A 65,364-nucleotide genomic window follows, 5' to 3' on the forward strand; every position below is an offset into this window, starting at 1 on the left:
CTCTCACTCTATACATATCTATCCCGACTATAACTTAAGCAGGCTTCCAACAGGCCCTTAATTACGTACACTGTATACAATCTCACCTTTGGTTGCTGTTTCCTCGTGAAAAGAATAAGAATTGGTTCACCAAGGGTGTACTCTTTTAAGAAAAAATTGTGGAAGGAGAAGAGATGTAGAGCCCTTCACTCACAAAAGGAGATAGAAAGTTTATATCAAATAATATGCAATGTTAACGTCCTTTAGGGGTACAAGTAAAATTGGTTGTTTAAATAATATCTACAAGACATCAAGTGTTCTCGGCAAGTCCATCGAATGCTTTCGCGTCAGGTGCAACACATGGGGGATGCTAGTGTGATTAAAGACGTATCATATTACATACATACATACATACATATACACACACATATATATACATACATATGTGTGTATTAATTATAAAGAGGTTCATAGAAAATTAAAAAAATAATCAAAAATTCTAAAAAAAATATACATAAAACAGTACCATGCTTTACTACCATGCAAAAATAGCTCTCCCCTTGGTAACTCTAAAGAACTCTCTCTGAATAGCATATATTATAGAGAGGTCGATAGAAAAATAGAAAACTCACCGAAAATCCTTAAAAATTAGAATTGGAGCTATGCCGAGATTACTCTCTCCATATATATATATATATATATATAAAATATATGTGTGTATTAATTATAAAGAGGTTCATAGAAAATTAAAAAAAATCAAAAATTCTAAAAAAATATACATAAAACAGTATCATGCTTTTACTACCATGCAAAAATACCTCTCCCCTTGGTAACTCTACAGAACTCTCTCTGAATGGCATATATTATAAAGAGGTTGATAGAGAAATAAAAAACTCACCAAAAATCCTTAAAAATTAGAATTGGAGCTATGCCAGGATTACTCTCTCTCCACACACACGCGCGAGTATATATATAATGCGTGTGTATTAATTATAAAGAGGTTCATAGAAAATTAAACAATTTATCAAAAATTCTAAAAAAATATACATAAAATAGTATCATGCTTTTACTACCATGCAAACATAGCTCTTCCCATGGTAACTCTAGAGAACTCTCCCTGAATAACATATATTATAGAAAACTTATCAAAAATTCTTAAAAATCAGAATTGGAGCAATGCAGAGATTACTCTCTCCACATGCCTCTCCTAATCACGCAGGTTACTAGAAAATACGGTAAGTTTTGAAACAACCCTAAAAAAAAAAGTCACTTCATTTAATGCTGAACTCTAATCACATGCATGATAGAGAAACTTCCCATGCATTTAAAAACCCAAATCAAATAAATGAGTATCTCCCATCTCTACCGCCTTTTTCTTATCTAGACCTCATTGTTGAAATCTATAAATTTTATAAATTTATTTGGCTAAATCATGTGATAAAAATTAGAATGATGTTTTATAATTTAAAGGCTCATTAGTATAACATGTCTTTTTAATTAATACCAAATTCATAACTTTAAAGGCTCATTATTATTTTCTTATTATACATTGATTATAATTTTATTTTTTTTATTTTTCAGTTATATTATTATTTTATTTTAATTACAATTATACTGTGCGTTGCACACTTGCACGGACCTTTGGTTGGTTTGAACGAGAAGCTGAGAGACAAGCGCAAGGTTTTCATATGCGTGTGAAGTGAAGGTGCCTCGTTCGCGTCACTCCGGTTTCGCGTGCGTTCTTCGTCCTCGAAGCCGAAGGAAACCCCGAACCGGAGGACGAGAAGACGGCGAAAGCGAACCAGAGACGAGAAGAAGCGGACGAACCTGCTCCCTTTCTCCTCCGAATCGCGATCGTGTGAAAACCCTAAATCTGATCTTGTCTTGCCCTCCGATCCATGCTCGATCTTCCCCGGCGAAGAGGAACAAGAAGAAGAAAGCCGCGCGGAGTAGGAGGAGAGACAGGAGATGGGGAACAAGATCGCACGAACGACCCAGGTGTCGGCATCGGAGTACTACCTCCACGACCTGCCCTCCTCCTACAACCTGGTTCTCATCGAGGTACTCGGCCGCGGCCGCTTCTTTAAATCCATCCTCTGCAAGCACGACGAGGGCCTCGTCCTCGTCAAGGTCTACTTCAAGCGTGGCGACCCTTTCGACCTCAAGGTATAGATTTCTTTTTCTCGATTCTCTCCATCAAGAACCCCAATCTTTACCCTTTCCCATCTTTTTGATCCTAAATTCTATCTCGTCTTCTTGATGCCACCTTGATAGGACTATGAGAAGAGGATGGCGCAGATCAGGGATATCTTTCAAACCGTTCAAAACCCCCATGTCTGGCCCTTCCAGGTGACTTCCTGTTGCCCTCTTTCCTGTTCCATGTTATTAGGTCCTTAAAGCTCGGTTCTTGATATTTTTCTTCAGGAATGTGAGTATGAGATTTTGTAATTATATGTTTAAATTCTTAAAGATTCGAGCGGTGATATTTTCTTGGTTGGTATGCATATAATTGATTATAATTTATCGAGAAGAACAGTGCGCTGTAATCAGAGTGAATGCGGTGGAATGGAGTTATAGACTTTCCTTTTGTGCTTTTTCTGCAATTTTATTCTAAAATACTTTGGGCCGATATTTAGTTTTGGCTAGAGACGGATAAGGCGGCGTACCTCTTGAGGCAGTATTTCTTCAGCAATCTTCATGACCGGCTGAGCACAAGGCCCTTCCTCAGTCTCATCGAGAAGAAATGGCTTGCTTTTCAGGTACTAATTCCTGCACTGTTGCAGAAAAGGAAAAGACGTTTAGAATTTACTGATTGATGGAATTCTTTGATTTAATTAAAAACAAACCTGGTGGTTACTGTCAACTGGAAATCAAACCATACGTTTTGATCTGGGTTTTGAAATACAACTTACCTCGAGCGTCCCTACCAATCTATCTACCATTTCTTTCTGTTCATTGTTCATGTGAATTCTTTTCTTTATGTTGACTAGATATGGTTGTGGACTTAGCTCATTTGGATGTGCAGTTACTCTGTGCGGTGGAGCAGAGCCACAGTAAGGGTGTTTGCCATGGTGAGAGGGCATCATTTGGAGACAAATAAATGGCAAACTTTCTAGTTTAGAGGTGTTTATTAAAACAATGTGGGTTTTTTTCCTTTAATTGTAGGTGATATCAAGTGTGAGAATGTTCTCGTCACCTCTTGGAATTGGCTGTACCTTGCGGACTTTGCATCTTTCAAGCCAACTTACATACCAGATGACGATCCTTCAGATTTCTCATTTTTTTTTGATACTGGAGGGAGGAGGCGTTGTTATCTTGCACCCGAAGTTGGTTCTTTTCTTCTAGCCAATCTAAATGCCTTTGTTTATCTTGTTTCAAGCTGCAAAAATTTATTATTTTCAAATTGCTTGCAGATTATTGATGTCATAGATTAATCGCTTTAATTGGTTTATGCAGCAATCCTTGTTTCTCTCTCACCTTAGCCAATTTCTTTGTGAAGATATCTGAAATGGCAGTTGCTTCTTTTAGTCAGTGATTGTTATTGGCAATTCGATTGACATATATGACATCTTTAGACTTCTAGAAGTTAGTAAGCAGGAGAAATGCTTGCAAGATAAAATGATTAACTGGAGGAATCGAGACGTTGGCCCTTAGAAATTACTATTTATATAATAAAAATATTGAGGAGGTATAGGAGGACACTTATTGCTCCAAAGCACCTGGCCATGCTAGGAACCATTGCCAAAGTAGGACCTAGAAAAAGGCCCCAAATAGATAGGTTAATGCTTGTATTTACAACCATAGAGGACAATAAACATCCTAGCAACCATCCTAGCAACACATTAGATGTAATTTGGTCCTATAGTTCCAAGTTGAGCTCATATTCTAGCCGACATCTACATAATTCAAACAAGACAACCTTGATTTTCTCATATAAATGTTGGTGATATCCAACAAATTGATCCCTGGAAGGATGAATTATTGTCGTGACTGTCCATGCTTGCTCTTTCTTTACTCTTCTTTTCCCTTTAACTGCAAGCTTCTTAGTTCTTGGTTCTCTTAACAAAATTGGAACCTTTTGCTGTAGAATTACAGTTTTGTAAGAATTTTGCTCCCAAATGAAAAGACAGTAAACCTAGGCAAGTTCCCGCCGAAGCACCAAGTTCTTATTTGTCAAATTTAAGATGATCATTTTTGTTTCTGAATCAAAATGGACTTGTGCTGGTTGAGAAAATGGATAACTTATACTTGTTTGAAAAATATAATCATTTTGAGACTTGTGTTATGCCCAAATATTTGCTCTTGTTGTTTCATGCTTTAGTTGTGCACGACAGAGATGGAAGTTCCGTATGGTTTCTTCTTTGCTGTTGGTTCCTTGACTGGTATGTCTCTATCAGAAAATATCTTCTTATCCTTCTTACTATCAAATATTCCTTATTCGTAACTTTTCAACCTTTATTTCCGATCCTTGTCCTTATGAAGGTCTATTTGGTCTAAATTGTGCATATATACACCATTTGATATGGGTTGATTTTCAAGTCCAGATCATTCGGTATGAAAAATGATTAGTTTAGATGAATTATGTCAAGATTGGATTACATACAAATACTTCAATATCCTTGAAAATCGAACCTAGCGCAGTATATTATGGATAACAAATATTCATAATGTGTCAATACAATATCTAGTTCTAGCATGTAGGTATCGAGTGCCAAGCAAGAGCACACCAGGACTGTAGAAGTATTTGTAGTAATATCTGGACTATATGGTCTTTAAGTGTCTCAAAAATTATAAATGTTTATTTTGCAGTGCAGTAGAAGAAGATGATTTGTTGGCTGTGTTACATATTTTCTTAAGGTGCTGTATATTCTCCTTCTATTGTCCATTGACTGGGATTGCAGGTTCAAATAGCAGCCCTTCAATAAAACCTGAGTTTTGCTTTAGGCTGCTGGTACTGAAAATGAAGTTGCACCACAAGCATTTGAGAGATAAGCTGATACTATATAGAGTGGGACAATGGGTAGACTGTTGATGTTGCATAAATTTGAATGTTATGCAGAATAAAAGTTTGAGCAATAATATGGAAGTTAAGCAAAACGAAAGTTACAGTAGACAAAACTAGCTCAGGCATCTGAACTTACACAACAGTCGGTACATTCTTAGAGAATCGTCTAGGTTGGATTGGTTATATGAAGGCCAAAGATGGCCATAAAGGCAGATGATGAAAGAAATTCCTTGATCAAAGTTTTGAGGAAGGATTTGCAGAGGCTTAACTTGGGAAATGTACTGTCTTTGATGTACCTGCATGTAAAAAAAAAAATCGTAAAGCTGACTCTCAGTAAGTGGGGAAGAAATTTTATGATGTGAAGTGAATGATTGGTTTTATTTCTCAAACACAATTTGCCATCTTTAACTTTGATTGAGCGTACATTTGCATCAGAATGCTTCATTTTTTTTTCTCTCTAATACTTGAGCTTGATTTATCCTATGTGAATAGGTATGACTTTGCCAATTAATGCAATTTTCGAAACTCACAGCCTGAAATATTCCTAAACCCATTTCCTCTACTAAGCTTATTTGGTGAAGCTACTCTCTCTACTCTTGCAATTGACATGGTTTATAATCTTGAATAATTTTTTTTTGATTATCCATTTTATATTTTTCCTTTCATCTTCTGCTAAGGTCCGTTTAAAGAAATAAATCAAATTAAATTTTCTTTTTTAAATATCTTCCAGAGGTTTTATGAGCATGGAGGTGAGGCACAAGTTACACCAGATGCACCTTTAAAGCCATCAATGGATATCTTCTCTCTGGGGTATGCATTATCTCTTTATTAGAAGCCTTCCTTTGGATGTTGACTGAGTGTGTAATAATCTGGCAGTATTTATGCTATGGTGTCCTTTTTGTACTCTGGGTGCTCGTGACCCAAAAATGTCTTATTTAATATACTTTATGCCATTTTAAGTTGATAAAATAATAAAACAACTTTTTAGTAAATTTCGAGGCAGCACTTAGTTCAGAAATAAAGCAGCCCAAGCCCTATTCCTGCCTAAGATCCTTTAGAAAACAGGCATAATCAGTTATTCTAATCAAACTTGCTCATGTTAGGCACAACTTTCCAAGGGAAAGCTTTCATAAGCTATTCCTATCATAAAGTGCTTATTTGTGCTTGCCTCCTTTGTTTTTTCATTGGAGAAAGCGCCATCAGCCTAGAGTTTTTCTCCAACTTGTATCAAATAAAAACAGGAATAACTTGTGGTTAACTACTCTAATAGGCATACCTATTCCCTAATCTGCTGTTTCCTATTCCTGAACCGAATATTGCTGAAGTTGGTCCTACTTGGTTACTTACAGTCTGATCCACTTCTGAGTATGCCATGATGTAAAAACTAATGAGGCCATTCCGTTTGGATGATGATGATTCTCCTAAAATGTAATAGCAGAGTAAGAATTGCTGCTAAACCTTTTTTTTTTTCAAGTTTTACACTACATAAGCATGTAATATCGGCTAGATTTAATCATCATATCTCAGCATTGAACATCAGTTTCTAAGCCAGTTGTATTATTGTATCTAGTATCTGCATGCTTACACATGAATAGAGAAAAATGCATTTGAAGGATAATGTTATCTGGTTGGTTCCTTCAGCTTTTGCTGGAATTTGCATGGGGAAAATATGCGTTGTTATGGGACTATTAGTTGTGGTTTTTGTGGCAATACAGTAATGAGTATATATATATCAGCATGGTGATGCTAGTCAACAAGCGGGAGCAGCATTAACCTTGTCTTTTGTGTGTTGGAAGTTGGGCCATAGGGGGACCAACTGATACACTATATCTTCATTACCCGGATAGTATCAAGTCAGGGAGTTCATCTCACTAACATCTTCTTGCATTAATGATGCAACAACTGCTGTTATAGCAAATATATCAGATTACCCAGATAGAATCAAGTCAAGGAGTTCATCTCATTAAGATCTTCTTGCATTAATGATGCAACAAGTGCTGTTATATCAAATTATACAAGATAAGGTTCTGGTTTTGAGAGTAAAAATTAAGCAGGTTTTTAGGCTTTAGAAATATGGAAGGAAACAAGGGAGAAACTAAATAGAAAGAAGGGAAATGAGAAAAATAAGAAACTGGGAAGGTAAACAACGCTAGAATCACACCTTGGGCTTGACCTAGTAAAGAAGTAATCACTCCTTCAAATATAGGAACTAGAAACTTTATTCTAGAACACAACACAACATGCCTTTACAAAAGACATCTAACCTCCTTTTGTAGAGGAGGTTTGCAATTAACACATTACAAAAACATCTAAGTAATGGTTGTCCATATTGTTGGCATTGAGTTGTCACACAAAGGTGCTATTTAGCACTTAGCTGGTTATTAGCTAAGTAATGGTTGTCAATGGGTTGGCATTGAGTTGTCAAGTAGTTGGTAGAATCTTCTAAGTAATGTGATTGGGCCTTGTCCAGGCCCGAGGGACTTGGGCTAGTACCGATGTACTTCGGTCTCGAAGTCTTGGGCTAATAAAGCTCCCAAATTGGGGCTGCTTCAATTTTGTGCCATTTAAGTGCAGATTTTTCTCCTTCAAAATTTCATATGCCATGAAGCATCTCTTTTAATTAGTGTTTAAATACCCAGAAGAAGATAAGTCTGCTAATTTTTTTTGGAAAGCTCTAAAATTACATATGAATACTTAGTGCAGGCTCAATTCAATGCATGGATACTTTGATGTATAATAAAATTAGAAAAATAGATGTACATAGAAAAGTTATTATTAAATGCACATCTAGGTAATGATTGTGAAAATGTCTATTGTGAATAGGTCTGAGTGAAAAAATATTTAATATTCTAGAAAATTTTATCTTGAACCATTTTAAATTTTGTTGAAGACAGAGCTTGGCAAAAAATATAACTTTAAGCACAAAGAGGAAAAAATGATGAAATATAAGTGGTGCTTTCTAAAGGACTGCAAGCATAACATGTACAATGTGATCTATTTTTCTGACGCGATGCTAAGACAGAAAGAATTGGTTTCTGAAAAAGGACATTTGCAGTCCATTGGTTTAAAGACATATGTTATGAAGTAACTGAATTTTTCAAAAGACAAGCATTGAGATTAGATCTTATACTTAATATTATGTTTTATCCTAATGGATCGGATGTAAATTTCTTTTAAAGTTGGTTGGCATAAGATCAAGGTGGTGCTGAACCTGCACGAGCGTGCAGGTAAACACTGCCTACATGCAATGCGAAGCACTGAAGCCACCCCTGTCCCTTTGAATCACACAGACCTCATGTAAATCGGGTGTGGCCAGCATCAGGATCCAGCCTTTTGTATTTCATGCTAAGTGTAGGCGGCTTTTGCCTACACACGCATTTCCATCTAGAGAAGAAGCATCTTTTTCCTTAGGTATTTATGCATATATTTGCAGGACGTACTTTCTTTATGATTAGTTGGGTTGACGTGTCTAAATTTGAAATTGTTATTGATGGTGCATTTTGATTTTTTAAATGTATTATTTCTGGCAACTTGTATAAATAAGTATACTCTGACGTTTATATTTTTTTTTTTTGCTGTCCTTTAAATGATTTATAGAATGTCTCATCATCATTTTCCTTTCAGTTGTGTTATTGCTGAGCTCTTCCTCGAGGGGCAACCACTGTTTGAGTTATCCCAGCTGCTTTCTTATCGCCGGGGGCAGTATGATCCTGGCCAAAACCTTGAAAAGGTGGTTCCTAATTGTTTGGATACTCCTGCTTAACATATCTTCTGGTAGTGTTTGCTTTCTTTGTCTTTTTAGCTTGAATAAGATTCTCTTGCTTAATAATTAATGGAGGTTCAATTTGAAAGTCGGACATCCATATTATTGGGATATGAAATATTAAAATTTTAGAGATGAAAATTTCTACACCCCCCAAAGAAAAAGGAAATTGCAGCAGTTTATTTTGTAGATCAAATTCTTTACCCAGATGGTGGTTCCTTAATCGGAATAATGAAACCATAAATAAGAAGATGAACTAAAAACTATATTTGCATTTAGCCCTTCTTATTATGGAGAGCCATTAAGTTTATATCTTCTTTCCTAGTAGGTATAAGATTCTAAAAGCTGATAAAGAAAAGGGTAAGAAAATAACATTTAGATATACCTCATAGTAAAAGAGAAAAAAAGTTGCGCACGGGAGATAATTAATTTAGTCAGCTCAGTGATTCCCACATGGCCATGCCCTAACAATCATAATCAAGGTTCGTTGTTTCAGTATCGGATTCCGTACCAGTACCATTCTACTATAGTGTCGGTACACGGTACGGTATGAGACAGCGAGGTGTACTGAGTGTCGATACGATGCCACCGAGCGGTATGATACGATACGTCTGATACGGTATTGTACCAATCAGTATAGCAAACCTTGGTCCTAATATTCTTCACTGATGCCTCTTTTTTGCCTTAATTTTTTCTCCCTTGATTTTCACATGCAATAGGATCATGAATATTCCATTTAGTAATGTATGAAAGATGAGGCAGTACTTTTTTATTAGTTACATATGCAATGGGATCATATATATGTATATATATTATATGTACTTATGTACTTATGGATATGTATATGCAAGGTCCGCCGTACCCGCCGGTATTGGTATCGTACCGGCCCGGTACGGCGAGCCGGATTTTGGGTTCCATTTTTTTTAAAAATGTTGTCTCTATTGGATCTTAAATTAAATAAACTTTGATTTTTTTTATTTCTTTTTTTATGATTTTTGATGTTTCTATGTTTAAATTTAGGGTTTAAATTTGAAACATAGATGATGCATGTTATTACTTCCTTCCGTTCCAAATGATAAAATAATACACATAAAATATCTTCAAATTAAGATACAATTATTTACATACATTTAAAGCACTCTCGGATATCTAAAATCGGGGCGAGTGCCGATGGCTCTCGTAGATATCCAGATCATAAGTATAGTCAGGAGGAGGCAGATCAACCCAATCAGAAGGAACACGCGCCAGGTTATAAGAACTGTCGGATCTCTTGCTCACGCTCTAGCTCTTAGAGGTGTCCTCTGATTGTGTAGGGGCCCATCCGAGTATGGCGGAAGCAAAATCTGATACACCATATCCATATTCGTCAGGCTGAGGCTGTGGATAATAAAATCCGTATCCGTATGCGAGCTCATCTACAGCTATATCCTGTCTTCCTAAACGACCTCGAGGAGCCCGTCTTCTATATCCAATGATATCCTCACGGAATCTATCAGGTGGTTGACCGTGGTCCGTATCCTGTGTAGCACCCGTAAATTGGGACTCACCGGTGAAATATAGACCATCCTTCGGTTGTGTCTCATAAGTATCATACTATCCTCCGCTCCCTCCATGGCTAGAAGATCCATCACCACCAAAACCTTCATCGCTGCTGATCCAAGTCTCCTCTTTGACACTCTTCATTGGGACCCTTTGTTTTTCCTTCTTGGCCCTCTCTGTTTGGCTGTCGCCCTTCTCTGTTGAGCATTTCTCGATCAGCTCTCTCGGAAGGTGTCTCGTACCAATTATGTGGTGACTGGCTCCTTTGTGCCTGCGACTGATCAGCTCTGGGAGTGCGTGGAATATTGCGCTCAGCCCATTGCTTTGGATCAACCCTAGCCTCCGTGGCTATGAAGCTAGCTGGTCGTAGAGGCGATCCTGGCTCATCAAGCTCGGGCTCCTGCTGCTGGCCTACAAGCCAGTCGAGTAGTGGATCATCGTCATCATCAGTGAAGGTCCCGTAAATCGGATCTGATACTTGAGCTCCGGTTCCTCCTGAATGCACTTTAGCCTCAACCGCAGATTGTAGTGCACATAAACAAGGTCGTTGAGGCGTTTTTGTATCAAATGGTTTCTTTGTTTGCTGTGGATGAGGGCGAAGGTGGACCAATTGTGCTCACAGCTACTAGAGGAGACTGTTTGGAAGAAAATTCGGATAGCTATCGGCTTTAGATTTCTCGCGGATCCGCCAAAATGCACCCACCATTCAGCTGCAAAAATATTTATGAAAATTACATATATGATAGTTCCATATTAGTAACCAAGTAACACCAGGTGAATGTCTTCCTGATGTGTGACGCATCTGGATTCATATTGTGTTTGCTGACGACAGCCGCTCGGTGGCCAAAACTGTAGCTGCCCTCTAAATAATTTGCTCTGTAAAAAAGAAGCATGTTCTACCATGTTAATAATTAAAGATGCCGGTATACTTACACATGCTGGTAATTACTAAATCATAGTTACCTCTTCAAGACATAGGGTCGCTTTTTCTGGATCATGCTCCATCTTGTAAATCACATTACGCAAAGCATCCAGAAGTGTTTCATCCATACCATTTCCATCAATGCTGTACTGAAACCGGAAGTTTAGGTAGTATGTTGCACATATACGAGACTATCTTAGCATAATTATAAAAGTACATCCATCACTATAATTGTCAATATTCTTTCTTACCTGCTAGATGCAATTTCCTATCCATTTGCGCTCTCCACCGTCGCTCAATGATGTTAATGTACGACTGGTCATGCGCTGGATCTGCCTCCATAATCTGATCCTTTGCCTTGACCATCATGTGATACAAAAATCCCATCTGGGGATAGATCTCGCTATCTACGGCCCACAGCACTTTATATAATAGTTTGATAGCCTTGACTATTGTAGTAGCCTGCTGCCATCACACATGATGGTTAGTCCATATATGGGCTACTTGCTCTTGTAGGAGTCAATTCAATTCTCCAGCTCCTTATTGTTGTCAAGAAGCTCACCATAGATGTCCTCGGGCCTGGAGGAACTACATCGGGATCGGCAGCTTGTATGGCGACAATGGCAGATCTGTAGTACGTATTGTCTGCCACATTCGCTGGAATGTGGCTGAAGTGAAACCAGGATCCAACAGCTCGCCACATAGTTTTCTTCTTATCCTTCATCCACATTGTGTCCATCCTCTGCTGTCTTGAATCTCTGCTGGGGAGAGCATGCAGATCTACATCATGAATTGTCGCTCCTTGTGGAATTCCTCTAGATGACTTCTTTCGGCTACCAAAACTACCCAACATAGATGCAATCCGGCCATATTCTTTGTCGACGCCTTCCATGATTGAAGTTGTCCTCAAAAACTCTGGATCTTGTCTACTACAATAGTCAAGGCTATTAAACTATTATATGAAGTGTTGCGGGCCATAGATAGCGAGATCTATCCCCAAATGGGATTTTTGTATCACATGATGGTCAAGGCAAAGGATCAGATTATGGAGGCAGATCCAGCGCATGACCAGTCGTACATCAACATCATTGAGCGACGATGCGGAGCACAAATGGGTAGAGAATTGCATCTATCAGGTAAGCAAGAATATTGACAATTATAATGATGGATGTACTTATATAATTATGCTAAGATAGTCTCGTATATGTGCAGCATACTACCTGGAATTAGTATGAATGAAACACTTATGATGCTTTGCGTAATGTGATTTACCAGATGGAGCATGATCCAGAAAAAGCGACCTTATGTCTTGAAGAGGTAACTATGATTTAGTAATTACCAGCATATGTAAGTATACCGACATCTTCAATTTTTAACATGGTAGAAAATGCTTCTTTTTCACAGAGCAAATTATTTAGAGAGGGCATCTACAGTTTTGGTCAACGAGCGGTTGTCGTCAGCAAACACAAAATGAATCTAGGTACGTCACACATCAGAAAGACATTCACCTGGTGTTACTAGGTTACTAATATGGAACTATCATATATGTAATTTTTATAAATATTTTTGCAGCTGAATGGTGGGTGCATTTTGGCGGGTCCGCGAGAAATCTAAAGCGGATAGCTATCCGAATTTTCTTCCAAACAGTCTCCTCTAGTATCTGTGAGCACAATTGGTCCACCTTCGCCCTCATCCACAGCAAACAAAGAAACCATTTGATACAAAAGCGCCTCAACGATCTTATTTATGTGCACTACAATCTGCGGTTGAGGCTAAAGTGCATTCAGGAGGAATCGGAGCTCAAGTATGCAGATCTAATTTACGGGACCTTCACTGATGATGACGATGATCCACTACTCGGCTGGCTTGTAGGCCAGCAGCAGGAAGTCGAGCTTGACGAGCCAGGACCGCCTCCACGACCAGCTAGCTTTATAGCCACCGAGGCTAGGGTCGATTCAGAGTAATGGGCTGAGCGCAATATTCCACACACTCCTAGAGCTGATCAGCCGCAGGCACAGAGGAGCCAATCACCACATGATTGGTACGAGACCCTCCGAGAGCTGATCGAGAGATGCTCAGCAGAGAAGAGTGATATAGCCAGACAGAGAGGGCCAGGAAAGGAAAACAAAGGGTCCTAATGGAGAGTGTCGAGGAGACTTAGACCAGCATCGATGAAGGTTCTGATGGTGATGGATCTTCTAGCCATGGAGGGAGCGGACGATAGTATGGTACTTATGAGATACAGCCGAAGGGTGGTCTTCATTTCACCGGTGAGTCTTAATTTACGGGTGCTACACAGGATACGGACTACGGTCGACCACCTGATAGATTCCGTGAGGATATCATTTGATATATAAGACGGGCTCCTCGAGGTCGTTTAGGAAGACAGGATATAGCTGCAGATGAGCTCGCATACGGATATGGATTCTATTATCCACAGCCTCAGCCTGACGAATATGGATATGGTTTTGCTTCCGCCATATTCGGATGGGCCCCTACGCAATTAGAGGACACCTCTCAAAGCCAGAGCATGAGCGAGAGATCCGGCAGTTCTTATAACCTGGCGCGCGTTCCTTCTGATTGGGTTGATCTGCCTCCTCCTGACTATACTTATAATCCGGATATCTACGAGAGCCATCGGCACTTGTCCCGATTTTAGATATCTGAGAGTGCTTTAAATGTATGTAAATGATTGCATCTTAGTTTGAAGATATTTTATGTGTATCATTTTATCATTTGGAACGGAAGGAAGTAATAACTTGCATCATCTATGTTTCAAATTTCAACCCTAAATTTAAACATTGAAACATCAAAAATCATGAAAAAAGCAATAAAAAAACATCAAAGTTTACTTAATTTAAGATCCAACAGAGACAACATCTAAAAAAAAAAAGGGAACCCAAAACCCGGCTTGCTGTACCGGGCCGGTATGGACCGGACCAGACCGGTATCGTACCTGTCCGGCCGGCCTCCGGTATGCCGACCGGTACCGGTACGGCGGAGCTTGATCTATAGTTTAGAAGCATATGAATCAGTCAAAAAATTTGATTTGTTATATATTTTAAAATATTTATATGAAGATCAATGGTTTGAATTTGAAAATTAAATAGTGTATTATATACTTTAGCTTACTAGCTGCATTGCTACAATTCATTTTTTGTTCACTTAATGCATAGGCAAGTGGTTGTCAAAAATAGATTTTTAGCCTCTAGACATCTTATACACTTATAGATAATGATCAATAGTGTTGTTTTTTAATTTTAAGAGGTCCATCATTGTTTTCCACAAGGAAACATTTGGGGAAGAATGCACTCAAGTGCATTTTAGCCTGCTCTCTCTCTCTCTATATTTTTATATATTTGAGAAGGTAATAGGATGAAATACATATGATGACTGTTACATTTTAGTGGTTATCTTTTCTTAATTTATAACCCTCATAAGTGGATTCTTTGGATTATTATTATTTTGTAACTGTTGTTCGGTTGTTGCTCAATTTAAAGATCGACCTAATACATTCCATTAGATTTTACAGAAACTAATAAACTTTCGTTGTGGTCGTTCTCAAGATGTACTCAATGAGCAAAGATTTCTCCATTCTAGAGAAACCCTTCAATGTAATAAAAACATGATAGATTTACTTAATGTAAATCCATGTGGTGCGGACACTACTACCGGACCGCCTGTTATGCAGGGCTACGATCGTCACAGGAGGATGGTCTAGCCAGTTTCTTTATGGCTAGATTGATTTGATGTTATTTTATTTCATTTTTATGGGGCTTATTTGCATATTGTCAGTTTAGGGCCTTTTTGGGATTCTTTTTTTGTAGGGTTTTTTTTTTGTAATATTATATATATGGGTTCATGCACTTGTTTAAGGTTAATGATTGATTGAATGAAATTGCCTCCTTCCTTTAAAACCCTGGTGTGAAGCAACGGTCAGAGCCAGATGAGAAGCCTGGTTTTTTCCTCTCCTCTCCTCTTCTCCTCTTCTTCTTCCTTCTTCCTCTATTTTCAGCATTGTCCTGCATCAACTTTGGTATCAAAGTCCGTGCTTTGCCTTCGTGCCAAAGCAGCAGGCCCTGGTGTAGGGCAGAGCAAGCCTCCATTTCTACGTTCCTGGCTGCTGCACGAGGTCTTTGTGTACCTATCGCGCCGCGAACGCCGGAGTATGTTGAAGGGCCGCGTGCTAATCGCTTTGCCAATAAGAGAGGGAGCCTCACCTCTCTTCTCTCGTCTCTGTCCCTCAGTCCCATCGAAAGTAGGAAGAGGAACCTGCGGCCTCAGATCCGCTGTAGCAGCCGCAGGGAAGTGAAGTCCCCACCACTGGCCGGAGTCGGCGACCGCCACCACAGACCGTGGAGATCCGCCCGCAACCGCCGGCGTGAATCTCGGCGCGGCCTCCCGAAACCGTCGGATGGTTCAAAGTCAGCTAACGGGTAAGGTCCAGACCCGTTAACCTTTTTTCTTGGGTAACTCGGATCCATTTTGGAGAAAAAAAAAGAGGCACGTGACCTGTACGTGCTGCCCAAAAAAAGATTTGCTTACCTCCTTTCCGACGAAGAGGAAATCCTAGAGCTATGGTTTCCGCCGCTGCTGCTACCGTCGCTGTGCCACTGCCCACGCACGCCGCTCCGCTTGAAGCTCCATCACCCATCGTCGAACTCCGCCATCGATCATCCCGCCCGAGCCGCTGCTGCCGAGCGCCTGTTTCGCCTTGTCTCTCCATCCCAAATCCTCAACGCCGCTTCGTTTCCCTGCAACCGCCTACGCCGCCGAGCACCCCACCCGATGCCGAGCCCCGCCATTCCTCGCCGCCCTTCTTCTCCGAGCTGCCGTTGCGGCCCCTCTCCTTCATCTTCTCCGCCTTCCCCAACGCCGCACCCTGCCCATCCTCCACCTGCCGCCTCCTCCGTCGCACCTCGCCTTGTCCGCCACGCCCCGCCTCCGCCTCATCGGCTTCATCCGCATTTCTCCCGGGCAGGGTGCCGTTGCGGCCCCTCTCCTTCATCTTCTCCCCCTCCCACGTTCGCCACATTTTTTTCCCCTTCCGCCATCCATCTCCTCCCTCTCTTCATCTCTGCAAGGGTGCCGAAACCCTTGCCATCGGGTTTCCGCCGCCCCCCCCCCCCCCCCCCCCCCCCCCCCCCCCCCCCCCCAGCAGCCCATTCCGCCTAGCCCACCTTCAGGCCCAACAAGGCATGGGCCATCCAGCCGCGCCCTGTTCATCACATCTCGGGCTCCTTCTCACGGGCCCAAGTACAAGGCCCACCTCGAGTGCCTCCTTCACGGGCCCAAGTCACCGGGCCCTGCCACCATACACCACACTCCCTGTATTCAGATCGATCACCGTCGCCAGGCCCACCAAATTATTTTGATCAGGCCCATATGTTGCTGACATCAGGCTCTATTGGCGCCAATTGACGAGCTCGTTGCTGCACTTTGTTCGTCGCTCTCCACCGGATCAGGTTTGTTCTATCTTGGATATTTGGTTTGCTTGTTTACATTTAGCATTCGAAAGTTATTTTTGTGTTTGGTGGTATACCCGAAATCCAAAACACAAGCTTCACGCACATCCACAAAACACACCGCAACCCTATTAGTAGCCTTCTTTATTATTAATTGTATAGCTAAACCCTAATTGGAAGACCTATGAGACCCCATGTCACCCAACTCCTAGTGGACATCTGTACTACTTGACTGCAGCTTCTTATTGGCTAGCGTCACCTACTGATTCCCAGTTTGCCATATTTTACTGTTAGAGATTAGTTTGGGGTTTATATTAAGCATACATATTGACAATTAAGATTCATTGCATGCATTAAGTTTGCATTAGAGTTAATATTGTCCTCATTTGCTAGAATAGTACATAATTGAGTTCATTTATCTTATGTACCTTCGTAGTGGTCGTATCATCCTGCATTCCAAATCCCAATCTACTATGGATGCCCGCATCGAAGCCCTAATGAAGGCAGTTGAAGACTTGACCACTATGTCTGCCCAGACCAATGCCCGACTCGATTCAGTTGAAACCTCCTTATAACGGATCATTGGATCCAAAGACGATAGCGTTGCCCATTACCCCGGCCGAGACCTAGAGGATGAAGTCCTAGACCCACAAATCTCTATTCGGCAGGATAATTTTGACAATATACCTTTTCCAAGTCGCCCCCATGCCAACCCTGACCCCAGAAGACTGGGTCTCTTCCATGATGCTGATTGAGGTCCCCGTCATAATGTCGAACCCAGAGAGTCTCAAGACCACGACGAAGATGTCATGAGGGGTATTAAGGTTGAAGCCCCTACCTTTGACGGACGCCTTGACCCAAAAGCCTTCTCGGACTGGATGCACGAGATGGACCACTTCTTTGAGTGGTATAATTTGTCTGAGGAGAAGAGGGTTCGGTTCGCCAGAATGAAGCTCATCGGTCGAGCTAAACTTTTCTGGTAAAGCACCGAACAACTGCTAGCTAGGAGACATCAACCTGCAATAACCGACTGGGTAGAAATGAAAGAAAAACTTAAAAAAAAAACCTACCCCTAAGCTACCAAGATGACCTCCTAGACCGATGAAATAACTTGCGACAAGGTAATCGGCCTGCTACTGATTACATCGTCCAGTTTGATGAATTTATGATGCGATGTAACATGGAAGAAAATGAACGGATGATCCTGAGCCGGTTTCGACGAGGTCTTAATGATGAGCTCAGAAAGGAACTTGTCCTTCGTGAAATATCCACCCTCGATCAAGCTTACACATTTGTACACAACTATGAACAGGTATCTAGGCCAACATTTGTTAGATACTCTGACATTAAAGGGACTCCCGCCGGTGCTCAACCTTCCGGATCCCGTCCTTCAATTGGGTCCGCGCCTCCAAGACCTTTTTCTTCCACCCCTACCCCAAGTAAGGACACTAAGGGCAAGGGAGTTCTTGGTGAACCTCCCAAACCATCTTCTCGAATCCAATGCTTTAAGTGCCAGGGTTTTAGACATGTCGCCTCACAATGCGCAAATAAATCTCTTGTTATTGAGGCGCAAGAACAAGAGGGTGCTACTGCCGACTTGGAGGAACAAGTATATGAGCCAAATCTAGACAACATCCAAGACGTCGATGACGAATATGAGGAAATTCAGACACTTTAGGCTGTATCCGGACCACGCCTCCAACAGTTATCACCGAACCTGTTCAGTCCACCATGAATGTAGTCAGGTGTGCTCTTGCCCAACCTGCCAAGCATGATGACTGGAAAAGAACTTCGATCTTCCATACTTATATCGAGTGCGGAGATAAGGACTGCAAGGTTATTATTGATAGCGGGAGTTGCGTTAATGCAATACCTTGAAACATTATCTTCCATTTGGGATTAACTCCCGTCCCTCAGATCCAACTTTACAAAGTCTCCTGGATTGATATGTCTTCGATCCATATCAAAGAAAGGTGTCTCATACCAATTCAAATTCTCTCTTATAAAGACACCATCTGGTGTGATGTGATCCCGATGGATGTGGGTCACCTCATATTGGGGAGGCCTTGGTTGTTCGACCTTGATGTCACCTTCTATGGTCAATCTAATTCTTGCTCGTTTACATTTAAGGGCAAGAGGATTACACTTAACCCCTTGAAGCCCAAGGTGCTTGACAAGGGTAAGAAGAAAAATGAGCCAACGCGCAAAGAATTTCATATCCTGAGCCCCTCCGAATTTGAAAGAGAAGTTATCCGTGATTCTATGGTGTTTGCCTTGTCCTAGAGAACCACCTAAATACGCAAAGCGAGATACTCTCTGAAGGCTTTTCTATCCTTAAGGAATTTTTGGAAGTTTTCCCTGAGGACCTCCTGAATCATTTGCCACCCTTGCGTGACATACAACATGCCATTGATTTGGTTCCTGGAGCTACTTTACCCAATCTATCTCACTATCAAATGAATCCTTCTGAGCATGCTGAGCTGCAGAGGCAAGTTAACGAGCTCATACAAAAAAAGTTCATTTGGAAGAGCTTGAGTCCTTGTGCCGTGCCCGCACTCCTCACTCCAAAGAAAGATGGCACGTGGCGAATGTGTGTTGACAGTCGGGCAATCAACAGGATCACGGTTAAATACCGTTTTTCCATTCCTCGGCTCGATGATTTGTTGGATATGATGGCAGGTGCCACGATCTTCTCCAAGATTGATTTAAAAAGTGGCTACCATCAAATCCGAATCTGCCTAGGTGATGAGTGGAAGATGGCTTTTAAAACAAATGATGGCCTATACGAATGGCTGGTGATGCCATTTGGTCTCTCAAATGCTCCTAGTACTTTTATGCGAGTAATGACCTAAGTTCTGCGACCATTCATGGGCAAGTTTTTAGTCGTGTACTTCGATGATATCCTCATTTACAGCCACTCGAAAGAGCAACATTTGGATCATTTAAGACAGGTTTGCACAACGTTACGTAATGTGAGGCTATATGCTAACCTTAAGAAGTCTCTTTCTTCACTTCTCATATTAACTTCTTAGGTTACATAGTCTCTTCCGAGGACTTATTTGCTGACCCTGAGAAAATTACTGCAATAGTAGAATGGCCCGAGCCCAAGAATATTAGTGATGTCTGTAGCTTTCACAGGCTTGCCACATTTTACTGTCGCTTTATTAGGGGGTTTAGTACACTTATGGCACCCATCACGGATTGCCTTAAGAAAGGTGACTTTCGGTGGACGGGCAATGCCACCAAAGCATTTGGCGACATTAAGAAAAGGATGACACAGTCACCAGTTATGCGGTTACCTGATTTTAGCAAGGTTTTTGAAGTGGAGTGTGATGCCTCTGGCTTAGTGATTAGTGGAGTGCTCAGTCAAGAACATCACCCTATGGCCTATTTTAGTGAAAAGCTCAATGAGGCTAAACAAAAGTATTCCACCTATGATAAAGAATTTTATGCTATTGTCCAAGCCCTGCGGTATTGGCGTCACTATCTACTCCCTAACGAATTCGTCCTTCACTCCGACCATGAGGCCCTTCGATTCCTTCATTTCCAGAAAAAGCTGAATCATTGCCATGCTAAGTGGGTTGAATTTTTCCAGGAGTACACTTTTGTCTTGAAGCATACATCGGGTGCTGCTAACAAAGCTGCGGATGCGCTGAGTCGGCGAGTAGCCGTGCTCTCGGCCATGTCTATCACTATCACGGGCTTTGACAAACTTAAGGAAGACTGTGTCTTGTCCCGATTTTGGTAAAATTTATGCTGCCCTCGCCAAAGGACAAGGACCCATAATAGATGATTTTTATTTACAGGACGGGTACCTGTTTAAAGCCTCTAAGCTCTGTATCCCGCACATGTCGGCAAGGGACTTTTTAGTTTGGGAAGTCCATGCTGGGGGTCTCTCGGGGCATTTTGGGCGCGATAAAGTCTATTGCTAAAATCGAACATCAATTCTTTTGGACAAGTCTGAAACGTGACGTTGCTAAAATTGTAGGTCAGTGTCAAACTTGTCAACTAGCCAAACATAGAAAACAAAATACTGGCCTGTATACCCCGTTGTCTGCTCTCGATCGTCCTTGGCTTGACCTCAGCTTGGACTTCGTACTAGGTCTTCCTTGCACTTTTCGGAAACATAATTCAATTTTGGTGGTTGTTGATCGTTTTTCCAAAATGGTCCACTTCCTCCCCTGTTCCAAATCGTCCGATGCTTCTAGGGTGGCCAATATTTTCTTCGACGAAATTGTTAAGTTATATGGATTACCGAAAACGATCGTGTCCGATAGGGATGTTCACTTCATGAGTTACTTTTGGAAAACTGTGGCACATGGTTGGTACCAAGCTGAAATTTTCCACTGCTTACCACCCCCAAACAGATGGCCAAACAGAAGTGGTCAACCGAAGTTTAGGTAACCTGTTGCGGTGTCTTGTGAGTGCAAATAACCGTAATTGGGATTCCATCCTTCCTGTCGCTCAATTTGCATACAACACTTTGATCAATAGGTCCATAGGGATGAGTCCATTTGAGGTGGTACATGGTTTCAAGCTAGAAAGCCTGTCGACCTTCTACCCATATCACCGCATATTCGCATTTCAGAGTCTGCACATGCATTTGCACAACACATGCATAAGCTGCATCAGGATATTTGTAAGCACATTCATGCGAGTAATGCTCGATATAAACTACAAGCTGTTTTCCATAGGTGGGATATTCCAACATGGGCATTATGTTATGGTGCGTATTCGGCCTGAGCGGTTTCTGCAGGGATCCGTTAAGAAACTGCAGGCTCGTAGTGTTGAGCCCTTTCGGGTTTTGCATCAGATTGGCATGAACGCCTATGTTATTGATCTTCCATCTGATTTTGGTATCAGCTCTACTTTTAATATTGAAGATTTGGTTGCTTTCAAGGGTCCACCATTCATCCTTGCTGACCCTTTCGCTAAGCCTTCTCTTGAGCCTGATGATTCTTCTATTCCTGATCCCATCCCATTCACACTTCCTTTGCCTCTTCCACCAGCACAAAAAGAACTCATTAACCCTATTTTAGACGGGCAAACCATTTTATCCAGTGATGGAAGTATTTAGCGCCTTTTGGTTCGTTGGAGAGGACGACCGGAGTTCGATTCGACTTGGATGACTTAGGACGAGCTTCAGCGGATTGATCTGGACCTCTTAGAGTACTACCAGAGTTGTACCGAGCCGCATTCATCGAGGTCGACTTCTTCTCACCTGAGGGGAGTTGGTGCGGACACCAGTACCGGACCGCCTGTTATGCGGGGCCATGGTCGTTGCAGGAGGATGGTCCAGTCAGTTTCTTTATGGCTAGATTGATTTGATGTATTTTATTTCATTTTTATGGGGCTTATTTGCATATTGTCAATTTAGGACCTTTTTGTGATTATTTTCTTTGTAGGGGTCTTTTCGTTATTTTGTAATCCTATATATATGGGTTCATGCACTTGTTTAGGGTTAATGATTGATTGAATGAAATTGCCTCCTTTCTTTGAAACCCTGGTACGAAGCCACGGTCAGAGCCAGGTGAGAAGCCCGGTTCTTTTCCCTCCTCTCCTCCTCTCCTTTTCTTCTTCCTTCCTCTCTTTTCAGCATTGTCCTGCATCACCATGTTTGTAGAATCATATAGTTTGTTGAATAACATATGATTTTCGAGAATATGAAGTTTATTTTGTATTTTTAGGAATATAAATTTATGATATTATATCAATAATGTGTTTGAGGGTAAGCTTTGGTGCAACGGTAAGGTTGCTCCATTATAACCTGGAGGTCATGGATTTGAAACATAGAAACATATCTTTGCATGGAGGGGTAAGGCTGTGTAAATCTAATCCTTCCCTAATGCCGCAATGTTGGGAGTCTTGTGCATTGGGCCACCTTTATATGAAGTATGCATTAGTTTTTCAATCTATTCGTCTTTTTTTATCATTCATCTTGTTATCAAATTGTCAAAACTTTTTCGAGTTCTACGTATAATAATCTGTGTTGCCTACTTTCTTTCAAAATTAGTTATCACAAAGTTGGATGATTATGTATTGTAATTGCAGATACAAGATGCTGGGATCCGGAAGATGATACTTCACATGATTCAGTTAGACCCAGAATCAAGGCTGTCATGTGAAAGCTATTTGCAAAGTTATGCATCTGCTATATTCCCAAGTTATTTCTCACCGTTCCTGCATGGATTCTTTTCCTGGTTGATTCCTCTTGATTCAGATTCAAGGGTGAGAAACTTTTGCAGATGTAATATGTCAATTGGATAATAGGTAGAACCACATACTCATATTAAGACTTGATCATTTCCACTGTAGGTTGCAGTGACGCAGAATGCTTTCCACAAGATACTTGAGTACATGACAAGCAGTAGATCAACTGAGGAAATTGTTTCCGAGTCGTCCACAGGTCCCAAACTAATGAATAATGAACCTTTTCAGCAGATGGAAGGTGGGAGAAGAAGCATGAGTTCAACAAGGGGCTCTGTTAAGAATAAAGGAGAGTTAGAAGAAGGCCTAGCTTGCGACCAGCTTGTTGGAGATATCACTTCTCTTCTCAGGGGAGTAGAACAAGGATACCATCATTCACATACAAAGGCTACAGAGGAAGGTGTACCATGTGCTGTTGCAAACTGCTCCGATACAGTCTCTGCTTTGTCTTCACAACAATTAAAGCACTCAAGGCAGCAAAATTTAAGTGATTCCAAGGGGTACAGGGAGCGAGAAACACCGCTTTTGAGAAAAATTCTGAAAAGCGACTTGAATTCTTTAATGGCTGGATACGATAGTCAGTCGGATACATATGGAATGCCCTTTTTTCCAAGAACAGAATGTCAAATGAGATGTGAAGGTATGGTCCTAATTGCGTCCTTACTTTGCTCGTGCATACGAAGTGTCAAGCAGCCACAGCTGAGAAGAGGGGGTATACTTCTGCTAAAGGCATCTTCCCTATACATTGATGATGAAGATCGCTTGCAACATATACTTCCCTATGTTATTGCAATGCTTTCCGATCCTGCAGCAATTGTGCGTAGTGCTGCTGTGGAAACATTATGTGATATTTTGCCTCTTGTCCGAGATTTCCCTCCTAGTGATGCAATGATATTTCCTGAGTATATCCTTCCAATGCTATCAATGCTTCCTGATGATCCAGAGGAAAGTGTTCGGATTTGTTATGCTAGCAACATATTTAAAATTGCTCTAACGGCTTACAGATTCTTAATTCAATCTTGGAGTTTAGCTGATGTAGGATCTGTTGATAAATCCAGTCTAACTCATAAGCCACAATCTCTTGCTACAGAATCACCAAGAAAAAAGCATAGTGACAAAAATGACACTCAACTTTCACAGTTGAGGAAATCTGTAGCTGAAATTGTGCAAGAACTAGTGATGGGACCAAAACAAACTCCAAATATACGTCGAGCTCTCCTGCAGGATATTGGTCATTTATGTTACTTCTTTGGTCATAGGCAAAGTAATGACTTCTTGCTGCCCATTCTCCCAGCATTTCTTAATGATCGAGATGAGCAGTTGCGGGCAGTTTTTTATGGGCAGATAATTTTTGTCTGCTATTTTGTCGGTCAGAGAAGTGTGGAGGAATATCTTTTGCCTTATATTGAGCAGGCACTTAGTGACGATATGGAGGCTGTCATTGTTAATGCATTGGAATGCTTGTCCTTGCTGTGCAAAAGTGGTTTCCTAAGAAAGAGGATACTTCTGGCCATGTTTGAGAAAGCGTTTCCCTTGCTTTGTTATCCAATCCAGTGGGTAAGAAGGTCAGCTGTTGCTTTTATTGCAGCGAGTTGTGAAAACTTAGGACCTGTAGATTCTTATGTGTACCTTTCTCCAGTTTTACGCCCTTTCTTTCACAGAGAGCCAGCTTCTTTATCTTCTGAGGCATCTCTCCTGTCATGTCTTAAGCCTCCAGTCTCGAAAGTGGTTTTCTATCAAGTTCTGGAGAATGCAAGGAGCTCTGATATGTTGGAAAGACAGAGAAAGATATGGTATAACTCATCCACCTATTCAAATCAGTGGGAAACTATTGAACACACTAGGAGGGTAACAGGAGATCGGAACTCCAGGAAGAGTTCTGGTACTAAAGAATTCAGTGCTCAAGGTGGCAGATATGCCAGTGGTGTGACCCAGAATGCATCTCTACCTGTTGGTGAAGATGTTGCCAAATTGAGAACAGGAAATTCTTTCCAGAATGCCTCTGGCACACTGGATATTAGAGATTCTTTTTCTTCTGATAAGTTGCAATTTTCTGGCTTCATTTCTCCACATGTCACTTCTGGAAATAATTCCCTTTGCGATGGACCATCTGAAGGCATACCATTGTATTCTGTTTGCATGGATAAGCGTGCAGTGGGAGCAGCATCTGTAGGTTCTGAGTCTTCATTGCAATTGAATTCTAAAGGAGTAGCTGCATCATGCATGCCTTGGTTGGAGCCTGTTAACAAGCCATTTGGGTTGTCTAATTCAGTTCCGCCTAAGCTTGTTTCAGGCTCTTTCTTCAACATCAGTAAGAACTCTATGCAGGTCCCAAAACCAGTGCAAGATTTAGAGGGTAAGGACAGCGATCAATCTGCTTATGTCACCAGCAGGTTCCAGGATGTCACAATTGGTGATACCTCGAAGGGCAGCTCATCTATGACTGGAGATGATACCTCACTGTCAGATGTAACTGGGCTGCCTTCCTTTGCCAGAACATCATCTGTTCCAGACACAGGATGGAAGCCTCGTGGAGTCTTAGTGGCACATCTCCAGGAGCACCGCTCTGCTGTGAATGACATAGCCATATCAAATGACCACACCTTTTTTGTAAGTGCCTCAGATGACTCCACTGTGAAAATATGGGATACTAGAAAGTTGGAAAAGGACATCTCTTTCCGATCTAGGTTAACCTATCCACTGGATGGCAGTCGGGCTTTATGTACATCGATGCTTCGTGGTACTGCACAAGTAGTAGTTGGAGCAAGTGATGGAACGATGCACTTGTTCTCTGTTGATTACATATCAAGAGGGTTGGGCAGTGTAATTGAAAGGTACTCTGGCATTGCTGATATTAAGAAGAAAGAGATTGGAGAAGGTGCAATTCTTAGCCTCTTAAACTGCTCTACTATTGATAGTTTTATCAGTCAGACTGTTCTATTCAGTACCCAACATTGTGGAATTCATCTCTGGGATACTCGGACGAATTTAGAAGCATGGAAATTTAAAGCTGTACCTGAGGAGGGATACATCTCTTCTCTTGTGATGAGTCAATGTGGGAATTGGTTTGTATCAGGCTCGTCAAGGGGTGTGCTTACTTTGTGGGATTTGAGGTTCCTTTTGCCTGTTAACTCATGGCACTATTCTTTGGCATGCCCTGTGGAGAAAATGTGTTTGCTAGTCCCACCATCAAACTCCATGTCTGCTATGGCAAGACCATTAGTTTACATTGCTGCTGGCTGCAATGAAGTTTCCCTCTGGAACGCAGAGAATGGGACCTGCCACCAGGTATATGAAAGGCTGTTTGCATGTACTTAATGAGCTATGCAAGGGAAATTTTCATCATAAATGCTGGATGTAATATAATAGTTAAGATACTATTATTAATAATAATTGTTGATTATTTGGAATGCTCATCATAGACCTGGGCATAATGTAATTAATTCTAAACAAATGATACAATATAATAATTAACAAATGGTACAGTATAGTAATTATAAAGGACAACTAGACAAATAGGGCTATACACATTTCTATAAAGAATTATGACTTTTTTATTATCATTTGCCAGAATCATACTTGTTTAAAGTTGCTGGTATATCATAATATATTAATAATTCAAATTCTTGACATGTCTGAATTTTCTCATTTTCTAGCTACTAGTTTCTTGTGCAGTATCTTGAAAAACTTGCTTGATAAGTGCTTGTTAAATCCCTGTTATATAAAAAGGGTCGAGAAGGTTATGGTTTAAACCTGGATTTTAGCATTGAGAAAGCTATGCAAATCATGTTCACCAGTGAATAAGGTAGCACACTCAGCTAAAGGGAGTTAAGAGGAGGATTGGCTGATGAAGTTGGCAATACTTTAATTTTCTCAAATGATGAGTAAAGGAAAAGTTTATACTTATGCATACATTTACAAATATTTTATCAGAAATCTATTCATGAACTTTTGATTTTGTTTGCAGGTATTCAGAACAAGTGGTGAGAGTGAAGCTGAAATGTCCAATGTGCCTCAGGCACTTGCAAGGCCTCCTTACAAGCCTACTTGTAAACAAGATGTCAAACGAAATGACAACTCCAAATATAGAATTGATGAGTTGAACGAACCTGCCCCTCGTCTTCCTGGTATCCACTCATTGCTTCCTTTGCCTGGGGGAGATCTGTTGACCGGAGGAACAGACTTGAAGATTCGCTATTGGGACCATACCAGGTTTGATTCAGATCTTACACTTAATTTCATTTGGTGGAAATACATGTTTTTATTCTTTACATGCCCACGAATTTGCAGCCCTGATCGAAGTTACTGCATCTGTGGTCCATCAACAAAGGGCATCGGGAATGATGAGCACTACGATATAAGATCTAGTTTCGGGGTTCAAGTTGTGCAGGTACATTTCATGATAAGTATGTTAATTATTTTTATTGTAACCTATGTTGCCTAGATTATTCTACATGATCACGTACTGAATAACTATATACACTCATAGCAGCATTGGTAAGTCTAGGATTCTTCCAGATTAGGAACTTCAGTTTTACATGAAGAAACCTAAAAATCAAATAGGCGAAACCTTGAGGAGTTTGATGCAGTTTTTCTTTCAATTGCTCGCTAGAATATTTGTTAGAAAGGCAAAAATTACTGAGGAAAATCAAGGGGTGCAGCTAGCAGGTACATTTACCATCGACTTGGGTTTTGTGTGGATGATACTGCTTGATGGAAAAATTGCTTGGGTTTTATAATTAGGTTTTTCACCTAGCTCAAAGAAAAATGTTTTGGCTGGTTGAATGACCTTGTATCTAAAATTTAACATTTATTACAAATAAAAATGGAAAGAATAAAATAAATATAATTAAAAAATACTAATCACATAATACAAATTAGATAATACTTTATAACGGTGTCTTAGTAACAAAATTGGATGAAAATGCAAAAATAACATGCACCAAGAATACCAAGTTTTTAAAAACTAGCATTGGAGGATATACCGAATTGGTACTGTACCGAGTACCAACACATGGTGTGAGTACGCGATGCACTGTATGCTAATGCTGGTTTTTTGCTGCAATAGGACAATACTGCCCATTTTGATGATGCTTATCATTTGTATAAGCTTTTGATATCAAAAACCTTAAAGTTTTGATATTACTTCATTGAATGTGGAGTTGAGTAAAGGAGTTTTAGAAATAATAGTTATAAATCACAATAAAACTTTCCACATAATTGGTGTTAAGGATAGAGTTCGTAAAATTTCTAAATTTCCTATTGAAAAAGAGCTTTTAATTCTTCACGCTACACTTGTCAATGAATTAGGGGTCCTGACCCAACCTGACCTGGGAATCCGACTCAACTTGAGGACCTGAGATGACATCTAAACACTGTGGGTCAACGTGGAGAGAGAGAAAGAGAGACTTTGTGGCATCTCATCTCCCTCTATCTGATGTTGGGCGACTTGCTCGGCCATGCCGTAAGATCGGCTTGCTCATTGTCATCCTCAGGCCCTCTAGGAGCTCCTCGCCATCCTCAATCTCTCTGGCTCTAGCAAGACCACCCTCCTCTCCACCCTCACCACTGACCTCCCCTTCTGTCGGCTTTGGCTGCTGCCACTCTGACTCCATCACCTACAGCAGCCACTGAGCTCGACCTTATTCCTTGACGTATTTGTTGGCGCAGCCTCTATTAGGTGGTAGGTGAGCATTGGGGTGGATCTAGCAGTCGGGCCTACTCTACTGCCGCTCAATGATCCCGCATCGGGCCTAAACTCCACATCGATAGCGAGGGTGGCAGAGGCGCTCGGGACTATGGTGCGTGGTGGCGATGGTGAAGAGGAGGGGAGATGAGAGGTTTCTCTCTGATGCCCCATAAATCTCCATGATATTAGTAAAAAATCGAGTCGAATTCTGGTGATCAGATTACGGTCGGGTCAAGTTAGATTACGGGCTAGGTCAGACTCGAGCAATTGACAAGTCTACTTGGCACAACTTAAAGATCCAGACATTTCCATCGTGTCGATACTTTGGCACTTTTCTGTCTAAAATGCTATACAACTTCTAATTATTAAAACACTATACAACTTCTAAAATGGACATGTTAAAACATTATACAACTTCTAATTATTAGTTGGGTCCCTGGTCCAAACCTAACGTGATCTAATGGTGGATTACACTTCTTTGCTTGAAACTATTGGTATTTCAGTTAGACCACTCTAGAGATGTGGCAAGATAGGCAGCTACGGACAATGGCGAGGTAATGAGCCATAGTTGGCATGGTGACATGCATCAAGTAGGGGGGGCACTGTGGGGGCCTTGGGAATCAGGCCAATATATGGAAATTAATCAAAGAGAGTGGAAGGAGAGAAAAAGGAGTTGGAAGGGGAGGGGCGAGGAGGAGAGGAAAGAGGAGGAAGAGAGAGAGGAGAAAATGGGAGCGATATGCAACATAGCTGGCAAATGGTGATGGAGCAAGGATCAATGGATGGGACGGCATCATGGAGGTTAGAGGGTGGGGTTGGTGGGTAGAGATGAGTTGGAGAGGAAGTTGAGGAGAAAAGGGGAAGGAGAGAGGAAGATGGAGGAGAAGGGCTAGTGAAGCATAGAGGGGAAGAGGAGGGAGGAGTGGTGGAGAAAAGGACCAAGGTAGAAGGGGAGATGGGACAACTCTGTCTAGACCTGAGCATTTGTCCAGCCAATCCGAGGTCTGGTATTAAGGGAAATAACTCAGGCCCGGTCTGGCTTATTGAGCTGAAAACCTCTGTTTGAGCCTGAGAAAAATCAGCCCAGCCAGGTCAGGCCGAGTTTGCAAAGGTCGGTTTCTGTGTGTGCAGCAGGTTCTTCTCTAACCCAAAGTTGCCTTTGCTAGAAAATTGGCACCAGTTTGAGAGTTGATTTTAGGTTGATAACTAACCATAAAACATTCTAGATTTAAATGAATCCCTTATAAGAAAGGTTTGTTAGTTGATATCAGGGTTGAAGTAAACGTCAGGTGCCATGTCACATTAATGTTTGTGCAATGTATTATCTACCAAAGTGTGGAAAATGCAGATTATCAATTTTACATCAAATGGAACATGTATGAGAGAGAGAGAGAGACAGCACTTCCTAGATCATGTGCATATGCATGCCTTATGCTACCTCTTGTTGATGGTTGTCTTGAGGACAGAGTTGGCTAGAACTGTGCCCATGCATTGTAAATTGTATGAAGAATTGGGGCAAATTGTTAACTCGATCCAATGATGAATTGTATGCAATCAGCGACAATCGTGATTTCCTGCGATCCCCATCTAAATTTAAGATGGATTGCTCGTATTGGGTTGAGTGTGGACTCCTTTTGACTCCTGTTTTGAAGAAAAGATCTACTTTTCGCTTCTGCTTTGAAAGAAAGTCTAGGATGAGTTTGTGACCAGAATTACTGGATTTTCCTCTTAGCTTTGTTGCCTGGGCATTGACAGTTCTATTTACATTGCATCTGGTTCCACAGAGGGTAAAAATCATCACATCATGTCAGTACTGTATCTTTTACCTGCAAAGAAGTGAATGCATAAACTAAACCATGCTGACTTGTCTATAGCGGTTTGGTTTAACTGACTGGAAACTAACTGTTAGCGGACCATTTTTAATAGACAAAAGCTGACTTTATTTTCTGAGTTTTTGTTTTATTGGGTACTGATCATTCTTCTACTGCTGAATAGGAGTCGCATAAACGTCCTGGGGCACCTAAATTGACTCAGAAGGCTCTCCTTGCTGCGGCTGCCACTGACTCTGCTGGCTGTCACCGTGACTCTGTGCTCTCATTGGCCTCTGTCAAGTTAAACCAAAGGCTGTTGATATCCAGTAGCAGAGATGGTGCTATTAAGGTTTGGAAATAGAGAAAATACCCACGCCTGCAAATTTTCATTTGTACATATGTAGTTGAATCAAATGAAAATATGGAATCTTCCAATGTAAAATTGCATAAGTAATTTATTGTATAGTTTTTCTTTCACAGTTTTTAGTCGTTCTTTATTTTCCTTGATATACAAGACAAATTATTTTTATCAGCTTAATGTTTGAAATAGATAAAGCGGATGAGAGACTGGATTCGTTTTGTTTCTTCCATGGTCGATCAAAAGACATGTTTAGTCTAACTAGTCATGGACCGCACCGCCCCTCCCCCGCGTTTTTTTTAATTAATGTAATTCTACTTGATGCAATCAATCCTTTGATTCCCAGGGTGGCAAAGACCTTGTTTCGCATGTTTTAGACGGGGCATCTTAATTTGCTTTGGGACAGTCAGTTGAGGAAACAGAAACAAACGGCAGGGGCAACCCCACAGTTTTTTTTTTCTTTTTTTTTTTAATAACAAAAGGGAGGGGGTTGTTTCCATCCCGCCATTAGTTGTAGAGAGTGTATCCAAGTCATTTAGTATCACAGTCCCATGATTTTAGATTTTAGTACGTAGATTGATAGCAACCACACAGGTTAGTTTTGGTTATTGAAGCCTTTGCCTGTTGTCAAAATACCAACCAACTCAAGGAATTAATTGGGAGATTTCATTTGACTACTATATTTCAATTGGGGAAGTTCATCTATGAGTATTTGCATTGAGATGGAGGAGTGTTGTTTTTTTCTTTTTCTCTTTATTTTGGTGGAGCGATGTTATATGTCCAATTCGTGTTGCTCTATGCCTATTACCTCCTTTAATGAAAATATATTTTAATTTATAATAAAAATATATTTTTTGAGGTTTATATTTATTATATTTGTATCTAATAGCTTGTAAATCTATACTTATACTCTTTTTAATTATGAAATCATTTACATCGTGCAAAAAGTCGAAATTACTCATAGATAGAGAGAATGATATGTATATTTTTTTATATTTTTGATAGTTGTTATATTACTTAAGATTATTTTGATTATTTTTAGAAATTCTTTTAACATGATATTTGAGTTCTATTTAAAATTAATGGTTTGACTAATGTACTATTAAATTATAGATTAAAGTATCGAATAAAAATAGACATCAAAGAATAAGTGTAGATTTTCCAAATTATTAAATATAATTATAATTTATCTCTAATTTTAATTTTTTTGTAATTTATTATTATTGCCCAATTATCGCTTTGCAGAAGGGGATATTTCTGAATAGAAATAAGAAGAGAGAATCATCCTGAGAGATAAATTCCAAACCTGTCTAATTCACGGTTTTTTTCTAAACCACATACTTGCTGTATGCGGAGGAGACTGTTGGATAAATTTAATTGCGTCCTCCCGTTCACATCTGATGAGTCCTGAATATATTTTAAAAATTATATAAAAAAATGGTTTCTCAACTAATGAACTAGCGTCTCGTTTCCTCCGTTTCTATCGTGACGGAATCTCAAAAACCCCGTTAGTTCTTCCGTAAACATTTAGAACGTGGACGACTTGCCGTCTCTCCGAGCAGAGAGAGTGGGGCAGGAGGACTTCGTTGATGATACGCGCATGGGCGGTCGGGATACACGCTCCCACGCCTTCCCCTCTTCTCTTCCTCGCCTCCTCCTATTCTTCTATCGCTTCCTCGAAGGCCAACCGCTTCGCCATGTCGCGCTCCGTCAGGATCGCAGTCGTCGGAGACGTGGTGAGTTCGGTGTGAATCCCGCATTTTTTCTTTATTACCTCATTCGATTTATTTGGAAATCCTTCCTTGGGGGCGGCGATGCTTGATCTTTGCTTGTGAATCTGTAGTTTTTGAAGTAAGGGGCTTGATTCGTTCTGAGTTTTGACCTCTAATTTGGATCAACGTGTTCGTTTCAATTTCTAGGTGTTTAAAATTTTATTCTTTCATTGATTCTTTATTAGAAAATCTTATTATCTCTGACTTCTATTAGCCCTATGTTTGAGTTGGAGTTACAATATACAGTAGGTTGTTGCATTTTACAAAAAGAAAAGGAGGGGTTGTTTGGTTTATTGGGATAAACGTGCATTCCACTATTACTATGCTTTGTTATTTGAGAGATAAGGCAGATTAGATTAATGAGAGAAACACCTTTTTCCCTGAAGAAAAAACTTTTATTTTCTGTCAAAATTCATTATGAAATTTCTCGTATTTGTTTGTTGGAAATTCTGTAATTTTTGTCGTTGCTGTGGATTATTGATGTGACAATACAGCATTCCTAATTCGAGGCATTATCCAAAGGTGATGAAGTTTATTTATGTCATGAGAGGAAACCTTGTAATCTGTTTTTTCATCAACTGGTCTGCAAGAGAGAGCCATCAAGAGTGGATCCAATGAGTCAGTGAAAGATACTTTTTAAGATTATATGTTTATTACTTATAAAGTCATATGTTTGTCAAAAGGTTAGTTCAGGTTTAATTCAAGAATCATGAATTTCTTTTGTAGTCTTCAAAATATACCTGTTGTAACTCGTGGCAGAATAGAAGAAAAAAGTCGTGAAGGTGTATTAGACTAAAACCTTTCATATTAAATTAGTTAGTGGTAAGGGAACATGTTATGTAGTCATAGATATTTCAGGAGCTTGCATTGGAAACTTTTATAAATAAATCAACATGAACTCTGGGGTATTCCTCAATTCAAGGCTTATCAGATTGTTTTATGCAAGAGCCCCCTTTATCATGGCATAGTTTCTCTGGACTGATGTACTTAATTCTGATCTCTTTATGATGGTAATTGCTGATGCCATGGGCTGTAAATACACCAGAAGGAAATGACTGGGTTCACCCACTCTTTTCCAATGAAAGAAAAAAATGTTTGTTGTTGTGGACAGATGAATGATGTGTGATGCAGACACTAACCTTATGGGCTTTTCTTTTCTTTCCTGCACTTTTTCTTGATTAATGTGGACAGTTATCTTACATATAACAATTTGAACTCTATTGTTACTGCTTAAATCATCAATTCATCGTATCACCATACTGAACTGTCTAGCTATAGCTAGGACACTGCATCTAGCATCTAATTCTTATTACCCAAGGATAAATGTGCATGTGCTGAAGCTATGTAACATACACCAATTCTCATTATTATGCTTAGGACCTCTTGCATGTTTACTTGTGGCAAAAATATATGATAAATACAGCTTTTAACTGCTAGTATGATATTGTCTTGTAAGACTATCCAATGGATTATTTCATCTTCATAGGCAAAAATAATGGATGCCCTTGCAACTCACACAATGAATGCCTGCTTTTGAGGCGTGCTATTATGTATAACTCCCATATTCTGTCAGCTATGATATCGGATAGATTATCATACAGTTTCTTTATTTGTTTGTTTACAAAGATGGTTAAATTGATGTATAGGATTACTGTCTATGCTAGAACTTTGGTTCTTTCCGTAATATTTATACTTTTGTATTGAAGCACGATGATTGGGACCTGGAAGAAGATTCTAAAGCCCTTCAGTTGCTGCAGGTACTCTCTAATTTCAAAATTTTCTAGCTTATGGCATTTACAATGATGTGCCATATATGGTTCAAGATGAATAATATGTTTTATATCTTTTGTGTTTAAACAACTTACAGTACTGCTTTTATCATAAGAGCATGCATTGTTGTTATTAGACTCTGTTGGTTATGAAATAACTTAGAGGATATACTCATAATCATTATCATATCTCCTTTTTCCAACTATTTGGAGTCAATCTTATGGATCCTCATTTGCCAAGTATTTCTATTTAGGGTCGCCTCTTATGTTATTTTAAGTTTCTCCATATCCTTCTTGACAACCTCCATCCATGTTAATTTAGGTCTTCCTTTTATTTTCTTACAACCTTCAATACAAACTAAAGTACCTATCTTTGAACTTAGTGCATATCAAAAAGAGGAAATTACGAAAAGATTCTCTTAACTTAAGGCGAGTTTCACTTACCCTCTCTTGTTTAAAAATTTTTATTTAGCTCCCTTAAGTTCATTACATGATGCAATGTGGTCTTGAGCCCTACCTAACACTCAACGCCACTAAAATGCTATCTAAAATGACACAATTACCCTCATCGTTATTAAAAGTTTGCAACCAGTAAGATTTCTAACAAATTTTGACTACTCGAGGTCAACTCCAAGCCTTGGAACACGTCTTAGAGGATTAGGGTTCTTGGAAGAAGCTCAAAAAAATTCTTGTTTTAGGGTCTCAAAAGGAAATGGGGGAGGACAAGAGGTCGGAGTGGATGTCGTGCAACTATTGCAACAAAGCAGCAGCCATAGATGAAGAAGGGAAAAAACAGTTGAAGGCAGATCAATCTCATTTTCTCATCCTCTATCCTCATCATCCCTTTTTCCTTAAAAAAGGAGAATAGAATTCCGAAGAACCAATCTTTCCTCTCTTCTTCTCTTGTGAACCTCTCGGAAGAAAGAAAGAATCTCATTCCTTCCTTCCATCTCAAAGAATTAAAGCAAAGATGTCTTCTCCAAGCAAGTGCCGCGAGATGGACTTGATGAAACTATAAACCTCTGGAACCCCACTAATCCTCCGATGGATGGATTTATCCCCCCCCCCCCCCCTCTTTTTCTTCTGATTTTTTGGATTTTTTTTTTGATGTTGTATAGGATGATGAGTGATTACAAGGTGGAGATGGTGAATGATGGGATGCAAGAATTTTGTATTAATTTCCATGACCCAAATGATAGTATAGCATTGGTGCCATTTCTCTATTTTTATTTATTACTTTTTTGTAAATTATGTCAAAACTAAAAATTCCACATAATACCAATGAGTCCGAAGGCTTTAAGCAAATGGATTGAAATCTCACTTGCTCTACTATGTTATCGGTGGGACGGGGCATTTTGGCTCTAGGAGAGCTTGGCCAATGTGGCAGTATGAAGAGCACTGATATAAACACAAGAATGAATTTCTAGATTCTTATACAGGAGAAACTAGAGCATTGCTCTTCTTGCATGCACTAATATAAATAACCGGTGTTCTCAATGCTCTTTCCCATATATCTAGCCGAGTTGTCTACAAACCATTCAAGGTGGGAATAAGCAGAAGATATGGGGTCAAGAATTGGTAGCCTAGATATTCATCAATATCACATATACTACCTACTAACATAATTAGTCATATTTTACTCAATGCCAGAAGTCCTCTAGGAGGCAAACCTTTCATTCCAATTGTAAATATCATCTTTTGATAAAGGTTCGCCATACTGGTTCGTACAGTACCGTATCGGACGTACGTACTGTATCGGTATCGAATCGGGACATCTCGCCATCTCATACCATACCGTGTATCCGTAATTTACCAGTACGGACTTCGGTACTGAAATGGCAAACTTTGCTTTTGATCCTCCAGAATCTGCAAGATAATCAGCTGGAGTGCTTAGAACATAACTAAAGTCTCCCTAGCCATGGTTTTCTATGCAATTAGAAAAATTTGGTTTATGGTGCTAAGTGGTTGACATGATGTCAGTTGATTAGGAGTTGCTAAGAGGCATGTGATTTCTGCTTAATGATCATTGTTCACTCCCTAGTTTAATAGGTTCCCATGACCATGTTTACCTTCTCCAGGTTTTTCTGAGTTGGAACTTCATGGGCAGCAACCCTGGTTTGGCCTATCATGGATGGTGTGGTGGCTAAGACAGAGTTACTAAAGATTTATAATCGTGATTGATGGTGATATGGCATGACCTTCAGATCTTCTAAGAATAGGTTGTTGAAGAAATTTCCTATCTGATGTTTTGCTCAGAGGCTTTTGAGAAGTCTAACCTGGTGGAAGGGATGAGGCAAAAGTCATGTTTATGGCTGTGGATTCCTACAGTGCTCCTGAGTTGAACTTCATTGAGTGCTATGTTACTGCCCTAGGACAGGGCATTTTGTGCTCTACTTCCACATGGACTCTTGCTCCTTTGACTATAGAAGAGCACCACCAGAATTCAAAAGAATCAGCTTCAAGGATCAAGGTAGTTTCACTTCATAAATTTGATTATGGGCTGATGGCAAAAGCATTTGAAACTGAATATGATTAGTTGTAATTTAGCACTACCTCCATTGCTTAGCTTCACAAGCTAAATCCATTAAGGCAATGCTTGATGAGCTTCTAGTTTTGGAGACAATTCTTGAACTTCCTTGCAACAAGCTTGGCTAGTTCAATCTCATAGTTCTCCTTGCATAGTGGGCAAAGGATTTTCTTTAGAGAAGCATTGGCACTTTCAAGTGGCATCTTAGAGGTATAGCTGTAGTGCCCATTGCCATGATACCTTTCATTAGGGCTAGAGTCTCGACTGAACAGCTAAGGATTCCATTGTCCTCAAGCTTGCAATTTGCATTAACCATTGTTCAGGTTCATGATTGCAATTTACGTCTAGATCTCGACAGCAAACTTTGCCGAGCGGCTTTGATGCCATCAACGCCGGCTGTAGTGGGAACAATTTTTTGTTAGAGAAGAGCTCTTTAGTGGGGAGCATTGCGACGGGATCTAAAAGGAGCTAATTGAGATTAGGTAATTTTAGTCCTAAAGTTATCCAGGGCATTTTAGTTTTAAAATTGTCACATGACCATAACATGATGTGATCTAGTGACAACAGGTAAACAAAGATGGACAACAACATCACATTGCATTACTTAATGAACTTGAGCAAGATCAGCCATGTCGTCCCGAACCGCCTGATTTGAGGCGTACTAACTCAACTCGGTTAGTTATCGGGACAAGACAAAGTTTCAGGTCAGTATAGGCCTTGAATCGAATCGAATTGCCTCAATCTCATCCGATTCCACTCAGTTCGAGGCGATTCAGGCTTTTATATATCCCTCTCAACCATCCTCTTCTCCTGACCCTCCTTTTCTTTCTCACACTAGGGTTAGAGTTTCATTGTTGTTGCCACCAACGACAATGATGATAATGACCACGGACCACCGGTATGCATCCCTCCCTCCACATCTCTCTCCCTCTTTCTCTCTCTTCGTTTGGGAAAACCCTTAGCCATGGATACCCTTGACCTCCCCGCCATCTCTTCCCTTGAAGCCCCGCCAGTGCGACCCAGGCTTCATCCAAGATCTCCAACACCTCGACTTCTTGCCTCTCACTCTCTCCCTCCCCCTCTCCCCTTCTCCCTCTCCTTCTCCCTCCCTCCCCCTGGTTCTGGTACACCTCGGGTCTACAGTAAGTATCGATACTATATCAAATTGGTAACTGGCTGGTATGTCGAACTTAAATGAGCTAATTGAAAAGATTTAAATAGGCGGGACATAAGTGAAACTCACCTTAAGTTTAGGGAGGTCTTTTGGTATTTTTTTCCTATCAAAAAAAATCTAGAGCATGATATATATATATATATATAGCACATTTTCAAATAGAGCATTTGCTTTCATTCTTATTTCCTGATCTACCACACTACTCTGTCACTTCAGGATGAGAGAACTTAGCAACAGAAACCCATCTAAGTCTTTTGGTTGGGTAGAGTCTTAGGTGTGCTTCCATGTTCATCTAAACTACAGCATATTCGGGTGAAAATTTTCCTTTGGTTGATAAGATATCTAATGTGTCTCTACGGTTTGTAGTACTCTATTCTAGATATTCAATTTAGTTGAGGTAAATAAAATATTCTTTGTCAATCTCCTTTCTTCTTGTTTAATCTCTATCCTAGTCTAGTGGGGCCTTGGATGGTTGCTGCATTATGCAATAAGTTGAAAATGTGATACCTTTATATCTGTACTAAAGGGTTCTTGCATGTTACCTAGCTTTCTTGGATTCGTGGCAGACCTTTTTCTTGCCTAGAGTTGCCTTGACTGGAAACTCAGCATTACTTCAGAGCTGTTTGTAAAACACTCTGGAACTTGGATGGGATCATAACTTAACCCCTAAACAAAAAACTATGTACATAGGATGGCTCGTTGTTTATGGCTACGGAAAGGTGAAAGCAGCCTTTTGCTTGTTGATTGTGATACTATATTGAAGAGGTCAGCGTTTTGATTCTAAGTTACCATAATGGGATGAAGAAGAAAATTGTCTTGGGCATCCAACATCTTGTTCCCTTTAGGTATCTAGGATTTGTCATCTTAACGATATTCATCAGTATAGTCAGTATCATATTTTCCCTTAATATTCAGCTAGAAAAAGAACTATTGATGAAATATTTTAATGAACCTTAGATCTGGAAAGCAGCATTTTGATAATGGCTTAACAATGGAGTTTTGCTTCAGATGGCTTCATCTTTACTGTCATTGCTTCCTAAATTCTATCTTTATTTCTGTTATCATCTGAGGGTGTCTATCTTTTGCACAATTTGTGTGTTTGGATGGTGTGACATGCAAATGCAGTTGTTTTCAGCGGGGCCTGTTCAGAGATTGTGTTCTGTTGTACTTACAAATATTGTTTCTTATGGAAATAGGGTTTGTATTTTGATGTTTCTCACATTAGTCCACAGGAAACTGACAATTTTTTAATGTGACATGCAGCCTGATTTGGTACTGTTTACAGGCATGTCCTTTCCTCTTTCCATGGTGTTCCTTCACATGGTGTAACTCTCAGGGCTTTGCTGATTAGTTATGTTAGTTAATATTTTCAAGCTCTTCAATTAAGTTGAATATTGCAGGTGATTTTGGTAATGAAAATGTTGAACTTGTTAGAAGCATTTCAAATCTTAATTTCGCAAAAGCAGCAATTTTAGGGAACCATGATTGTTGGAATACTCCACAGTTCTCAGAGAAGTAAGCTTTACGGTTGTAATCATGGTTAATCTAGTGTTATTCTAACTGCAAGAGAATTCATAATTCCGAAATCCAAATATTTGATCTAATTGTATCTTAGCATGGTCTTCAGGAAGGCAGATCGTGTCCAGCTTCAGCTGGAATGGTAAGTTATTTAGCCTCTAGCATCTGAATACTTCCAAAAGCATCATTCTCTAGCATTTTTTTTCTCTAGGTTATTCATACCTTCCTATAGTATTCATACTTTTATTTCCCATCTCACTAAACAATGATTTTGATTTTTCTATATGATTCCACTTCTTATTGGCAAAATCATGTCCATTTATTCAGAATTGGGTTATCTTTGTAGTTAGTGCTTCTGAAGATTTTGAGATGTAACGGCATGGATAACAATTGTTAACAATGTGTGGTTGCTTTGTGAACACATCTATATCAAATTTTATGAAACAAAAATGTGCTGTTCTTGTGATTTAAAATGTCAATGCATATGCACATTAACATACAAAACAAATATGGATTTGATTTACTGTTTCAACAATATAACAGTGTTGGTGTATAACCTATTAAACATCAGAAGTTGAAAAAAAAGTTTAACTTTGCTCCAGATCTGTGTAGCTTGTGCTGATCTGTTGTAGAATTTACAAGCATCGAGTTTGCTTGTGCTAAAGTTGTCTAGTTCAGGTCATGGGGAATGGAAGAATATGCTCTAACATTCTTTTATTTTTTATATATGTTTAATCAATTTTCTCTGTCACTGCCAGTCTTGGGGAACAACATGTTGGCTATCAGCGTTTGGATTTCCCAATGTTAAGACTCTCTATTGTTGGTGGTCGACCCTTTTCTTGTGGGGGTGACAGAATATTTCGGCGAAGGCTTCTTTCTTCCAGGTTGGTCATATATACCACTTAAATATGGGATGCTATCCGAAGTGAAAGTGTCAAACCACTTTCTGTCCACTATCTTTTTTCCACCTGTTGCATTCTATACTTTGGCTGGTCATTCATTTTTGTAATTCTCATATTTCTTAGTTTATTTTGAGGATTCATTATAGAAATAAATGCATTGGAAGCAGCCGCAACATATTATATAGCTGGGAGTTTTGTTTTACTTTATAGTTGGTTTTCCTGTAAGGCATGGGAACCAGTTATATATAGAAAATTTAGCATTGACTGTAACTGTATGGATGAGGTATAAGATGAGAAAATAAGAAAGTTTATGTTAGGATTCAGGATACTCGGAGGCTATTTTTGTTATCACTGTTGATCATCTTTGACTATATATTTACTGTCTTGTTAAACCATTTATCATATTTTAGTTTGTATACGTCTTAGTGGCCATGCTTGTTGTAAACTCAGATAACAGAATATTTAATGTTAGTTTATTTGTTTTTCTCAGCAAGCCTTGTGATGAGTTTTGGATTTATTTTATGTCATAATAATAGTGTATTCGTCGTATAAACATACATAATTAATTTATTTGGCATGTTTACAAAAGTTGGCAACTTCTGTGGCTCATTACACAATATCTTCTTATTGGATTTGATTGCTAATCTCAAGTTTCCCTTGATGTTATTGATCTCAGTTTATTTGTTCGGGCAGTTGCTTTCATCTGCATCTTCTAGTGATTATGGTTAATTGCCTCTTCTCAGGATGACCAACCTCCTAGAAAATGTGTAGTGGTTTTTAATGATGGTGCTAAACAGGAAAAAACATCCTGCAACCATTTCATCACATAGCCCAGCATATTGTTATTTGAAAAATTATTTGTGGTAATGGGCCTTGCTTATCCATACTCATACAATGATAGCGGTAAAAGCACACCTGAAACATTTCATCACATACCCTAGACAAGAAACTAAACTCGGCGTTTCACTAGGCTGGCTAGAGTTATCTCTAAGCTGTTGATTATTGAATCAATATTCTTAATTGCTATTAAGCCTTTCATGATCCTTGGCCCTGCATAGAATTCAACCATAGACCTCTCGTTAGCTCGTCTCCATTCTCTGAAACTAATGAATACCCATCAGCCACCAGTTCTTTCAGAGTATATTGTGCATTTGTCTACCAGATTATTATCTGTTTCATTCTTTTCTAAGCTTTCTGCAGCTAATTTAAGTAATTAGTGTACCAGACTGACTGAAGGTGGTCATGATTGGGAATCCATCTCAGTAGACTTATTCAATTAGCTAAAGTCATCATCTTGATGAATAAACTTCATATCTGGCCTTCCACTTATTAAATCCTGACAAATGTGATAATGGTGCACGTAGTCTAATAGCAGTCTAGATTTGTTTTAATCAGCTATTTTTTGATTAGGATCGTTTGTCTTCCAGCAATGCTGCATGTATTTGATAGGATTATGTAAAACAGCATAAAATAATAGATGCTTTTTATGTCTTTTTTGATGTACTACCCATTTATCTGATGCATTTATTCTCACTTCAGGTATGGAGTCAATGATATGGAAGGAAGTGCAAAGAAAATCCATGGAGCTGCTTTAGGGACACCAGAGGGACATTCTATTATATTTCTTGCACATAATGGCCCTACAGGTTTCTAGATCTGTTAACTTTTTGCGTCCTGGTAATTGAATGACTACTCGCAACTGAAATCTTCCCCTCTGTTTTCCTACTTCAACATATGCAGGCTTAGGATCAAAGGTCAGTGACATTTGTGGAAGAGATTGGGTATTCAGAGGTGGTGACCATGGAGATCCAGGTAGATGCTTTTATGCTACAAATTATTTTTTTCTATCATCATGGTTTGACGCCAATCTCTTATGTAAAACAACTCCTACAGATCTTGCTCAAGCCATATCTGATTTGCAAAGGGACACCCAAATTCCCATTTCTATAGTAGTGTTTGGTCATATGCATAAAGAACTAGCATATGGGAATGGCCTTCGAAAGATGATAGTAGTCGGCACTGACAACACCATCTACCTGAATGGAGCTATTGTGCCGAGGGTGAAAATGGTACAAGGAGCAAGCTCTCCAGGCACCGAAGAGGACAAAAATCAACTGCAAGCTTCAGATGCGAAGGATGGTACCTTGCGTGCATTTACATTAGTCGAGATTGCGGAGGGGGGGAGGGTGGAAAAGATCTCGGAGGTCTGGCTTTTGGTAGATGGCAGTAAAACTGAAGTAGAAGAGGAGAATATCCTATTTTGGAACCCATAACCAGGTTTCTTTGTAGTGGGTTTCCATTCTGAGGTTTGATGTGAAGTACAAATTTCGTTGGTAGAGCTTGTTGTATAAGGATAACGAATGTATATATATAAAAAAAAAAGGGATACTGAATCTATGAACAAATAAAAGCCATATTAAGTTGAAATGTCATGTTCTATTGAGCTAAAAGCTCTTGTTTCAGTGTTCTTTTATCTCTTGTGCACAATGTCTACCTGATTTTACTTGCCTCCTGAATCGAAAAATCTATGACATGTAATGGTAGGAAGAATGAATCCTGCTTGCGGCACAAAAAGAGATCTGAAAAAAGTTATTGTTCTCTGTGGTTATCTCAGACCAGCTAGGGCTACAGAAGGATGTGTCTCATCCTGCTGGCTTAGATACCAACAGAGGGGTGGGACCCACTCAATCATCTCAGGAATTGCGATTTAGAATTGCGACAGCATCACGGTGTCCCCATCTTTTTTTTTCCGGGCACTAACTTCCACAAGCGTAGCAGTCCATGTTGACCCATCTCTTTTGACCAACCGTATGAGGAAGGGCAAAAGCGGTAGTATCGCTGCTTGATAGCATGGGCGTGGTCCCAAGGATTCTAATAGGCAGAAAGGGAGCAAAATGACCCCAGTTTGACCATATCTTATGTCAAAGAGAAAATTAAATCTAGACAGTAGTTTGATGACTACGTAGCACAAAAAGTAAAGTAGCCATCAGGGACCATGAACATCTTTGCTGGACTTCTTCCAACCATTCCTTCCTCACACAAATTAAAAGTGCTCCGAGACCCATGAGTACTTTGAGCTCTGTGCAAGTAGATAGATGACAAAAAATGGAGCGCTTTGAGATTTATGCAGAGAAATAAATGGCAGAGGATGGAGCGCTTTAAGATCTGTGTAGGTAGATGGATGATACGGTATGGAGTGTTTTGAGATCTGTACGGATGGATAGATGATAGAGGATCAAGTGCTTTGATATCTATGTAAGTGGATAATGATAAAGGATTAAATGTTTTGAGATCTATGTAGGTGGATAGATGATGAAGCGCTTTAAGATCTGTGTGGGCAGATGAATGACGAAGAATAAAGTGTTTAAGATCTGTACAAGCAGATACATAATAGAGGATAAAGTGCTTTGAGATCTGTGCAGGTGGATGAATGATAGGGGATGGAGTGCTTTGAGATTTATGTAGGTAGATAGATGATAGAGGATTGTGTGCTCTGAGATCTGTACAGATTGATGGATAATAGTGGATGGAGCGCTTTAAGATCTGATAGATGAATGATATAGAATGAAGTACTTTAAGATTGTGTGAAAGCCATGGTTTAACCTCTTTGAATTAAGAGTATTTTAGTCTTTTTTTTTTTTTTTTTTACTCCGTTAATGGTGTTAGGATCCAGATAGATGGTTGGGCCATATTACAATGAAAATGAAGTTTTGGCGGCTAACTGAATCTTTTTAATTATTGGAGGTTTAAGTGTAACTGGCTTAAACTTAAAGTAGTGCTTCTGTAATTTTTCAAAAAAAATTCACAATCACACAATTTAGGTGAACAAAAGCATCAATCGTGTGAATATGGTGCCCCTGTATGCTATATTCTTTTAGTTAGTTATAATAATTGTATATTTTTTATATTATTTACCATCATATGTGTCAAGATTAGTGAAATAATTTTTGCCTCACACATCCAATCCTCTTTCTGACAATAAAATCAAATTAAGCTTAGTGCTCCCCTTTACCCCAAAAGGACAAAATAGATATCGTGTCGTGAGAATCCGTAATATGCAATTCCATTGATCCTATTTCCATAGTTTGTATGTTATTGATTGTGAGACACAGCTATGAGAGACTCACGCATCGCTGGTGCAACTTTTTTGAGTGAGATTTCATCAACCTAGTAAAAGCCCTAAAAGTATCTCTATGGGACCCATTGATTCCGCTATGGAAAAAAAAAAATCAAATCCATCCAAATTTAATCACGAGTACTACGATCGATCCGTAATTAGCCTTAATAAGCTAGGGGCTGTAGCGTCCCTTAAGTCTACATGGGTTATGGACTGGATCCGTTTTGATACTATTTGTAATAACTCAAGATTTCACCTAAAATAGTTAACCGAAAGATATTATTTGGATTAGATCTATCTAGAAAATAACCGATTAGAAACTAAATACATATCCATATGGATCCTAAGTTTCATATATCTAGAGGAAAGTTATAGTTATCTGGATAATATTTTATATACTGAATCATATATTCTATAATTTTCTATTTTTTTTTTTTTAAATTTTTCGGATGTATTTTTTGCCCGAATATTTTAAAATATTAGATTCAACCAAAAAAAAAAAAAAGGGCAGGTGCAAAGGACAATGGGGTGATGGGATCACAAGTTTATCCTTCGGAGGGTTACCTTTTTTAAGTGGAGCTGTGTGTTGGAATGCATGCGGTGTCTCTCTCAAACACTTCAAAATGCTATATCGATGGTGGTAGTAGTGGCTTTTTAAAAGAGTTATGCTTTTAAGGACAATCATTCACTATCCTCGGCTACTCTGTACGTTGAGGTGCAAGTGAAGCAATCTCGCGGACTTTTACCCACCATAGCTAATAAGGAACCACTAAGCTGTGGCTAGCCTTCAAGGGACCACTAGCTTGTTATTACTTCAGTCTTTGTCATTGATTAGGAGGTCAAGTAGGAAATTAGGATCCACAGAAGGCTTAAAAAATCTACTGCTGACACTATGCAAGCTTTAGCTTGCACATTGGTGCCCATAAGTCATAGTTAGGTTGCAAACTGTATTCATACGAATTCGTCAATTAAGATACATATGTTTACTTGAGTAGCACTGTTATCATTTGCAAGAACTCATAGGTGCTGCATTCTTGGTCATGTGAGACAAATCCGCTTGAACGAGATTGCCCTCAAGGCCTTTTACAAAAGTCCTGAGGCTACTGCTGGTTTTGCAGTGCGTTGCTCTCGCTGTCCTCTTTGCTTCAGTCTAACGTTATGAACAGGGGAAAGTGGTGCGAGGAGTGACATCATATTTGGGTAGGAGGAAATCAATTTGGAGGATGGTGTAGGTAGGAACGTCAAGCATTTATTAGTGGGAGCCATATTTTTCTTTGCTCCAACATGACCCACTACCACATTGAAACTTGACATGGTTTCATCTCAGGTTATCCAAACTTGAGCTACTCTAATTACACCGCGATCTTCTTCTCCAGAAATAAAAGGGAAAGCAGCCAAGAAGGACCATGATCATTGACTACCCTGCTGCAAACTCTTACCTTTGAGGGACCCAAAATACACCATAGCATTTTGTCATGTTAGGCAGGTGTAAATTCAACTAGGCCATTCTTTAAGTTCTAACATAACAAGGCAGGTTATTGAAACCGACCATTAAATCTTATGCTTTTTGATGATTGGATATAGTATAAAGGTGGCAATTAGGTCGGGCCGAATTAGATACAGATTAGGTCAGACATATGAATGGGTCAAAAATTTGTAAACCTGAAACCAGCTTTTCTTTACAAAGTCAGTCAAAATTCAAATTCGAATTTGATCTTTTTTTTTTTTAAGTAGAAAACATAGCCCTATCTACGATGAATTAGATTAAGTTAAATGAGTTAGGCAAAAAATGTATAGAAAAGATAATATGCAGTTTTTGATTTTGAAATATAAAATTTCTGATTGATCTTTTCATTATCAAAAAAAATATTAATTTTATTTCTGCAAAAATGTGTCTGGACGTGCGTTTAGTTCTATATTGATTATGTAATAGACCAATTCTCGGTATCTATGCGATATCAAAAAAAAAATAAATAATATTTTTTGATTAGTATTTTTTTCAGATGAAATTTAATTAATTGATGGCACTCATTATATATGCAGCATTTCGTACCTAACGTTTTCTTGATTAATGGGATCATGTGGTCGATAAATATGTTTTTTTTCTTCCTATGGTTGATCAATCAAATGTCTCTCGCCCGAATCAAGACGCATACATTGGACGCGACAAGTACCGGACCCGAGTACAACAGACTGATCGATTATTAGATTCCCGGAAAAGTTTCAAACAAACCAAACTGTTAAAACTCAAAGCACGCCGTTAGCTGATGCGGCTCAAGCATTTAGACCCGGCCAGCTTACGGACCAGGCCAAGTAACGGCCGTTGCTAAAGTTATCCGAGCGATGGCGATTCTGGTAATATTGGTAAAAATCTAAGGGCATTTTGTGTAGGGACAGTCCAAAAAGACCAAAAGGGCTCGTCCGTGGCAGATGAGATGACGACCAGCCGACGAGCAAAGCTTCACCCCTTGGAGAATGTCTGACTAAAACTCCCACCCTAACTGGCAGATTGAACCCAGCCTTTGACCGAATCTCCGCCGTTGATTCCCCCTCGCCCGAGATCCGATCCCCTTCCTATTCTTTTCCTTATTCTAATTAATCTCCACGCCAATCCTCCGTTACCATTTGTGGTCCGTTACGGTACTACGCGGAGGAGCTTAATCTCCATCACCTTGTCTTATAACAATGTAAAGATAGTGTTACATTTTGCAAACTAATGGATCTCGGTTTACAACTGTGAGGAAGAGTGTCTGCTAACTACCTTATGCAGTTTATAGGTGTATAAATTTTTAATGGAGATATCAAAGAATTTAGAGAAATTATGGATTCAGAACTTACAAAGGTAGTATTTACAAATTGAAAGAGTAAAACTAATTAAATCAAGTAATTAAGTTTCATGCAACTAACCAAATTAACTTAGACATCTTTTAATTTATTTATAACAAATAATCATCCTGTTCGTCACTCACAATACATTCCAATAAATTTGAATATTACCAAAATAATGAATTCTTTGTGAACATAATATTCAATCAAAGACATTCTTTGCAGTACAATTACCCATTCTATGAGAGATGATAGCGGTAAGCTCACCAAGAGGGAAAGGATTCCATAAAGTGATTAGTTTAACCCTTACTATCATAAATTTACTGGGCCAACAAAGTAATTAAAGTACAATATTAAAAGTGGGGAAAAAAGAGGAAAGAAAAAAGAGAGGGAGCCCGCTGGGTTTTGGTTTTTGGTTGGTCCACCTCATCCCTAATCCCACCCCCCTTCCCTTCCGATCGGATCTGTTATTTCCTTTTCTAGGATAACTCTCATTCCACCCCCGTCCCAACCCTCCGTTTTAATAATGGCACGATTTAATGAACCCGCTCCTCCGCCACCTGGTCTCTGTTTCCTCACCTCCCACGCCTCCCTCCCTTCCCTTCCACCAGCATCGCTCCCACCTCTCCCGTAAAAATAAACACCGCCCGGAGGCCAAAACAACGCCAAGAAAAGTAGAAGCAGGAACGAATGGAATCCAGGAAGGCCAGAACGCAGAGAAATATTAGATATGGAGAGAGAGAAGAAAGGCGACGCCTTTGGAGATAGATAGATCCTGGTGTCGGAATTCGGTCATCGAATACTTGAACGCGGTTTTAAGGATTACAAGCGTAGAGGAGTGGAGAGGAAAGGAGGAAGGGGAGAAGGGAGAAGGGAAAGGGAAGAGGAGGAGGAGGAGGGAATGGGGAACGTGACGTCGTCGGTGGCGGCGAAATTCGCGTTCTTTCCGCCGGAGCCGGCGACATACGAGGTGGTGAGGGAGGGGGGAGGGGGAGGGAGGCTGTTCATGACGGGGGTGTCGCCGGACAAAAACGTGGAGGTGCACCTACTGGAGACCAAGGCCGGGAACCGGATCGCCGCCGCCTTCTGGCGACACCCCCTCGCTCGCTTCACCGTCCTCTACTCCCACGGCAACGCCGCCGACCTCGGCCAGATGGTCGACCTCTTCCTCGAGCTCCGCGCCCACCTCCGTGTCAACATCATGAGGTCTCTATTATTCTCCCTGTTTTGATCTTTTTGTTTTCGATGCCCTTTTGGTTAATTTTGCGTGCTTGGATTTTTTTTTTTCCCCTTTTTCTCTTTGATGGATAGATTTTGGTGGATGTTATGCACATACGTTTTTGGTTTCCTTTTTTTTTTAAGGATAAAAGAAAGAATATAAAAAGGGGATGTTTTTAGGACTTTTGCGTTGATATCAATTTTATGTTATTTTTTTGGATCCATAGTTCGTGGAAAGATTGGATTTTTAAGATGAATTAAAATTCAGATTGTTTTCTTATGTGTAGTTAAAACGTGGTGCTCAATGCATTTGTTTAAAAAGTTTTGGTTAAAGGTCTTTCTTTATTCTATATATATATATATATATATTTGGTTGGAAATGAAAAGTTAAAAAATTGGGGGTCTTTTGGAAAAATGCTATGCGAAAAATTGGAGTCTTAACTAACTATTGTTCAATTTATTATCTTTTTTTCTCAAATCCTTTTCAGGGGTGATCACAATATTAATAGCTTGGTTGCTCGTATTCCTCATTTATGAGATTAATTCGCTACTACAATATAGGCTCCTTTCTCTGTTCTCCTCCTTTTTCTCCATTTTGGATGGAGATTCATGTAGAATTCTTTTGCATGCGGTGTTGCTGGGATTTCATTATCCTTTTAGATTTTAGACAGTGAGAAATTAAGAATCTGAGACTTTGCTGTTATATTCTGCACGAGTTGACGGATGTTTTTGTTATTTTTTGCAGTTATGATTACTCTGGTTATGGGGCTTCCACTGGGAAGGTGAGCATAATATGAATAGATGCATGAGTGAGATTTGTTTTTTTTTGTATGTAGGCTTTGAAAATGAGCATCTTAGTGGTTTTGCAATTTTTTTGAGGAAAATATCTGATAGCCGTACTACTGTCATCTATAATTCGTTGAGTTAGATCATGCCTCCCTTGCGATGGCCTTTGGATTTGTCAAGATAGGAGGGGCCAAACTGGAAGCTAGCAGGATGTCCTGTATCAGGGAACTGTTTCTTTCTGTGAATACTTCACCTGTCATGGACAGATCAGGGGGTGTGGGGGATGAACTGCTTGGATCAAGTGAACAAAATCTTCTCCTTTGAAAGATTCTCGACATCATCCATTCACATGATACCACTTGTCCTTGTCACTGATTAATATGAACAGCAGCATCAAAACAGAAATAGCAACACATGCTTGTCTTTATTCTGATTTTTCTAATAAAAATTACTAGTCTTTCCAAATGTTATAAATTCAGGCCACTTCTTAACTTGGACATACCTGAAATATCACAACATCAGAGGTCCTAGTTGTTACAGTCTCCTAACTACAGATTCAATAGGTTTTTGGCTTAATGCTGCCAAAAAAATAATACTATTGACTGCCCACATGTAGGTCAATGATTGTACACTAGCAACTCCTTGTCATTGAGATAAATCTCATATAGCCAATGTAAGAGGTGATCTGTTGATAAGATCTTCGGCACATAACCCTGTTATGTGCTTCTTTCTTGAAAGTGCATAGTGGAAATCTTGACAAAACTTGAAACAACTTTTATGGTCATAATAGGAAATAAATTCTAGACAAGTTTTAATTGTAAATACTCTCTGTTCTTAATGCCATTTCTGATGTTATTCTGTTTCTCTTGTAATTGGCCATCCATCTCAAAAGCCATCGGAGTTCAATACGTACTATGACATAGAGGCTGTTTATGATTGTTTGAAGAAAGAGTATGGGATAAGACAGGAGGATCTGATTTTGTATGGCCAGTCTGTTGGTAGTGGACCTACATTGCACTTGGCTGCACGCTTGCAGAAACTGAGAGGTGTTGTCCTTCATAGTGCAATCCTATCAGGCATACGTGTCTTGTACCCTGTGAAGGTGACATTCTGGTTCGATATTTTCAAAGTAAGTTTTGATGCATTTTTCATGATTTTCTTGCATAGTTAGATTTTCGGTTGCGTACTGAGCAAATCTCGCTGGTCATTTGCAGAACATTGACAAGATACGACAGGTCAGCTGTCCTGTTCTTGTAATACATGTAAGTCCTTATCCATTGGACATGTAAGTTATATACATTTCCTATTTCATGTTTGCCCCTTGCAATGTAATTTCTCTTGTTGTCACATGAGCCCCTTTGTGCATAACCATGCTGCAGTAAAGAATTCGTAGGCTGATGCATCGAAAGCACTAACAGTATGCGCAAGTTTAAAAATCATTTTAAGTTATTTGTTTGTCTCTTTCACAAGTACGTTTAATTTTAGAGATGGTGACCAGTTTCTGGGTATATACAGCCTCTAATTATAACTTGACCAGTAATTGGTATAATCACAAGAAGCTTTTGTTTGTGTGGAATTATTCAACCTCGAGGCCTAAAGCTAACACCATCTTTTGCATAGCTGTTGAATTATATATTTGATAGTTTATTTTTTATATGTCATTAAATGGAAAAGTCAAATAGAGTTTGTTTTTTCACGTCTCTTAAATTGAAAAGTCAAGGCTGTGTGTATTCTTCTTATGGACAGAGAGGAAAATTGATAGGCCGGTTTAGCTCTTTTAAGGTTTTTCAAAAGAGTGGGCTGCATGTATTGGGTGCCATAGCCTAGTGAGATCAACAGAGGAAGAGGAAGCATACTTCATATTTACTTGATGAAGAAACATGCTGGGACAGATTGTCCCCTTCATTTTTTGTGGTTGTGAAATTAACCCTTCAGAAACTATTTTTCTCACCTGAGCTACACTTTGTTAGGTGTCTTACATATCTATCTTCAGCATCCGTTTGTGGCTAGGCTACGTGATCATATCTTAGATGTCTGGCATATGCTGGAGTGTGTCAAAATGACAATCTGCCCAAAGTAATTATCTACATATGTTGAGCCCTGTTGTCCTAGAGGAATCTACTTAACTGTGTAGCACATAATTCTAGCTTGTTTGAGCAAACATTATCTGCATAGGGCAGAAAAATTTCCTGACAAGTTCACAATGTTTATAAAGCGTTTTTATGCACAAGCCGCATAACAAACATGTCACATGTAAGTAAAGTACTCCCACCTATGCTTTGGTGTATGTATGTATTAAGTTCCTATGCTTTTCTTATAATTTTCATAGTGATCTTTCCAATTGATTTTGCGAGGACCTATGTAGGCATGTGTTTAGTCTCACATTGATTGTGTGCTAGGGAGGTTTTGAATATTTATACAGGGCCAGAGAATCTATATAATATTTTCTTGGCTAGCCTTTTTGGGTAAGATTCTGGATCATTACAAATGGTATCAAAGAAAACCTGGCCCATGGCATGTGCGGACTAGAGGGCACTGTACCACGAGCTCTTTTAGGACTAACCATGGGCCGATCGTGGTATGCTTAGATGTGAATTTAAGTGGGTTGAGACCCTTAATGTGATGAGAATGCTAGTGCTTAAACGTGAAGAGTATGTGAGGAACGTGCAGGCATGTCTTTAGTCCTAGAGTGGTTGTGCATTATGGAGGTCTTGGGTACTTATACAAGGATAAGATATCCAAATGATATCTTAAAGACTAGCCTTTTTGGTTGAGGTCTTGGGTCGCTGATAATGGTAACAATCGTGGTGGATTGTGGTGTGGTGTTTATGATTGAATTATATTTGAATTTGATTGTATTTCATCCCCTAGTTTGGCGGGGGTGCTAGGGCATAAATGGGGTAAGGAACCGTGCTGGCATGTGTTTAGTCTGATATTGCTTGTGTATTGAGAAGGTCTTCGGTACTTATACAGGGCAAGGAACCCAAATATGACCTTCTAGGCTAGCCTTTTTGGGTGAGGTATTGGGTTGTTACAGATTTTTATTCTAGTTTTGGTATACTTGGTTAAGCAGTTCTACTTTGGCTGAAATATTTCACACTTCAATCAAAAGGTATTCTGAAACTATAAGTTTGAAACTTCATTAAGGAAAAGCTAATGAATGAGTAGAAAGCCTATTAATGAATGTAACTCGTCCATGCTAGTTAGCAGAGATTGGCAGGTCTGTACCAGTGCATTACTGGAACTCAGTACTGCAGCGTGGCAAGCACTGGTTCTTTAGTTAATCCTATTGTATTTGATTTAAACAGAAATGGCTTTCTTATAGAATAGGGCCAGAAAAAGGGGGCAGGTTTCAACATCCAACCATTTTTGTAAAAGAGTCATATATAGATTGGATGTGCTTTCAAATATTCTTGTATCTTTTTAATTGTAAGTCCATTTAACATGTTTTGTTGGTAGACTAGTAAGTGCTGTTGTGGAGAGCAGCACTTGACAGAGCTTTTAAACTTCTTTTTTCTTTCCCTTTTCTAGAGTAAGTTGCTAAGCATTGATTTGCTCAAGAAAAAAAGTGTTATGCATTGATGCCTGTGCAACTAATGCAGGAGGAAGCAACATAGTGTATGTTGCATAATTGATCGATAATGTTCTGATGACCTTTAATCAATTGGAGTAGTTAGGCTTGGAATCTTGATGGGTTCATGCAGAAGAAAGCAGAAGATCTATGTAGTTAAATTTCATGCTGGAGGCTGGTCGTATTTTAGTGAAACTTTGATTAATTCAATTCTGGATTTGGATGCAAATTGGCTGCTTGAGGAAGCAAGAAGCATATGCAGTTTACTCCTGTCTTGAGAGGATACTGAAGCTTACTTGGAAGTCAAGCCTATAGTTCTTACCAATTAAATTTATGACCAAAGGAGTGGAATGCATTGCACGGAATGTGCTGAAGATTTATGCTAGTGCAAAAGAATGTTGAAACACAGATCTCAATGTATCCATCACCTTAGAGGAAGCTGATTCTCATTTATGCCATAACTAAGTCCATAACTATTCATGTTATCCCATGCATGTTTCATCTCATGGTTTTTCACCTAATACTATATTATTCTGCGTTAGATTTGTTGTTTTTTCCTTTTTGTCTAGATCTTTTCCTACTGTCATGCACCTTGCCATGGTTGGTTGATAGTTTTTCGTCGTCGTTCTTGTTTTCTTCATCATCATCATTTTTAAACTTTTTAAAACTTTCCCGGTTTTAAATGCTTTTCCCCTTTGATGTTTCAAAAAGTGTCACCTAATTTCATTTTAAAGTTTCAAGGGTTCTCTGCATAATGCTTTTTCTTTTAAATTTCAAGTTTTGACTGCTAACACCTTTGTCATTTGCTTGACTGTTCTCATTGACCTGCGAAAGGATTTCTTCCCATTCAAATTTTTGGATTCTTAAAAATGGCATTCAAATTTTGCTTCTAATCTCTAGTCTTATAGCAGAGCATGGGGTCAATGGCATGAATTTCTCATGGAAGAAAAGTACCTCAAGCAGCTTTATAGAAATTTGTGTTTGCTCGACAAATCTAAAATTTTTATATGCTTATTAATAAATTCATAAAAGTTTTTCGTCGGCCTGCAAGAAGTAATTTGTAGACCCATCTGAAGAGTTCATATTTTTAGGTAAGTCTGAAGAATCCATGTTTACTGGAAAAGATGGCTCCCGTATCTGATGAGGCACAGGTTAACATGTGGAAAATTCGGACTTGGAATCCTGTTTCTCTTTATTTTTTATTCTCTTTGCTGGACTTATTTATTTGAGATCTAATGATTCAAAGCTGATTTTTTTTTGTTGACTTACCTATTTGTTTTTTTGTTTTGTGCTCAATGTTTTTTTTTTTTTTTTTGAGGCTAAGAGGACATGACTGATGGAGAAAGTAGGTGAAATCATTGACTTTAAAAATTGTGCTCAATGTTGTTCACTTGATAAAAGTGATAATAGTGGTTGAACTTCATATCAGATATCTCAAGTTAAATCTCCAAGCTTATACATTTCAATCTCTTTAGTTTTTTTTTTTATCTTAAATGTTTACAGAGTTACCATTGTTGTCTTTGTAAATGCTGATCATTGTAAACGCTAATTGATCAATTCGTTAATGCTAATCGATCAATCAATCATTTGCAGGGAACAGCTGATGATATTGTTGATTGGTCCCATGGAAAGCGCTTGTGGGAGCTATCCAAAGAAAAGTATGATCCACTATGGGTCAAGGGTGGTGGTCATTGCAATCTAGAAACTTATCCTGAGTACATCAGGCACCTGCGAAAATTTATCAGTGCAATGGAGAAGCACTCTCTCTCAAAGCAGCAGAAACAAAGCAATGCACCTGCATCGACCATCGCCGAAGTCAAACACAACAAGTGTTTGAGATTCGGCTTAAAATGACATCCTCTGACGGGATTCAGAAGCAGTTCACTCTTTTAGGAGCCGGTTACCTGTTCATGGATGCCTGCTGGTTTCCTAGATGTAAAAAGAAAAAAAAAGGCTTATACAGGCATCTCATCTGGAGTATGATCTCAGTGACAAACATGAATCAGCTTTAGATGTTCTGTCCAGAAAGTTGATACACCTTTTGAACGCTGGGCAGAGAACACAAATCCTGAGAAGATCTTAATCGACAAACTATTGTTTCTGGGGTCAATTTGCTCTTGAGAATTGAATTATTTGTATGACTTTGCGAGATCCCGGGTTTCTGTAAACACTTTCGGATCTGAAAGCAAATATATGTTTCGTTCTCTCTTATTTATTTTCAAACTAGTATTTCCTTGTGAAGCCGAGGCTATTCTTGCTGCAGAATTTTTCAACTAAGCATCATTTTGTCTGCTGACTTCATGATCTGACAGAAATCTGAGCTAAATGATCCAAGTCTAAAATGCGAAATCCTGCCTATTAAGTTAGAAACATTTCGCGGATCTTCTGGTCCATTTGGCCTGATGGTCAAGCTGAGGCCCAGGAAAGTGGTGAATGGGAAGCAATTTCTAGCCCAGGGCCTAGTCCAAGAGGGCCTGGTTCAGCCCATAGGTGACTTCACGAAAAGGTCCAAAAGGTGCAATCATGTATGCCCAACTCATCCCCACCGCCTTGAACAAATGATCAAATAGTTGACGAGTAGGCCTCTGAAAGACCTAGGCCAGATCTAATTCTTAAATGGAACTCAACATGCAAGCTTATATTTCACAAACTAATTATAATTTCACCAAGTTCATAGTTGGAATTATTTGATCATCAAATATGGATATGCAATGTAATGATAATGAGATCACTCCCCAACTTTTTTTCTACTGCAATAGCCATACAAGAGCATATTGTTTATTTCATTTGTTTCCTTGAGTTGGGTCCATAGTGTTTGGAGAAAGAGGGCAATAATCAACCTAAAAACATGAACATATTTTATACACACACACACACACTACGTATGTATGTATATATGTATGTACTAATGCATGTATGCATGCATGTACGTGTATATGTGTGTATGCATCAAAGTCCAACATGTATACCGCACTCAACCCAATTATAGAAGCTCTTCTCCATTTGCTCGTTGAACCTAACGCAATGCGCACATGAATGCCAAACTTGGTCAGATACTGCTTTAAAGCACGTCCACACAAATGTCATGCAATGCCAAACACACGTCCAAAAAAAAACAAACGAGAGAAATTATTGGGTCATCCTGTCATCATGAGCTTCAAATGATATGAACAAACATAGCCTCATAAGCACCGCAGCCAGCATCCTTTTTCCTAGGTATGGACCACTTGGATAAATTCAGCATAGCTGCTAAAAAGAAGACCACCAATTCACAACACAAAACCCATGACCCCTTTTAGAAAAGCTTATGCACACCATAATGGCATGGAAGAAAGATCATGAGGAAGAGAAGAGAATGGATTGTCCCAACGCTAGGATCCTTTGGGACTATAAGAACAACATCGCAAAACAAACCGTTACGAGGTATTGTCCGCTCTAGGAGAGGGCTGCGTAGGTACTTCACCCCCGCATGATTTTGTCCCTTCGGTGCGACTTTTGCTGCTACCAAAAGGGCCCTCGCAAAGGAAAGAGAATGAAACCCTTATAAGCACGACCTTTTTCCGCTACTCAAGCAGTATGCGACTCAAGTGGTCCCTGCCCCATCCGCCCTCCAACGGAAAGAGTCGTACGGAAAAGTTTCAGCGGGGCTCTCAACGAAAGCACCAACTGTTAGAGCACGGAAATGGATGGCCTCCGTTACGAGGTATTGTCCGCTTTAGGGGAGAGCCACATAGGTACTTCACCCCGCACGATTTTGTCCCTTCGGTGCGACTTTCGCCGCTACCAAAAGAGCCCTCTCAAAAGAAAGGGAATGAGACCCTTATAGGCACAACCTTTTTCTACTACTCAAGTAGTATGGGACTAAAGTGGTCCCTGCCCCATTCGCCTCCCAACACTAGCTTCGCATATCATAGCACTCCTCGCATCCCCCGGGCTCATGAATCCCTACTAATCAAGGATGCTTTCAGTCAAGTTCCGCAGCTATGTCTGCACCTTCCATGCACAGCCACAATGGAAGCACATACTCCACTTTGGCAGCTACTAATAAAGTTTTCTCATTCTATTTGTAGCTTTGCCTAACCATCTATACTTTCTTCATGGGAAAAACTTGTACCTATCAATCATCCTTGTACCCTGTACACTGTAATGCTAATGCCGTGTCCATAAGTTAGGCGAGGGACCGCATTGACTACTTGAACTATATCAAGCTGGTGACCTCTCAAGGTGCCGACTTGCTAATTTCAAACCCTAGAGTTTAAAGTAATGCAACCTAATGTGTCAACTAGGTCAATCAACCGGTAATAGGGTCAGATAAAATTAAATCGGTATGACCTAATACGTATAGACCTAATCATATTCGGATGAACCTAAAATAACCACATTTCATTGAGTAATTGGATTAGGTCTTTTTATTCTTTCTTTCTTTTTTTTTCCTTGAGAGAGAGAGCATGACCTTCTATAATGTCTTTAGAGAGATATTTAACCCATCTTTTAGGTTCCACTTAGTTTTCATGATCCTCATTGGTACCTAACATTAAAGTTTGAGTCTTGAGAGCTTGAAATTGTTCAACGAGGCTTCAAGTCTCCTTCATCCAACTTTCGAGTATATTTACTTTCGATTCATTCTCCAACAATGGACAAAGCCATCGGACATCAGCAATACATCAGAAAGCACAAGGCAAGCCAGTCCAACAATGGAAAACATTCATGCACTGTCCTTTCTACTAGCCACCTCCCTTTCACACGTCTTTAGCTTAAACAAATTAAAGAACATATAACAGGTGGCTGTAACATCAAGTCACAAAGAACTCTTCGGATCTCTTCCCAGATTCGTTAGTGATTGACTCTGACGAATGGAACAAATGTCCTTGTTGCTTTGCAGGCCTCTCCCTTGGAAACATGCCACAAGAGGCATACTGATCAAGACAATTTGGTATATACCAGTCACATATGGACCTAGGGGTGGCAATCAGGCCAGATTAGATAGGAATTGAATTGAATATAGGTCATATCAAAAATCCAGATCAGAACCAACCTACATATTAAACACGCAATCCGATCCTTCCCATATAATCATTTATTAGACAGATCAAGTCAGATTTAACAGATTAAGTAAGTTTTTAACGGGTTTAATAGGTTAAGTTGATTAGTTCAAACAAGATAGAAACATATTGAGCAGGTTTCAAACAAGTTAAACATGTTATTTGAATTAACCTGACCTAGATATTAAACATATTAAACGGGTCAAATGGGTCAAATATTTAAAACCCAAACCCGACTCGAACATTAAATAAGTTAAATAGGATGACCTATTTATAACTCGATCTTCTTTAACCCAAACCTAATTAAATCTGCTTATGGCTGGTTGAACATAGGTCTAATTGATGGATTGGGTCACATTTTGCCAACCTTACATATGATCCAAACCATGTCGAAACACTCTTAAACTATGTTAAGAGTGCTAATTAATCTTGGATCTCATGAATCACGAGTGAAGCAGATCGGACTGCTGCCTTTGATCGTACCTTGGATTGCACAAACCTGGGTTTGCCTGTATTGGTCTGCTCCCATCGGCACATGCATGGCAATTAATGAGCTACACAAGCAAAAGGACTCTGAATTATAGGCACCCTATATAGTGTTTCTGGCATATATTATCTTCAATGAGGACGAGCTGGGCATAGGGATGAGACTTTTTGCTGAACTTAGGGTGGATCGAGGTTGGGCACCCATTCGTTTCAGCCTTTTTTAAATCAAAATATACAGCTCAGGATGATTATTTCTGTCCAAAAGTATTGTTGAATGAGTTAAATTCAACACAATTTGGATGTTAGCTAATGCGAACTCATTTGCTAGAGAGGTCAAGTTAGCAAACGTGGAAACATTGGAACCATTTGAGTTGGACCTAACCCACTTTCACATGTGCTTCACGTTACGTCCTCCATGCGACCTTCCATGCGCTTGTATCACGACGAAGCATCTGATAGTCACCACAAGCTATTTCAAAGAAGTATTATCTTGTATTGAACATATCTTTGGACGTGTGATGTTAGTCCGCGTACAGACCAATTCATTCTCTTCATCTCATATAATCCAGAGTGTAAGGCCCTGTTTGGGGGAGCTTTTGGAGGGCCAGAAAGCACTTTCTGGCCCTCCAAAAGTACTTTTAGATGAAAAACTGTGTTTGGTAAATTTTTCAAAAAGCTGTTTCAGCTTTTGCGGGAAGCTGAAAACAGCTTTTGGGAGGAAGCTCCAATTTGGAGCTTTTGGGAGGAAGCTGTTTCAGCTTTTTCGAAAAGCTGTATTTTTGACAAAAATGCCCATATTAAAATAACATAATTACATAGTTTGTCCCTTTATAAACCTAAAAATCTGCTGGAGCCAAGAACCCTAGCCATCAGACTCCCTTCCGTAAGAAAAGGTATTTTTCTTTTCAATTTTTGTATGCATCTCTTGAACCACATTTTAGAAGAAAAAAATTTTTAATCATTTTTCATACCTTCCAAAATCAATATATTGTTTTTTTTTTAATCATCAACCTCGCGGCCCACGCTGAGGTCCTCCTCGAGCGTGGACCACGAAGAAGAGCCCCTGGACCGCGGAAAATTATTTTATGGGAAATTATTATGGAAAATTATTTTATACTAATAATTATAATATTTTATACCTTTATTTTTGTATTATACTATAAATATAATATCATATTATATCATAATACATTAATATGTTATGTTAAATAATTTAATATTATGTTATATTATGGAAAATTAATTTATACTAATAATTATAATATTTTATACCTTTATTATTGTATTATACTACAAATATTATATTATATTACATTACATTATAATACATTAATATGTTATTTTAAATAATTTAATATTATGTTATATTATGGAAAATTAATTTATAATAATAATTATAATATTTATACCTTTATTATTGTATTATACTATAAATATTGTATTATATTACATTACATTATAATACATTAATATGTTATTTTAAATAATTTAATATTATGTTATATTATGAGAAATTAATTTATACTAATAATTATAATATTTTATACTTTTATTATTGTATTATACTATAAATGTAATATATATTACATTATATCATAATACATTAATATGTTATGTTAAATAATTTAATATTATGTTATATTACCAAATATTAATTTACTCTAATAATTATATTACTATTATGCTATATTAACATAATATTATTTTATATTACAATAATATTATACTATATCGTATATTTATGTATTAATTTATATTATGTTTTATTATGTTCTGTTGTATAATATTATGCAATGTCCTTTATGGTAATTTTGTCATACAAAAGTACTTTCTCAGTTTGTTTACCAAACACAAAACAAAGTACCACAGCACTTTACGAATGTAGTTACCAAACAGCAAACAGCTTTTTATAACAGCTCTACTTCAGACAGCTCTACTTCCAACAGCTCTACTGCCAACAGCTCCCCCAAACAGGGCCTAAGCAAGCGTGCTTGAAGGAACTAGGGAGCGTACGTCAATTGAAACCAAACCATGATTATTTTATAAAGAAGACGTGTCTTAAAGCTAATCAGAAACAATTAATAAAAGTATGGGAATGCTAGCTTATTAGACTCCAAAGTAACATGACCATGGTATCTCTCTCTCTCTCTCTCTCTCTCTCTCTCTCTCTCTCTCTCTCTCTCTCTCCGTGTGTGTGTGTGTGTGTGTGTGTGTGTGTGTGTGTGTGTGTGTGTGTGTGTGTGTTATATAAAGAAGACATGTCTTAGAGCTAATTAGAAACAATTAATAAAAGTAAGGGAATGCTAGCTTATTGGACTCCAAAGTAACATGACCGTGGTATATCCTCCCTCTCTCTCTTACATAAAGAAGACATGTCTTAGAGTTAATTAGAAACAAATAATAAAAGTATGGGAATGCTAGCTTATTGGCCTCCAAAGTAACATGACCGTGGTATATCCTCTCTCTCTCTCTCTCTCTCTCTCTCATACAAACAAGACGTGTGTTAGAACAGTTTAGAACTAATTAGAAACAAATAATAAAAGTACGGGAATGCTAGCTTATTGGACTCCAAAGTAACATGACCATGGTATATCCTCCCTCCCTCCCTCCCTCCCTCCCTCTCTCTCTCTCTCTCTCTCTCTCTCTCTCTCTCTCTCTCTCATATAAAGAAGACGTGTCTTAGAGCTAATTAGAAACAAATAATAAAAGCATGGGAATGCTAGCTTATTGGACTCCAAAGTAACATGACCATGGTATACTCTCTCTCTCTCTCTCTCTCTCTCTCTCTCTCTCTCTCTCTCTCATATAAAGAAGACGTGTCTTAGAGCTAATTAGAAACAAATAATAAAAGCATGGGAATGCTAGCTTATTGGACTCCAAAGTAACATGACCATGGTATCTCTCTCTCTCTCTCTCTCTTATATAAAGAAGACATGTCTTAGAGCTAATTAGAAACAATAATAAAAGTAAGGGAATGCTAGCTTATGGACTCCAAATAACATGACGGGTATATCCTCCTCCTCTCTTAAGTAACTATACCGTTGGCTAGTATGATCTCCTCTCTCTCTCCTCTTCTCTCTCTCATAAAACAAAAGGGTGGTTAAACTAATTAGAAACAAATAATAAATTATGGAGCTAGCTTATGGTACTCTCAAGGATAACGATGACCATGGTACTATCGCTCCCTCCCTCCCTCCCTCCCTCCCTCTCTCTCTTTCCTTGCTCTCGCTCTTCGATATGAAAGAGACGTGGTCTTAGACGCTAAGTAGAACATAAATATAAAGCATGGGATGCTAGCTTATTGGACTCCAAACGTAACTATGGACCATCGCGTATACTCTCCCTCTGCTCTCTCTCTCTTCTCTCTCTCTCTCTCTCTCTCTCTCATATAAAGAAGACGTGTCTTAGAGCTAATTAGAAACAAATAATAAAAGTATGGGAATGCTAGCTTCGTGGACTCCAAAGTAACATGACCACATTATGTCCTCTCTCTCTTCCAGGGCCATAGGATATATCCCGTTATTCTATTAGCTAATGCTTGATAGTGCCGCCCACACTTATCAAGCTCACACTCGTGGATCCCTGAGGATGACAAATGGGCCGCATATCGAAGATCACATGCAACCCTCGAGTCAACAAGTTAATGTCTTTAGTTTCCCTTCTCTTCTTTTGGTAAAAAGTTTCCCTTCTCTTTTGAGGTAGGATTCTATAATCCTAACATGCATATATAGTTGAGAGGGCATAACGAGGAAGCGATCTTTTGCTGAACAGTGATCCATGTAATGGAGTAAAAGATTTTTGGCATATCAAAATAGGAGGGTTGAGTGGGGCTTATCCCCACCTTAAAAGTGATGACATCTAATTTAGCTGAGCTCCAACTTTGCCGATTATAAAACTCGCCCAAAGTTGTATGCCTTCCTGACCCACTAACCGATTAAAATAATCAAGCAAAGTTGTGCCAGGTGACTTCAGAAAGCAAAGAATCTAAAGACTATACATTGAATCAATACTTACATCTAGGAAATCTAAGATAAGGCTAGAGGGAAGATAAAATAACATAGGAGATAAATAGAATAACCACAATATGGATAGTTTTTTCAATCTTATTTCTTTTATATTAATTAAATTTACTTTTTTATTTGAAGCATGATCAACTAACTTTAAATTACAATATAGTTCCGCCAACCAGATAAGATTACTTTGTGTATGCATATTCCCAAGAATCGACATCTATTTGGGATTATTATTGGCAGTAGAGCCTTTAGAATTTTTGAAAGTAGAACTATTGAGAAGTAGAGTTTTTACAAAATGTTATTTGTTATTTAGTAACTATATTTCTAGAGTATTATGAAACCTTTTTAAAATATATTTGATAACTAAAATAAGAAAGTACTTTCTGTATGATAAAATAACAATAAAAGATATTACATAGCATTGTATAGTAGAGTATAATAATATATAATATTATATATTACAATATATTAAAATGTTATTATATTGTATAATATTATTATTATACAATATAATATAATAATATAATATAATATATTATTATAATAGTATAATATAATATAATATAATATTAAATATTTATAGCATAGTAATAGAACATAATATGATATGATATGATATCACAAGACATAATATAATAGATTATATTATATAATTATAATATAATAAAATATAATAATATATTAATTTATTATTATATTATATTTATAGTATAATACTATGATATGATATGGTATAATATAAGATGTAATTATGAGATTTATTGATGAGTATTTTTATCAACTAAAATTTTTTATTAAAATCAAAACAGCTTTCTCGACATTAGCAAGAAAGCACTTTTGGAGAGAGGCACCAATACGAAGCTTTTACCAAGTAGACTTTTTTCGGCTTTCTAGCAAAGCCAAAACTGTTTCCAAATTTTTTTACTAAATACCACTATGTCATCCAAAAATACTTTTAGAGAGTCAAAAAATACTTTCTAACTCTTCAAAAGCTTTGCTAAATAAGGTCTTATTTGGAATTGCTGTTGGTGGTAGAGCTTTCAAAAGGAGAACATTTGGAAAGTAAAGCTTTTGAAAGTAGAATTCTTATAGAAGGCTATTTGCTGTTGGTAACTACATTTCTAAAGTGATGTAAAGCTTTAATATATATTTGGTAAACTGAAAAAGTGCTTTTAGTATGATAAAATAACAATAAAAGATATTGCATAGTATTGCATAGTAGAGTATAATATAATATTATATTATATATTATTACATATTAAAATACTATTATTTTATATAATATTATTATAATATAACATAATATGATATAATATAATAATATATTATTAATAGTACAATATTACTATAATATAATATTATTATAATTATAACAAAATATATAATGTAATATTATATAATAATATTGTAATATAATAATATAATATAATATAATATAATGAATTAGAATCTAATATACTGACATATTATAATAAAATATAATATAATATATTATAGTATAATAATATTCTATTATTACTAAATATTACTATATTAAATTATGTTATTGTAATATAATATTATATGTTTGTATTATAATAATATAATAATATAATATTATAATAATGTAATCATATAATAGAAGATTAAATAATGTAATATAATCTAATATATTATCTTGTTACATTATTAATAGCTTATTATATAATAATAATAATATATTATATTATCATAATATAAATACTATTATTATAATAATATAATATTATGATTGCAAGAATATGTTATATTATTCTTATAATATAATAATATATTATGATATGATATAATATAAGATGTAATCATGAGATTTGTTGGTGGATATTTTGGTCATCAAAAAAAAATATTAAAATAAAAACAACTTTCCAACATTAGTGAGAAAGTACTTTTAGGGAGAAGCTCCAACATAAAGCTCTTTCTAAATAGACGTTTTCAGCTTTGTGGCCAAGCTAAATCAGCTTACTAATTTTTTGCCTTCCAAAAGTACTTTTGGGGAGCTAGAAAGCACTTTCTAACCCACTAAAAGCTTTGTCAAATGAAGCCTTTAATCTTCAGGATATCCATGAGTTAGTCAAATGGGCATGGTTAGCTTAGAGGTTGCCTTGAGCTCAACCCCAAGACTCAGCTTGATGAGTTAGATTAGTACTAGTCATTTAATCTATAAAACACAAGCATCTAAAGATACAAATACGGACCTCCAGATAAACCTATAGATATGTACATACATATATTCATACACATGTATGTCAATACGTCCCTATGCATGGATAGATGAATTGATTATACCTAAATAGGCTACTAATGATAGTTGAAAAAAAAGTAGATAAAAGGTTTCTTGTACAATTGGTTCCTTGTGGAGGAACTATATTTCATGCAACCTACAACTGTATGCCACCATATATATATTAACATAGATATATTAAGTAACAACTTAGATGTATGCTAATTTTTTAAACTTCTATTGAGGCCATTCTATGCGTTGAAAATCTTTTATTATAAAATTAGAATTGCCCTTAAAATATCTTTGCAGTTTCACAGAAATTAAATTGTCAATATTGGCATCCCTGCTATCCATATTAGAGAGACCTTAGGTTCAAATCTAGGTGGTGGCTTTTCCAGGGTTCTCAACGAAAAACATCCTTTATTTCACACATTAACACTCATCATGCAATATTGCTGTGGAATCTATGCTAGAGATTTATTTAGATTTTTTGTTTTCTATCATCACATATTTTGTGTAGATAAATTATAAACTCTATGACTTCAATGCAGAATGATACATTTTGAAGCACCAGGCTTCACAAATTTCTTGAAAGCCAATTGAGGCTCTTTGAGAAAATTAGAAGTTTCCCTATAGAATCTATGAACGCTCAATATTTGTAATATG

General features: G+C 38.5%; 3 protein-coding genes across 10 annotated transcripts; all 3 read left to right on the forward strand.

Moving 5' to 3' along the window:
* The first annotated feature begins 1,654 nt into the window (after positions 1 to 1,654).
* LOC103724252 (serine/threonine-protein kinase VPS15) lies at positions 1,655 to 30,952 on the forward strand. 4 transcript variants are annotated; one of them, XM_039126129.1, is made up of 12 exons: positions 1,655 to 2,145; positions 2,254 to 2,328; positions 2,616 to 2,738; positions 2,970 to 3,050; positions 3,145 to 3,305; positions 5,715 to 5,794; positions 8,609 to 8,714; positions 22,725 to 22,901; positions 22,989 to 26,168; positions 26,848 to 27,092; positions 27,171 to 27,270; positions 30,565 to 30,952. In XM_039126129.1, the coding sequence occupies exons 3-12, from the start codon at positions 2,723 to 2,725 to the stop codon at positions 30,739 to 30,741; spliced, it is 4,323 nt and encodes a 1,440-aa protein (XP_038982057.1). In that variant the 5' UTR covers positions 1,655 to 2,145; positions 2,254 to 2,328; positions 2,616 to 2,722; the 3' UTR covers positions 30,742 to 30,952. The 4 variants fall into 4 exon arrangements, with proteins under 4 accessions (XP_038982057.1, XP_008813674.2, XP_038982059.1 ...); XM_008815452.3 differs by having other exon boundaries at positions 3,005 to 3,050; XM_039126131.1 differs by lacking the exons at positions 1,655 to 2,145; positions 2,254 to 2,328; positions 2,616 to 2,738; ... (1 more) ...; positions 3,145 to 3,305; positions 8,609 to 8,714 and having other exon boundaries at positions 3,330 to 5,794.
* Positions 30,953 to 32,284: 1,332 nt separating this feature from the next.
* Positions 32,285 to 42,862, forward strand: LOC103724251. 4 transcript variants are annotated; one of them, XM_008815449.3, is made up of 9 exons: positions 32,285 to 32,474; positions 34,217 to 34,267; positions 39,244 to 39,265; positions 39,381 to 39,495; positions 39,596 to 39,640; positions 40,257 to 40,382; positions 41,940 to 42,046; positions 42,141 to 42,212; positions 42,294 to 42,862. In XM_008815449.3, the coding sequence occupies exons 1-9, from the start codon at positions 32,328 to 32,330 to the stop codon at positions 42,671 to 42,673; spliced, it is 1,065 nt and encodes a 354-aa protein (XP_008813671.1). In that variant the 5' UTR covers positions 32,285 to 32,327; the 3' UTR covers positions 42,674 to 42,862. The 4 variants fall into 4 exon arrangements, with proteins under 4 accessions (XP_008813671.1, XP_008813672.1, XP_008813673.1 ...); XM_008815450.3 differs by having other exon boundaries at positions 39,608 to 39,640; XM_008815451.4 differs by having other exon boundaries at positions 32,286 to 32,474; positions 39,244 to 39,303.
* A 4,921-nt stretch (positions 42,863 to 47,783) lies between these two features.
* Positions 47,784 to 55,147, forward strand: LOC103724250 (alpha/beta hydrolase domain-containing protein 17C). Of its 2 annotated transcripts, none has more exons than XM_008815448.4 (5): positions 47,784 to 48,549; positions 49,307 to 49,343; positions 50,240 to 50,476; positions 50,562 to 50,632; positions 54,512 to 55,147. In XM_008815448.4, the coding sequence occupies exons 1-5, from the start codon at positions 48,245 to 48,247 to the stop codon at positions 54,618 to 54,620; spliced, it is 759 nt and encodes a 252-aa protein (XP_008813670.2). In that variant the 5' UTR covers positions 47,784 to 48,244; the 3' UTR covers positions 54,621 to 55,147. The 2 variants fall into 2 exon arrangements, with proteins under 2 accessions (XP_008813670.2, XP_008813669.2); XM_008815447.4 differs by having other exon boundaries at positions 47,797 to 48,549; positions 50,562 to 50,609.
* The last annotated feature ends 10,217 nt before the right edge of the window (positions 55,148 to 65,364 follow it).

This window comes from Phoenix dactylifera, chromosome 1, assembly GCF_009389715.1.
Source record: "Phoenix dactylifera cultivar Barhee BC4 chromosome 1, palm_55x_up_171113_PBpolish2nd_filt_p, whole genome shotgun sequence".
Taxonomy (NCBI): Eukaryota; Viridiplantae; Streptophyta; class Magnoliopsida; order Arecales; family Arecaceae; genus Phoenix; species Phoenix dactylifera.

Bases quoted from the DNA above. Each gene is read 5' to 3' on its own strand.
- LOC103724252 (XM_008815452.3), top strand. From the start codon at position 1,948: ATGGGGAACAAGATCGCACGAACGACCCAGGTGTCGGCATCGGAGTAC. The intron at 3,051-3,144 runs GTGAGAGGGCAT...CTTTAATTGTAG, and splicing joins CAGTAAGGGTGTTTGCCATG to GTGATATCAAGTGTGAGAAT. The intron at 5,795-8,608 runs GTATGCATTATC...TTTTCCTTTCAG, and splicing joins ATGGATATCTTCTCTCTGGG to TTGTGTTATTGCTGAGCTCT.
- LOC103724251 (XM_008815449.3), top strand. From the start codon at position 32,328: ATGATACGCGCATGGGCGGTCGGGATACACGCTCCCACGCCTTCCCCT. The intron at 39,641-40,256 runs GTAAGTTATTTA...TGTCACTGCCAG, and splicing joins GTCCAGCTTCAGCTGGAATG to TCTTGGGGAACAACATGTTG. The intron at 42,047-42,140 runs GTTTCTAGATCT...CAACATATGCAG, and splicing joins TGCACATAATGGCCCTACAG to GCTTAGGATCAAAGGTCAGT.
- LOC103724250 (XM_008815447.4), top strand. From the start codon at position 48,245: ATGGGGAACGTGACGTCGTCGGTGGCGGCGAAATTCGCGTTCTTTCCG. The intron at 48,550-49,306 runs GTCTCTATTATT...TATTTTTTGCAG, and splicing joins CTCCGTGTCAACATCATGAG to TTATGATTACTCTGGTTATG. The intron at 49,344-50,239 runs GTGAGCATAATA...CCATCTCAAAAG, and splicing joins ATGGGGCTTCCACTGGGAAG to CCATCGGAGTTCAATACGTA.